General features: G+C 39.4%; 4 protein-coding genes across 13 annotated transcripts; all 4 read right to left on the bottom strand.

Annotated features, from left to right (window-relative positions):
- Positions 1-2,654: 2,654 nt before the first annotated feature.
- LOC131216918 (clathrin interactor EPSIN 1-like) lies at positions 2,655-25,971 on the bottom strand. Of its 7 annotated transcripts, none has more exons than XM_058211554.1 (12): positions 25,743-25,970; positions 25,548-25,590; positions 25,387-25,438; positions 21,468-21,547; positions 21,263-21,341; positions 20,959-21,042; positions 20,704-20,849; positions 20,324-20,614; positions 19,346-19,458; positions 14,099-14,292; positions 11,331-11,715; positions 2,655-3,086 (listed from the first exon to the last, which is right to left on the bottom strand). In XM_058211554.1, the coding sequence occupies exons 2-12, from the start codon at positions 25,586-25,588 to the stop codon at positions 2,881-2,883; spliced, it is 1,671 nt and encodes a 556-aa protein (XP_058067537.1). In that variant the 5' UTR covers positions 25,589-25,590; positions 25,743-25,970; the 3' UTR covers positions 2,655-2,880. The 7 variants fall into 7 exon arrangements, with proteins under 7 accessions (XP_058067537.1, XP_058067517.1, XP_058067526.1 ...); XM_058211534.1 differs by having other exon boundaries at positions 11,331-11,739; positions 25,743-25,969; XM_058211543.1 differs by having other exon boundaries at positions 11,331-11,739; positions 25,548-25,645; positions 25,743-25,969.
- Positions 25,972-32,329: 6,358 nt separating this feature from the next.
- On the bottom strand, positions 32,330-32,848 carry LOC131216963 (arabinogalactan protein 41-like). The gene is made up of 2 exons (XM_058211615.1): positions 32,743-32,848; positions 32,330-32,627 (listed from the first exon to the last, which is right to left on the bottom strand). Exons 1-2 carry the CDS (start codon positions 32,846-32,848, stop codon positions 32,554-32,556), a joined length of 180 nt encoding a protein of 59 aa, XP_058067598.1. The 3' UTR covers positions 32,330-32,553.
- On the bottom strand, positions 32,330-43,429 carry LOC131216948 (meiotic nuclear division protein 1 homolog). 4 transcript variants are annotated; one of them, XR_009157123.1, is made up of 12 exons: positions 42,038-42,124; positions 41,078-41,194; positions 40,409-40,447; positions 40,188-40,295; positions 40,017-40,079; positions 39,858-39,909; positions 39,188-39,232; positions 39,008-39,087; positions 36,782-36,872; positions 36,091-36,157; positions 32,743-35,711; positions 32,330-32,627 (listed from the first exon to the last, which is right to left on the bottom strand). XR_009157123.1 is itself a non-coding variant. In XM_058211605.1 (10 exons), the coding sequence occupies exons 1-10, from the start codon at positions 43,286-43,288 to the stop codon at positions 36,837-36,839; spliced, it is 624 nt and encodes a 207-aa protein (XP_058067588.1). In that variant the 5' UTR covers positions 43,289-43,429; the 3' UTR covers positions 36,600-36,836. The 4 variants fall into 4 exon arrangements, 2 of the variants coding, with proteins under 2 accessions (XP_058067588.1, XP_058067582.1); XR_009157119.1 differs by having other exon boundaries at positions 32,743-36,157; XM_058211605.1 differs by lacking the exons at positions 32,330-32,627; positions 32,743-35,711; positions 36,091-36,157 and adding an exon at positions 43,286-43,429 and having other exon boundaries at positions 36,600-36,872; positions 42,038-42,118.
- An 11,869-nt stretch (positions 43,430-55,298) lies between these two features.
- On the bottom strand, positions 55,299-57,839 carry LOC131216970 (transcription factor MYB36-like). The gene is made up of 3 exons (XM_058211629.1): positions 57,622-57,839; positions 56,362-56,491; positions 55,299-56,266 (listed from the first exon to the last, which is right to left on the bottom strand). The coding sequence occupies exons 1-3, from the start codon at positions 57,755-57,757 to the stop codon at positions 55,696-55,698; spliced, it is 837 nt and encodes a 278-aa protein (XP_058067612.1). The 5' UTR covers positions 57,758-57,839; the 3' UTR covers positions 55,299-55,695.
- Positions 57,840-72,089: the final 14,250 nt, after the last annotated feature.

Below are 72,089 nucleotides of genomic sequence, written 5' to 3' on the forward strand. Positions count from 1 at the left end.
AACTGACCACAGAAACATTTCCAGACACATGGGAACCAACTCCTTTTGCCGAAATTGGCAACAAAATCTAACGAAGCCGGCTTTTCAAGTCGCTGATGGGCCTGCGATTCAAATAGAAATCAACAAGCAGTGCCCCAGATGAATGAATTGCAACCTCCAATAACAATTGACAGAGCATGAATCTGCTTGCCTTGTCGAAGAGCTTCTAGTGCAGCACAAACTTTCAACATTGAGCACAGCATGAATCCACTGAATCCTACGCCGTCCTTTTGCATTTCCTGGAAGGCACCTACAGCATCAATCGCTTGGCCATGCCAGATAAGCCCCGATATCATGGCATTCCAGTGATTCCACGCAACGAAAACCCTCAATCTCGTCTCTCTGAAGGCCCCAGAATGCATCGTGCAAGCAACGAAATTTGGTGTACATGTCAACAAGGGCGGTGTTCACAACCGTTTCCAACGCGGGCCCAGTTTTGATCAGCAAAGCATGAGCTTGCCTCCCCCGTTATGCATCGAACAGGTGCTGAGAAGGTGCTGAGAATGGAAGTGAATGTACATGCATCAAGGATGAAGCCCGCACGGTCCATGTGGAGAAAGAGGAGCCATGCAGCATGTGGGTCGCCATTGTAGATGTGAGCAGAAAGGAGGCCATTCTGAGAGATGGGGTTTCTGTGGCGCATTTCTCCGAATAGGCAGTGTGTGAGTGGAGGGGATGCTTTTGTGGAATGTGTTATGTTGGTGCCAGTGTTTTCAATAGCGCTGTAGCGTAGCGTAGCAAAAACGCTACTTAGCTACACAAGTAGCGTAATTCCCTGGTAGCGTAAGCTACAGGGTATGTAGCGTAAGCTACAATGCATGTAGCATAACGTAGTGCGTAGTGTGGATAGCATAAGCTACCTGAAATCTCATTTTTTTTAAAGTGTTTTTTCTATTTTATTTTAAAACCTATTTTTAAATGGTAATGACTTGCACCTATGGCACATCGCACTACATTAAACTAATCTGGACCATCCAAATTGTGGTCCATATCATAGATAGAGCACTTAAATCAATCCGGACCATCCAAATTGTGGTGTATATCATGAATTTGTGGTGTTTCAATATTATTATTTTTTTAAAAGTCACACTTAGAGATGTCTAAAGGCAAAGAGAGAGAGAGAGAGAGAGAGTTTTTGCATGGAATTAAGTGGTTGCTGATCTAGATTCGTAGTCAAGAACTCATAGAAATTATGTATTTTGTAAATTTTATCATATTTTCTATTATTTTAATTAAAAATATTAAGGAACGCTATATAGGGCCAAACGCCACGCTATACGCTACATGCTATTTAAAACACTTGTTGGTGCTATGGGGGTTGAAGGGCTTTAATAGATTGGGAGGTATTGCTATAGGTTTTAGAGAATTCAAGAAAGGAGAGAGAGGAAGAGAGATTTTGATCTGGTGCGTAGCTTTCGTGAGAGTTGCATCAAAAGAGGGCACTCGCACATCTTACATTACTTTGCATGAATGATGCCTTCTGGCTTTGTTTTCCCATAATCTCCTTGTGTAAAATAGTCATTGCTGCCAAGTAGGTTTGAACATGTGAAAGGAGAGATGCTCAGGGTGAGCAACGACTCAAAAGGCTACTCAGCACACAAGCAAGATCCAGCCCTGATTCAACATGTGCTCTATAGTATCTTGAGGGGGGAAAAAGAACATCCATTTGGACTTGGAACTCAGTGAGAAAATTGGTATTTCTTAGGCTGACAGTATTCTTAAACCACCAATAATAATAGAAAAGAGAGGGAACTCTGGCAGAATGTGATGTATGATATGCAGGCACTTTAGAAATTGCACACGTGGCATACAAGTAGTTCAAACTACCAAAATTATGGGTCCCAGTTTTGATGTATCACAATGTGTCTCTGGAGTTTTATCTGCTCGTCGTGTACCACTCAAATTGAAAGAGAAAATTTACAAGATAGCTATAAGAAATGTTGGGTAGTTAAGGAAGATGTTCACAGGATGTGTAGCTGAAATGAGGATGTTGAAATGGATGAGTGGCAAGTGAGGAAGGATATAATTATAATTGAATGCATTTGAGGGAACTTAGGAGTAGCACCAATAAGTAATAAGATGACAGAAAGTAGACTTAGATGGTTTGGTCATGTGCAACAGAGACCAAGAACTGTGCCAAGTAGAAGTGAGTTGGTACAAGATGAAGGCTCCAAAAGGACATGGATGGGGGGGTAGTAAGAAAAGATTTGATGACCTATATAGCCCCTGATAGTGGAATGGCGGAACAAGATTCATGTAGCTGACCCCAATTAATCGGGATGAGGTTTAGATGATGATGACCAACAAAAAATTACACTTATTTGGTTATCAGATCAAATGGGGGAACATTCATTGGACGTTTAAAAATGAAAAATATCTGAAGGTTTTCTTTCAACAAAAAGTGTATAATAAGAGTTTAAGATTGTTCAATCAATCTTATTTTGATGCTGTGGTTTCACGACAGTGGGTTCCACAATTTAACCAGTTTAATTTGAGTTAATGTATGCCACATGTACAATTTCTAAGTGCTTGGGTATCAATCATCATACGCAGCCATATCAAATAAAGCCCCCTCAAAAAGGGGAAAAAAGAAACCAAATGGGATTTACTAAAAATAGGAAAAAAGGAAGCATTTCTCATAAAAGATTTTGGGGGAGCATTTCCATCCTTTATTGAAATTTGACAATGAGATAAGCATTTCCTTCAACAGTATTCAAAACCCAGCATAATGTATATTAGAACAATAACATGGAGCACACCAAGCACTCAAGGAATTTAACAACTCTGAATTGATCAATTGTGAATATAAATATATATAAGAAATCATTTGAAGCTTCCAAACTAATATTGGCCCAGTTTTGAGAGGCTCCCATCTCCTCCCATTCCCACTCCTGCTGGTGATGGTGTAAACCCTGATCTATCGATGCCTGACCCAACACCCATGGCTCTTCCCATGTAAACTGAAGTTGGTGGGCCCTTCTCCATCTCATCCACTCCACCACTTAGCCTGCCAACATTACCAATATCTGCTAGAGATGTCTTCTTGGCTGCACATTGAATTTAAAGCACAAGAACAAAGTCTTTGTCAGTAAAAATGCAGAAGTCTACTGTTACCATTTTCATGAATGAAAATCATGGGTTTCTAGGTTATAGAAAAAAATGTCACTCCCTCTTCAATTTTAAAAAATACGGCATATTTGGGTCTTCTCCAGAAAGTAGTGGACAAAGCGCAGGTCGTCCATAATGAGAATGGTATGATATCAAGTCCTGCACAATTATCACCAGATTCTCATTTTGGAACACATTTTATGGACAGTAGCGTCTAGCGCATCATGCCATCCATGTTTAGAGTGCTGCGGAAAGAGGCACCAATCTCCCAAAATGCACACAGGAGGATGTCTCTCCCACCTGCATTCTGGGGTATGCCAAAACAGGACCCTAGTTTTTCTTTTGGGAAACCATGTCATGGTGAAAGCTCAAGTAACTTACATTGGGGAATAAATGTAACAATTCCAAGTTGAAGATCCACAACTTGATTAACCAAATTGGCTATTTCTGTTGTGAGTAATATTGACTTTTCTTTTTTTATAGTTTATTTAATGTTTTTTGGTCAATAGTTAGAATGAGAGTTTAGCATATGTTATAGATGAATCAACTGCTAGTATTCAGAAAATGGTTCTCCAATGCATTCATAGATGATATGATGTTGGTTGATGAGACAAGCATTTAGTCGAACTATAATGAAATAAAACTTTAATAGGAAAAGTTAAAGACGCAGCTCATTAGTTAAATCAACAGGGGAGAGATTCCTCAAGGCAACTTGGTTCGTTTCAATGGTTCCATAATTCAAGACGTTTCAAATAAAATTATTTTGAACTGGAGTTGGGTCGATGAAATGGTGATTTTCCTATGGAGTAGCATGTGATGGCTGCATTCCAATGACACTATTAAGGCAAAAAGTTTATCAGACATCTTTTCAAATGGCTAAGCTATATGGGCAGAGTGTTGAGCAATTAGGAGGCAACATGGTGCTGTTAAGATAGTGTTTTCAGGCCCTACTGGTGTGGGTGACTCAAATAGGGCAGAGTTAAGAGGTCATTCTAAGGGGGATCGAGTGGGTTCGGAATTTCTTTTCAGGACATCTCGTGGAAGTAGGTGAGTTAAGGAGTGTCATTTCTTGGGCATCCGCCTTGAGTAAGGCTCCATGAAAGTGATCATTTTTGGTTGATGAAACCTTGGTGAGGGTTGCAGGCTTGCAGCTTATCCTACTGTTTCAGTGTTACTTCTAATTCTAAAGAGGCAAATTCCTTAGCAGATGCTCTTGCTAAAGATTGTGTTCTTAACCCCTCCTTGGTAATTTGAAGATCTCTCTCCATTGCCTTAATGCAGAGTTATCTCTCTTCTTCTTCTTCTTTTTTTCTTTCAATAAAATTTCTATGTTGCTTGTAAGGAAAAGAAATGGGGGATGAGTGTTGCAAAGAAAGGATGTTGAGATGGATGTGGAAAGACTAGGAACCATAGAATCAAAAAAGAAGATGTCAGATACAACCTAGGAATATCTGTTGATAAAGCAAGGAACTGTTGCTGGGTTGAAGTGCCCAGGGGGGATGAGGGAAAGGCCTAAAAGGACTGGGCTCGAGGGAATAAGAAAGGATATGAAGGCGTATGTATAGCTAGAGTTGGGCATCGAGTCGAGTCGGACCGAGTTTGGGCTGACGGACCCGACCCGGTTTTGAAATAGACCTGACCCGAACTCGACCTGACTCGGTACCAAGTCCAGCATGCCTGACCCATCTGAATCCGTGGCCTGGACTAATCTAGACCGACTTCGACCCGGTCACATGGACTGAGTCAAGTCGAGTTGAGCTTTTTTTCCCTGTCATGTTTTTCCTACTTAAGTTATTCAAGATAAACATTGTCGAATACTCAAAAGTAATTTGTAAAATTTTATTTTATTTTTTAAATGAACAAATTAAATAGACATTGTCAAAACTCAAAAGTATGTTCAGAATCTCAGATGGAGTTCCACATAGAAACCAATGAACTATTCATACCATTCATTCATTCAATATCCTTTGTATGATGAATGCCTTTGTGGCGTGTAACATGAGTAACCTTGTCCGTAATAGTAACCTCCTCCTCCACCTTCATCACCAAAATCATCCTTTAGTTCTCTTTTTACGGCTTGAATTGTGGGAGAACTCTGGGCTGAGTCCAACCTGAAGGTGTCTAAAAGATGGTTGTTTACCTTTTCTAAATCGGATAGCATAGATGCCTTTTTATCATCCCCATTCATAGATTTAATGAGTTTTTTCAACCTCTTTTTATGATCCGATTTGTACAGGATTCTCAACTGCTTATAGAATGCAGCGAAACTTTGATGATTTATTGCCTAGCTTATGTCCCATACTCTTGCATACTTCGGCATTATGTTGTCTCGAAGGGGGTTGATGTTGTCTGGTCCTAGATGCCAATTCGAAGCTTTGTTTTACGGCTTTTATATAATCTTGTTTTTGTTCCCTTAGTAGTCTGTCTTCTTCTTCTCTACTAAGTGTAGGGGATCTTCCTCTGCTTGACTCTTCTTCATTTATAATATGCCTACTTCTATATCTTCTATGCCTGGTTGTAGTGAATGTAGGGGAAGGGGTAGTTGCATTTGTATTTGAGTCGAGAATGGCTCGAAATAAATCCCGAACTTTTGGAGGAGCTTTGCTACATGGGACAACGTCTCCTCCCTGACAAGCTAAATGTAATTTTAACAGATTTGTTTTGTTTACAACTTGCTTTCCACACAACTTGCATTGCAACTTTATCTTTCCATCCTGGGAGTAGACTTGGGCTTCATAATCTCAAATATCTACCGATGGATCATCTTCTGATGACATATTTATAAGTGTGAATTTTAAAAGAAAAAATATTTGGTTAGGCTGAGATAACATAAATAATTAAGGAATGAAGATAAACAAACACAACCAGCCAACTATATGAGATTGAAGGAACATTAAGTCATTTAAAAGCATAAACGAAAAAAGAAAAAATATAAAAATTAAACATTCAAGTACATAAGTGGATAAGTGATAAGCATAGAAAATATCCATCTACCCATCAAATGTTACAATTCAAGTCCACAAATAATAACTGTCAAATTGTTGTAAGCAAATGCAAGGGAAATAGAAGGCACTATCTCATCCTGCTTCATGCAATTGTTATAGGTATTGTCTCATCCTGCTTCTCACTCTCCTCTTCCTTGAACTCCTCATCAATAGAGTTGTCCTTTTCCTATATTGGACGCAGCTAAGCATGTGTACAAATGAGCGCTTCAACTAAATCCGATGTAAGTGAGCTTCGATACTTGTTCACGACCCTACTCCCAGTGCTAAAAGCAGATTCTGACATCACCAACGAGAGCCCATGGTACTGTGATTCACGAGCTTTCGACTTTCACCCGTTTAAAACATCAAATTCTTCACCTTTGTACTTTACAAGTGGCTCCTTAAGATAGTGGTCAAGTTCTGTTTGAGTTGTCTGCATTTGGGTCTCAATTTGTGCCATGAAAGACATGAAATCGTCGATCGTGTTCAGTCCTACAGCTACACTAGAATTAGAACCCACTTGAGGAGTCTGACCTGCGATATTGTCTTTTGCGAACCCCAAAGTTTCTACATAGAAATTATAGAAATCTTCGACTGCATAACAAATCTTATCAACCTCAATGGCACTTCTCACCATACAACTTTTTAAAAATGAATATAACCGTGAACATCTTGTATTGAGGATCAAGAACGACTACAACAACTATTACTAAAATGCACTCAGACCAATGCTTATCAAACTTTAATTGCATACCCGTAGTCATTATTTGTAGAAAGTCTGATCCACTATAGCTTCTGCACAAAACATCTTTTACTCTACAAAGTTCTGACAGAAATATATTTGTTGTTGGATACTTGCTTTCTAAAAATATCTTTATTGTGTCGTAAAAAACTGAAAGGAACTTATGAACTGCTTCAACTCTTATGCAATAATTATCAGAAGGCAATCACTGATACGCACTATCACGTTCTGCATAGTGAGAGAATGCATCTCTAAAAACTATTGCTGAATCCAACATTTCGTAAGTTGAATTCTAACGTGTCATGACATCCAACTTCACCTTTTTCTGATATGACAAATTCAACTGTTTCACAATCTCATTCCATGTATTTAATTGTGAAGGTGACTCCCGTATATACTTCGCAATCTCTATTATGTTATCGATCATTGGCTCAATTGTTTTAAACCCATCTTGTACAATCAAGTTTAGAATGCGAGCACAACACCTGGCATGAAATATTTTCCCACCGAAATACAAGTCACCGATGGCCCTAAACTAGTTCCACAAAATCGTTATCACGCTATCGTTTGCAGAGGCATTGTCTAAAGTTATCGAGGAGAATTTCTTCGCAATGCCCCACTTCACAAGGCATCTGTATATACAGTTTGAAATCATCAAACCAATGTGAGGAGGCGTAAGATACCAGAAGTTTATAACTCTTTTGCAGAGCCTCCATTAGGTATCAACATAGTGGGCAATTAGTGACATATACCCCTTTCGTTGATTGGATGTTGTCCACAAATCTTATGTCAAGCTAATTCAGGAAACCGATTCTAATTGTCCTTTCAACTTGACCTTCTCGCTTGCGTATATCTTTATGCACTCTTTTTATTGTTGTACAGGAGACCTCATATATGGGTTAAGGCCTCTGGTTAATTCGACAAAAGATGGACTCTCTACTATCTGAAATGATTTTTCATTTGCAATGATAAAGATGGTCGTCAATTCATTCATATGGTCCCTGTTATACTTATAGGTAGACAAGGTACCTTGCGGCGAATTCACCAAAGATTGGGTAAATGAAAGTGTCTGTTGGCCTGCAGTCTTGCTTCTCACTTTTTTATAACACTTCAATATGTGTTTTTTCAGAGTTGTGGTTGACATGTCTACTTGTTTTGCATATTGAGTCATGCAGTACTTGCATTGTATCTTCATCGTGTCGTTCTTTAGAGTTACTTCTTTAAATTCTTCCCACACTACCGATCTTTTCTTTTCTTTTTTTTCCTTTTACTGAACTCTGGGAGGTACTAATATCAATGGGCACCTCTTCATCTTTTAGGCTTAATCATTCATCCAAGATTATCGACGAAGTGACTAACAATCCGCCGGGGGTATTGGGAATTTCCTCACTAATCATCTACTAATTGAAAGATACTAAATAAGACTAGCACTATAATGCCTTAAAAGTATATACTAAACTCTAAATTAGTCGCTCATCCAAGGTTGGATAAATTATAATACTTTCATATTCTCATTTAAACGTCCACGCCGAAATTCCAGGAACATCTCCCCACGTCTCTCTAGATAAGTTGATCTTCCATTTCATTCCCATGCTAAATATCTAAGCAATGTGAAGATATTTGGCATAAGAAATAAAAAGGAAGAAATATATCCATAGAGAAATGGGAAGATGGAGCGCAAAACATGCATGAGCATTTAAATAGGTTATATGAAAGCATACTATCTATCTAACCTTAAACTGTCCAAAATGAGATAATTTGAGCGATTTCTATGTCACCAAAAACACATTATATCCATGTCTGGCTACAAAAATAAAAAAATTTTTAAAAAAATCCTCAAATGGTCAACTATTTGTCCAATTCACAAAAATAAATCACATTAGGCTAACGGTTTAATGCACAATAATAAGCTAAGCAATAAGCAATGTATTCCATAATTCACAAAAATAAACCACTAGTTGTCTAATTCAAAAAAATAAAATACATTAGCCATTTAGGTTTTCGGTTTTAGGGTTTAGGGATTAGGTTTAGGGTTTGGGTTTAAAGTTTAGGTTTAGGGTTTAGGATTAGGTTTTAAGGTTTAGGGTTTAGGGATTAGGATTTGGGTTTAGGGTTTAGGTTTAGGGGTTAGGGTTTAGGGTTTAGAAATGGCTCAGCGTGAGCCAGCTCGGACGCACCATGGCTAGCCCGACCGCATACGAGCTAACCCAAATGCACCACACGGTCCACACTCCACAGCCAGCCCGACCGCACCCGAGCCAACCCGGATGCACCCGATTTCAACCCTACATGAACCCAATTTCACAACCCCCCTCCCCAAAATTAGAAATTAATAAAGCGAAAACTATAAAAATTAGTAAATTACCTTGCTTAGAGCAGAGCCAGGTGCCCGAGTGGGTGTGGATCATCCAGACGAGCTGTTACGGCGCTACCTAAGTCGAGAGAGAGAGAGAGAGAGAGAGAGAGAGAGAGAGAGAGAGGGTGGCCTGGTTTGGTGGCTGGTGGTGGTGGATGACTGCCGAGCTCAGGAGAGGAGGGAGGGAGGGAGGGAGGGAGAGATCGGGTCGGGAGCGGGCGTGGAGCGGATAAAGTAGGTTAGATAATTAGTTTATACATATACACGCGCGCGCGCCCACACACACACACTACTCGAACCCGAGTCGAGTCGAGTTTCGGATCAAGTCGAGACTGAACGAGTCAGATTTCAGGTCGAGTCGAGTCGAGTTAATGGGTGACTCGGACTCGGTCTGAGTTCGAATTGGGCGAAGTCTACTCGGTTTAGATTAACTCGCCTACTCAGTTCGGGTTGAGTCGGGTCTAAAGGAGTCGGATGAGTCGATTTTGCCGAGTCGAGTCGTCCCGTGCCCAGCTCTATGTATGGCCTTTGGGGCCCATTTGGACACACTCTCCAAAGGGGCATTTGAGGCGTAAACCCCCCTTTGGGCCAAACTGGGTTTTTTGTGTCTCGGCGCACTTTAAAAACCCACATTTCGCTATCCTGCTCGACGAAATTGGCACTAAAATGCTAACTCAATAAAAACCAAGCCGATTGGTTTTGATCAAGTTCACGAAAAAAAAAAAAAAAGAGGTTTGAAACCCCCTTTTGCACAAGTGCATCCAAATGGACCCTTGGGAATGATTGGCATGATAGGATTCATAAAGCGGCTCCTAACAGCTGGGACAAGGCTATGTTGATGACGATGACGACAATGATTATGATGATGTAGGCAATGTAGATGACGACAATGATGGTGAACAAATTTAGGATGATGTAAATGTTGGCAATGATGACATCAGCGACACCAGTGAGGACAATGAGGTAAAACATTAGTTTAATAAAAGAAAAGGAGGGAATAAGAGAATCTTCAAGAAAAAAGAAGCGAGGCATAAAAATAGCAATGTGAAGACCCATGCCAAAATACGGCCTTCTCCTTTTGTCCTAATCATCTAAATGGTCAACATTCTGCCTCAAACACCAAACTGCTGTCTAGTACATTGCACATTGTGCCAGCTCATAGGCACCAATCACTGAGTCCCTGCACATGAATCATGTGTCAACTGTATGCTCTAGCAATAGCCTAGAGGTGCCACTGCACCTTGCCACCTGCATTTCAAATCCAAAGTTGCTTGGCTTAGTGATACAAGCCATAAATCCAACCCCTCAACTACATGACCAGTATGTAGCAACACTGGCTCACACAATGAGTACTTGGATATTTGCAGATTACAATTGGGAACTGGAATCTTCACGAAGAAGCATGGCAACAGCAATGACAGTTTGAAAATAGACATATGGAACATAATTAATTTGCATATTAAAGTATGATAACATACCATTTTGTATGCAGTTATAGCTTGAGTGTGTGGACAAGAGAGGTGGCATGTCAATTCTTCCACTGTTTTGTTCAAATCAAGAGCGAGGGTTCAATATGAATTTTAGTTTCTCGTTTTAGTGGATAAGCAGTCAGCAATTCTTTGTTGTGGATGGTCCAAAGGGGCCAAATAAATGTTTTGATATCTGATCTGCACATCTGATGCAGTGTCCATATTGGACTACTGGTCTTAATGTTTTCTTCTTCCTTTTTCCCCTGCTGAAAGTACAGAGTTCAGATGTTCTCAGGACCATTTTCCATTAGCTGAGTGCTTCCCATTAACTAGGGTACAAGGCTGCTGATATTTCCATGTTCTTATACACAGAATTCCATCAATGCATCCTTCAAGTTCCACTCCCAAAGCATTCTGCCTAATTCAGCAAAACAGTTTGTGCATGTAATCACGAGGTTTGAATGCTTAGAAGGGTAACTTATCTCACAACCCAAATTTTCTAGGGACATTTGTTGGTTAGATACAAAATCGGCAAAATCAACCATTTTAACGAACAACACATACAATTCTATGTGGTGATGGAGGAAAAGTAATGAGATGCAGTAATTCAAAGATGAAGTACATCAACTTACGAGCAGTTATATTCAGATCAATCAATCCACGACTTAGAGAATCTGCCCATATCCCAGATTTGACCTGGAAAGTATCCTTCTTCACTGGGGTCTTAGACTGCGTTGAGGTGTTCTGGTTTGAGATGCCGAGGCCTTCATTGGCAGAATTTTGTGGTGGTTCTGTGGACACTGAGACAGTATGAGAAGTGAAGTCGCCAAAGATGTCGGATCCTTCAAAATTGTTGACAGGCTTCGTGGCAAATAGATCAACAGTGTTGGGGTTTGCAGACTCAGGCTTAGTTGACTTGGTTTCAGTTGGCAAAGTAGAATCTGTTTCAGTTGGCATGGTAGAGTCTGGTGCAGCAAAAAAGTCTATAGATGAAGAAGATGCAGGAAGAAAGGCAGACTGGGCAAAGAGATCAACATTAGCCTGTAGAAAGGGTAAGAAGAAAATTTCACATTGAGGAAAGCGGAAAAATTTATACTTATATAAAAAGATAGACCAAATCCCTGCTATTTCTCCAAAATGAATCGCCAAGCGGGTTCATCTGTTTGCAAACTTCCCTTTGTGGGTGGTGCAAAAGACATGTACTATTGTGTGTGGGGCCATCTTGGCATGTATTGTGTTGACAATCATTTATCAGTGGGTTCGTTGATTTTTTTATTTTTTATTTGCAGCCTACTACCCGAGCATGACCTTCCATGTCTTTGGGTGCTTCATCCATAGAGGTCTGCTTAGCAATTGCCACTCCATACCTTACTTTACTCAGGGCTGGAGTTCAATATAGGGTGAGACCATTTTGGCACACAGACCATGTCAATGTAAGCCTCTGTAATGGCCTGTTCCAAGAGGCCGGATAAAAGACAAAGGTTGATGAATGGTGAGCAGCCAATTGTAAAACTTTTGCCAATCTACCATTTAAAAGCCATCCCCAAATTTCTGGGAGAAAGACTAAGATAATTTGCAAGTGACAGAAGATACATAAGAAATACGAAGGCGCAGCAGGGTTGACATAAAACAGCAAGCCAAGAACACCTTCATTCTTTTCAGATAATGCCAAGAGATAAAATGGATCCTAAATTAGCCGAAATCTATGGTTTATGTCACAGAAACCTAGAAGCAGCACCCTGAAAAAGAAAAAAGAAATCAAGTATCTTGACAAAACATTCTTGAATTTCCAGTAGAAAACGCATGAAGGGATAAAAAAAGAAATTATAACTTGGAAATATGAGGAAAAGCAGAGGGAAAGAAAGTGCGCGTCCTGTCCTGGATCTATGATGATCCGCACTCAGACCACAATAGATGGCTAAAATTATCCAATTTGTGCATATTAATTTAATGATCTCTCATAAAGTAAATGAGCCAAACTAAAACCAATAAACTGGATTAGTCCCCATTCCTCAATGGATGGATCTGTCCAGTGTGCGGAAGCATTGGAACAAACAATAAACAAACTAAAGGGCTTTTTGAATCTGAAATGTCAACGTCTGATTTCTCCAAAACATCCATTTGCTAAGAGAAGTCTTGCTAAAGGGGGTACCATTTTTTCAAGTCTTCTATATCCCGCTTGAAATGAAATGAATTGGGAGAACTGATCCAATTCTATTGGAGATGCCATGAAAAGACACCCTAAGAAAATATCCACACTACAAACTGAGCTAACCCTAAATGCCCAACAGCTTATTTGGTATGGCTGTCAATGGCTTGTATTTGGGTTAGATAGAGTACTGTAGCCGGACCCAACTAAGGGAATTGAATTTGGGTCCTGTACGGTTCAGAAATGAGTAACATATATGAGGTACAGAACTGGATTTGCATGGATTCAGGTATCACGTAAGGCTCCGTCTAGCCTAGTTTTGAGCATATGGATTAGGAATTTGAATGGTGTTTGGATATGCACTTGAATCTAGTACCAGGTCCAGCCTCAGGTTCGGGTCTGGATCTGGATTCTGGACTCATTTTGCATAAGTTTTTAAAATAATGTGTAACTAAATATATAATAAAATGAAGAAAAAAAAATCATATATCCAGTAGCCAATGGGCAACTGATCTGGATTTGACTTGTTGGTCCAGAATCCAGCCTGATTAGTTGGGCCTGAGATGTAGATCCAGATCCAATCAAATCTGATCTAATACTTCGGCATAAAAGGATCTGAATACCCATTGACCAAGGTATGCCAAAACGGTCACATAATAGCCGTAATGGCCGTCATGTAACGGTAACGATGGTAACCATTATGCACGACGTGGCCAAAACAGCCGTTAGAGACAAAAATGCCCGTAATGGCCCCATAACGGAGCCGAAACAGATTTGTTTTTCTTCTTCTTTAAACTGTAACAGCCGTTACAGCCTGTATCATAACAGTAACTGCAGTGGCCATTATGGCGGCCACCATTGCTGTTATGGAATACCTTGCCATTGACAGCCCTTTCTTGGTCCTGCACAGAGCACACAGATTCTAGAATTTGATATTTTGATGTTAATTAAATGCTGGGTACTGCAGTATGTTCCTGAAAGCACAATAGCACTTGCTCACTTTGGCAATGGACCTATCCATGAAACAGGTGAAATTGGCTGGTTATTGGTGCTTTACCTGTGCTTTATTTGTTTACGTTTTTCATATTATGGGCTTTAGAAATATTAATTCCTAAAGCATTAGAGAAGATGAGAACCTAAACACCGTAGAAAGACAAACTACAGGTCTCTTTTACACAAAGAAAGGGAACTAAGATAAACTATATGTACTTTAAGACAAGTGAGATTTAGAAAAATAAATAAATAAATAACCTGAGTATGAGAGCCAGAGTGTGCTTCAACATTAAGTGAGGCTGACACAAATGTTGCATCTGCAAACAGATCGATGTCAATCAAGGCATTGCTGTTTGTGGTAGTAGTTTTGGTTGGAACAGGAGCGTCCATGTGGTCGCCAATCAAACTTTCACCAAATAGATTGACTTGGTTAGATTTTTTGGCAGTTGATCCTGTCAAATCAGTTCAAACAAACAGATGTTAAAGTGGATAATATTTTAGGACATTCTTGATTAAGATGGTGCATACAAACCTTGTTCAATAGATACATAAAATCCTTGTAATTGGCAGGGGTTGTTTATACCTAAAACCAAAATTTTGGCAAGTGGCATAGAACTCGGCCAACTAACTCAGATTAACCAGACACAAATACTGAGTCAAATTTTCAATTTTAGAACTCAGCAGAATCAAATATTTTTTAAAATTTGCAGAGCTTTTCTGATGGGGACATCAAAGGACCTACTCGAATGTACCAGAGACGGAGATGACAACTCACATCAACGCAACTTTCTTCGTGGATGGGTGACGAGTTCCAGATGGGGCCCACTAGGCCATTTTGAAGACCCCACATGCATTGGACATGCATCGGGAAGACCCCACCTTGGGATGATGCATGCAGGCTGCTTAGGAAATCATTTTAGTCATAAGATTTCTATTTCGTACCGATCCAACCGTTGGATCTTGTCGATCAGGCCATCAGGCCTCTAGATCTTTTAGATCATGGCCCCTTGGACTCTGATCTTGCTTTCTTTGTGTTATTTGTTATCTTTAGGAGTTATTTGATGGTTCAGATTAATAATATATGTTTTAGTTTTTTTATTTTGGATGATGGGCCACTTAAGTGAGTGGCATAGTTATAATTATGTTGGATTTTAATTCCGAATTTTTAATTATAAAAGCACAGGGAGGGTGGAGTTCCAACCCTAGTGGAGATTTGAGAAGGAAAAAAAAAAAAAAACTCTCTTGTGTGAAGGAATTTTCCTTATTTTTTCTCTTCCAATTAAATTGTGGAAGGGTAGAAACTTGTTTGGTAGTGGATTCCTCAAGGTACATCATTCATCTTCCTCTTCTTCGAAAAGTAGTCTTCTTCTTACATCCTTCCCCTCTTCTTCGAAAGGGATTCTTCTTCTTTTCCCTTCCATTACAACCTTTTAAATCCTAGATCTTTAATTTCCTATTTTCTCAAATTTCTAAAAACCCTAATTCCAAAATATTCAATTCCCATGAACCCTATTTTTCCAAGTTTCTGATTTTCCCCTTTCTAACCTTAATCATAAAACTTACAAATCTATCCCTTGAGCGTAGAACATACACATGCTAAATTGGAAGTTTTATCCTTCCATCGGTCCTAATTTTAATTGATTTATATGATTTCTTAGAATGCGGGCATGTGATTTAGGTTAAATTATATTTTATTTCCTATTGTTTACTCTTAATTACTTGGTAGGTTAACATCTTTTTATTAATTGAATTACTTTATGGACTCTTTCATAAGGTCCACATCGCATGTTAGCATTAAATCATGTGCCATGCATCATTTTCGTAGGCTTAGGAGAGTTGAACTTGAAATCATTGTAATTGGTAAAAGCGAGGCTGTCCATACTGATAACCATAAAGTTGGTTGATGATGTCGAAGTCGGCTGAATAACTCAGGCTAGCCAGACCCAAGTACTGAATCAAAATCTCAGTTCTAAAACTCAGCAGCATCAAATAATTTTAAAATTTGCAGAGCTTTTCATTGGCTTGGGAGAGTTGAACTAAAACTGAAAGATTGATTTCCAAATCAGAGTGCAGATACATGTTTTTGAGCACTGATTTATAAACTTAATGTCAATTTTGGAAGGTTCCTGCATGTCACTTGTTGTCAATTCTTACTCAAATTATTCCAACAAGCCAAAAACCTTCAAAGTCTTAAGACTTTTCAGCAACAAAATTTTATTGAATGAGGTAAAGGAAACAAATGACTGTTACATCAGCCATCCCTTTAAAACGAGAGAAGAAGAAAATAATAATAAATAAATAAAACTGTCCTTTAACGTAATGGATAAGCATTTTACAAACAAGATTGGGTCTATATACAATTTCATTTGCAAGTGCCAGTCTATTTGCTTCCCAAAACAAATGCATAAAACACGTTTGAAATTTAGACGCCCAAATCTCTCTGTCATTAAAAATGAACTTGTGCTTCCATGGTGCTCTTTCCACGCCAAAGGCCCAGGGGTTCAAAGTTAGATTCATGTGGATACACTTTGTCCACAATAAGATGTCTACCAAAACATCAACATGCGCAAGTATGTAGTTTATGCAGGCATGGAACTTAGACAGGGACGTGTGCACCTAAGAGACGCATCCCCCTTTTTTCCTACTTTATTGTAGTGCTGGCAATATAGGCATGTGCTTGTATGGGTGTGAGAAGGTTGATTGACCTAATAGAGTTAGTGGAAACCATTCAAACTCTCAAACGTCTCCCATTCGTATTCATCATTATTTCTCATATTATTAAAATATTGGAAATCATTTAATAGTGTCAGAGTGCCATATATCTGCTATGACAATGACTCCATTCCATCTCTTTTACACTAGGTATCTCCCTCTCTCTTCTTCTTTATCTATTCATCAGTCTTTTTCTTCATTGGTCCCCATCTTCTCTTTTCTTCCTTTCATTCATCTAACTTAAAGTTCTCCTCATTTTTTCTTCTCTCAAATTTCTCAAACTTCTCTCACCTTCTATTATCAACCTCACCTATCCATGGTCCCCTAAATTTACATCCTCAAAACTACAAACCTGGCCCCATTCTGTCTTTTTTAAAACAAAAACCAAATCTTCTTTTCAGCCCCAACCCATATCTTTTTCCAATCTGTAAGGGGCATTTCCTTTATCATCTAGGTATAAAAATATAGAAAAATGATACCCAATTAAATAGATATATGTATGAGGGAACAATAACAAATGTGAGGATCACTAGTGGAAAGACAAGTGAGTTCCCAATTACTGCAGGCTTACACCAAGGGTCAGCATTGAGCCCATACCTTTTTGAATTTGTTATGGACGAGCTAACCGTGCATTGACAAGAAGAGATCCCATGGTGCATGTTCATTGCATTTGACATTGTTTGCACCCTCCCTTATCTTTTTAGTCAAAACTATGTCAAATGCAATGAACATGCACCATGGGATCTCTTCCCACGGTGCAAACACAAAGCTAGAATTATGTAGAGGTACTTTAGAATCTAAAGGGTTTTAAATTAATCGGGTTAAAATAGAGTATATGGAGCACAATTTTAGTACAAATAGGAGTTAAACTACAAATTAGTTAAGATTGCTTACAAGGAAGTTTCCCCAAATAACCACTTTTGATACCTTAGGTCGATAAGTTATGAGTGGAGAGATTAAGCAAGATGTTGCCCATAGAATTCATACTGGGTGGAAAAGGGGAGTTGTGCCTCTGGAGTTTTTATGTGATTGTCATGTACCACTTAAACTTAAAGGGAATTTATTGGATAGATATAAGACCAGCCATGCTTTATTATTATTAATTTTTTGAACATTGGAGAAAGATTTTATTAGAAGAGGAGGCCACAGTCAAAATATATAAAAGAGCACTATACAAGAAAAGAAAAGAGATTACAACCCAAACTTGAAATTGCATGGAATAGGATACCACGACACACGGAAGCTTGGTGGAGCTTAGGGGGGATATGATTAGGACCAAATAAAATTTTCATCTTTTAAATACACAATTGCCTACTTAAACTAATTAATAATTATAAGTAAGGCAATTAACTTTAAGGCTTCCGAGCCAATAGAGAGTTAATGCATGGGCATTTTCACACTAGGCTCAAGTGGGGTGGCCTGTGGAATGCAGGGGCATTTTCGGGATGGGCAGCCCGCGGAACCCATGTGATTTGGGGCCCGTGTGAAGCGGAACCCATGGATTTGAGGCTCATGAGGAGGGTTTGGCCGAGGACCTAACCCATGGATGTGGGGCCTGGGCTATTATGAGATAAAGCGATTAATTCGTCATGCTCTATTAATTCGAGCTACACCTTTTCCCTAACTTCTCTAAGGGGAGCTCTACCTCGAGAGATCACCCATCTACTCCACGACCTTTTTTTTTTAACACACGCGCTCACACCACAATGGGATTTCACCACAATGGGTACTCAAACACATGACCTCCTATTGAAACTCTTGTCAGTCTACCATTGAGGCATGAGTAAGGACCCATCTACTCCACAACCTCAGGATGCCTTTATGAGAGATAGACCTCTCTTGAAGCCTTTGATTTCTCCCTCCCCTTCACCTTCCATGCATACCTTGAGGAGAGCACCAGGATACTCCTCAATGGATCGGCCTACCACGAAATCGAGATTCTCCTTAACCTCTGCTCCTCGAATAGCTTTGCCTTCTCGAGATTTGCCCTTCCATGCCTCACCTGTCTATTTGAATACCTTGCTAGAGGTAGTAAGAAAAGACTTGATAACCTGTGGTCTAATTGAAGGTATGGCTTTTATAGAGTGGAATCACTGAAAAGGATTCATGTAGTTGACCCCAAGTAATTGGGATGAGGCTTAAATGATGATAATGATACCAATTCAATAGAGAACCCAGCCAATACCAACTCACAAGTAACTAAAAGTGGCAACTCGCCTCTTGACTGGTCACATCAGTAGTCAAGCCGAGTAATAAGGGGAGGATATTCAAATTCTCAAACATGTGAGTCCCACTGCCTCTATGAGCCAATCAAAGGACTAGTCCCATTTACGAGGCAAAGCATAATCCTTGCCCACTTTTTCCTACTAAATCTCAAGATTGTGCTACATTGTTTTTGATCCCTTTCATTTAGGTCTCCATTGAAAATCATATAACCGAGAATCATCAAGTGGAAGGTATTGCACTCTTCCTTTTATATATTTATTTGTTTGTTTGTTTGAATGAAAAAGTTGTATGTATGAGGCATGGTAGCTTGCTTAAGAAAATTCATTCAAACAAGCATTTGTCAAGATTCTTACTTAGACGTACATGACAAACGCTGTTGATGGACACAAGAAAAGATCTTCATTCAAACAAACATTTGTCGAGATTCTTACTTAGGCGTACATGAAATACACTGTTGATAGACAGAAGAGAAGATCAACCAAAAGTGCACATAAAAGCCCTGAATTTTCTGAGCCAGATGGGGAGAACATCCCTGCTCCACTGGAATATAAATGCTGAACACTTTACCAGCAGTAGAAGATGCCCGTGGGTTGAAGTCATCAAAGTCATCCTCAGTATTAGTTGGGGGTGCACTCGAGCTCTGAGAAGAGGGGATAGGATCATGGTTATCATCTTGACCCCTACTGCAAACACAGAATACCGTCATTAGACAAACATTATAGTGACTTCCTCGATCAAGTTAACATAGAAACATTTTAAAAATAAAAATAAAAAATGCTAATCAGCACTCAAGCCAAACAACATGGCCAAGCCACGTGTCAATTGGTTCAATTTGGGTATGACAATTGAATAACTTGTGTTGTGCCTGTCCAATGCATGCCCACTGCCTCTAAACCACAGAATAACATCATTAGACAAACATTATAGTGACTTCCTCGATCAAGTTAACATAGAAACATTTCAAAAAAAAAAAAAAAAAAAATGCTAATCAGCACTCAAGCACAACAACATGGCCAAGCCATGTGTCAATTGGTTCAATTCGGGTATGACAATTGAATAACTAATGTTGTGCCTGTCTAATGCATGCCGACTGCCTCTAGTACAGGCCAGCTGGACTTCATGCTTCAACAAACTAACTGATGATAAACAGATCTGATAGACTATGTATCCTCAAATCATTTTAAATTGATATCATCAAATCACATTCTACCATACCATAGTATATTCATATTGCACAACAATAGGCTAGCCTAGGGCAAAAATTTTCCCATGCCCATCTCCATTTCATACATGCAGGCAACATCATCTTACCCAAATGTAGAACCAAAATAAAAAACAACCTCTCAATATCCAGTGGTTTTGCTTCAAATTCTCACAGTTCTATACTAAATACATCAATAGTTTCCACTGCAGTTTGGTTAGCATCCTTAGGAAAGGGTAAAACACAACAGGATCGCCAGATTTTATCCAAGATCCAAAAACCACAACACATCCAAGAGGATTGACCAAGACACACCATGAACAACAGTGTTCAAGTGTAGATACCTGCCATGGCATGCTGATCCCTTCTTTGAGTTGCTCCCTTCATTTTCATTGCTAAGGTTGCTTCGTGGTTGTGACTTACCATGACCATCTTTGCTGAAGCCATCTCTGTTGCCATGATTCCAGTCAGTTTCATCACCATATCGGTATCTCAATTTGTAACCATCCTTGAATGTTTCACCCTCTCTTGCACTACCAAGGCCTCCATAATGGTTGTCCCGGTAGAAACTGCTGCTACCATGTGAGGCTGAACTTGACTTATAAGTTATTCCAGTTGAGGACAGTCCAAAATACCTGAAAAGAGCAGCAACTGTGTATCTCATTCATTGAATACAGACAACTCAAATAAAAGATCCATCTAAATTTGGGTTCCACAAGCTCACTTATCACGGTTTGCAGCAGCTTTGTTTCTAACTTCTTGTATTTTATCCTTGCTATTCAAAAGGGCCAAAATGGTTTCAACCTTCTTTCTCACGTTGATTCCCATATCCTTTCCATTTGGCTCGACATATTCAAAACCTGAGATTGACTTCATAAATAAGAGTAAATCAGGAAAACATCTTTTGCCAGGAAATCCAATCAACGTCACTAGAAAATTAAAAATTGCACCAATTAGCAAAATATAAAAGAAGTCTTACTGAGATCTGGAAAGTGTGTTCTAGGACGTCATCAAGTGCACGTTCAGATCCATTTGCCACTAAATACTCTATTACAGTGAGTGCCTGTGAGGGGGGAGATGTTTCTCACAGTTGATATAGAAGGAATGAAGTCTTGAAAGGAATATAGTCTGAGAAAGGAATAGAAGCTTTGAACTGGACCATTAAATTGATAAATATGGATATCTTTCTTTGTTTGCATAAAATAAAATTTTGTTTGTTGATAAAAGATAATGATGAAAATGGCAATGCATGGCATGGAAAGTGGCACAAAGAGTAGCCTTACCTTATAAACATAGCGCCAGTTTCGGCCAGTTTCAGTCAATCTTGTCCAGAGTACATCCATAATCATCTGGCGTTCGGTGCTAAACAGAAAATGACAATAATTCGTGTCATAATATAAGCAGAATGTAATGTGCCCCAAGAGGAATGGAAAGCTACATGATTAAGCACACAATAGAACTCAAAGAATACAGTAAGTTGGAAGTTACAATTTTTTGGTGGCCTGTGCAATTTCTGCTAAGGCAGACCCATGAGGACCCCAGGGTTCATTACTTGTCGCATCAAGAACCTGTCAAATGTAAAAATGCCCCCAAAAGGCCCAGTCAGTATAGAACAAAGTAACCTAGTGCAACATCACCAAGCTTCAAAAGTTTTAGATTTGTTGCCCATGAAAGTCCACTACCTTTGCTAGTGCAAGAAGTTCTGAAAATTTTGACTTGAGCAGTGAGGACATCTTAAACTCTCACCAACTTCTAAAAAGGTCTATGAACCCACATCTAATACCTAAGCTGACAAAATTTGACTTGACAGTGAAAGTGGAACATTAGATGATCGTGAGCAAGTGGTAGTCTGGATCTTTGGGGTGGACAAATTTGTGCGATGATCTTCCCTTCTGGTCAGGAGCATGGTTGGAGAAAGGTATGGTGAAGATGGAAGAAGACTAGACTAGTGAGTTTGCCAGAGGACCAGTTTCAGTTGTCTTGCAAGCAATCCATTGACTCAATGAACTAGCGACTGGAAAAAGCTTATTTGTGGTCAGAGCTAGAAAAAAGTTTGTTATCAGATTTCAATAAAATTCTTATCTTTCAAAAAATAAAAATAAAAAGTTTGTTATCAGATGAAATTTGCCTTAGTGCGTCTGTGAGAATTTCAATGTGATTCAGTTCTCACTCAAGAGTCAAGATAGTTTCAGATAGCACAGTTACTATGAGTACAAGGTTGATGTTTGTGGGCTGTAAGGACATTTTTTGTCTGGGTTCCGATACCTTGCCCTTTGCATGCTCAACTAATATAAGCTGGTCATGCATGAACAGGGTCCTTACCTGGTTACCAAGGCTTGGGGTTTTAATATTACACGTAGTTTCTTTGGATGTAACTTCAGAACTTTTGATCAGTTCAATAGAAATTCAATTTTGATGCCTACTGAGTTCAATATGAAACCCCTGCAGTTGAGAATTTTCTCCTGCATCACCCACTTCCTAGTTCATAGAATGTAGAATTCTAATGGATACCAGAGGAACTGACACTGGAAAAGAACCAGTGGTGTAAAAGGAGAACGCTTCCACACAATTCTTCAAGGCAACATCATAGAGCCAAGAAGTAGTAATGAAATCCTCAGATGCAAAGGCAGGGAAAGAGAATTTCATTATGGTTTTCCAATTAGTTTAGCCAAATAGCACCATGACAATTTGCAGGGTCACGTAGAGATGAGGGTATACAATATACTTAGGGCTCTCAGCAAGTCAGGCTAGGCTGTTGTAGGCCTCAACTTTAGGCCCACACCCCAGCCTGGGTCTATTTTCAGGCAAGGGGCCAATCTGACAATATTTCCAGTTTTAAGTAAGGCCTTGGCATGGGTCAAGGCCAGTTATGCCAGTTATAGCATGTGTCTGTGTCCTGATTTTCAGGCCCACAGGCCAGGCCAAGGCAGAACCCAGGCCCTAAAACTGAAGGACCAGGGATCCAACTGACTCAGGTCAGGCTACGACTCGTCCTATTAAAAGCCACATGTATAACACCTCACTGCATTGCTGATGCAAGAAGATACACAATCTCATGTGTGGATTGATTTGATCACATGTGGGCCTCACATCTGCACACATGTAGGACCCCATGATCACAAGCATAATCCATACTACTCCTCAAGGCCCATTGCTCCTATTTTTGCTGCTATTTTAAAATTGCAGAACTGATTTATTGTCCTGTGAAAAGACATAAACACCCTTAAAAATAAGTTTTTGTTGGGTTACTTAAGGGCATTTAAGTAATTTCCTCTATGCCATATGCAAGAGACAAATTCCTTTTCTAAGTAATTCCATTAATTTTTTTAGGATTTAAGTAATTAGAGGCACCTATCCAAACCATCTGAACAACCCTCTTCCATGCACTCATGCACATTAATATACATCCCAGTATAGCTATAGACATTGGATCTAGGGTCATATTAGGTGATCCAAGCCATTTACAAGATGGGCCTCACTATCCATGGAGGATAACTAACTATGAAAATCCACAATTTGAATATTCTAGCATTTTGATTTTTAACTTTTTTTTCCATATTCAACAGATGGTCTCCTCGATGGTTGCTTTGTGGACCATTGATTCAAAAGCCTAGGATTTTCCAATTAGAGATTTTTTAGGAAGCCACCTTCATCATTGTATTTTGTAAGATTAACAGTTGGATCACTAAATATGAACCTAGATACATCAACTATAGTCCAAACATATCCTACAGCAATAGGCAGGGATGTATCTCACAAGCCACAAAACTTTGTGGTTATGTCATTATTCTCATTCTCAACAAAGTGAAAACCACCAATTCTTTTGGTGAACGCCAAAAGAAGTAATCGCTCTTTACTGAATTCTCTATAAGTTGTAGGGAGTGCATGCAAAACCATCTCTCTGTGGGGCACACAATCATGTTTGTATAAAATTGAGTCCATTATTTTGTTGCTTCACCTCATTTTCACCATACATAACAGAACTTAGCTCGAAAGAAACAATACAAAATCATGACTAAAACCTCTAAATTCACTTGGTATTGTCTACCTGAGTTTCAGATCACGTTTATTTTTGGTGCGTCTCTTCCTCCTAGTGGGTCTCACCTTACCATGACATATAAACAATATGATGGCTTCAGGAAGTTTCTATGGTGGTGTCTCCAACCCCACTGTTCCCCATGGCCTGACCCACCTCATATTTGGATTGGCCTAATTTTTTGGCTTAGGTCCTAAAAGGAGACTTTTCAATTGATGTACGGAGTGGATTTCACACACACATCTTGATTGGCCCACCTTCATTTTGATGGCTTTCCTTTTGAGTATTTTAATTAGGTTGGGCAGTTGGCATTCAGAAGTTAATAAGTATTGCTAAAGCCTAAAGGTATTTACATTGATGCAAACAATAAATTCATCTCTTATAAAAGGGAACACTGTCAAATGCATGGCAAATGAGACATGCAAATAAGAATGGATGGAGAGTTGGCGCCAGTGGCATAGTCTCTCAATCATTGAAAAGATGAGTAGGAGGGAATGCTCACATACAGCCCCTCCTTCATGCGTGCGAAAGATGGTTGTAAAAATCTAGCCGATGGACTCTCTCTCTCTCTCTCTCTCTCTCTCTCTCTCTCTCTCTCTCTCTCTCTCTCTGTGTGTGTGTCACAAGTTCGCTAATCAAGTAGCCCCAACACACAAATGAAGTGCCCATTACTTTGATGTGTGATGCACGTCAAATGCAGTAGACAAATTACTAGACCAGCTGTAGCTTTTCCTTTTCATTGGATTTGATTTATCTTCAGTCTAGCCAATCTTCCTGTGAGTTGAAACCGTGCATTTATTGGACATTCGGTCCCTGATTGGTTGTGCTCTACGAAAGTGTGTGAATGTGCTCACCAAGTGCAATGTGCCTGCATTTTACCAGTAGCCTAACTAACTATTAGTGCATTTGTTTTTGTTTGGTAATGGCGAAGATGCCCTACTTAAAGCCATAGTAAAATAAGCAAGCAGGGTATTTTTAGTCTTTCCATTAGTATGAGGGTTTTCTTTCTTTTGTTTTAGGAATTAAATGGAACTTTGGTTGTGTAGTATCATCATGCCATTTGCAAATAAAGTTTTCTTTCTCTTTTGAGAAAAATATCCATTCCCTTGCATGTGTTGCATTGAATGGCATGTGTTTCCATCAATCTTAGCTCCTTAGCTAAATCTTTTTACCATCTAGCCGCATTAAAATGCATTCTGGTTGTGCCAATTGCCCTCAGCACACATCGCATTGCAGATCCAGCCATTGAAAACCCGGATGCATGCATGCACAAGCATCTCTGCATGTATGCATTCATAATTTTCATCATACGTAGCTGGTAATTTAGTTCCACCAGAAGTTGTCTTCAAATTTCAATAGAAGATTGCTTACCTTCTGCTCAATCTCCGGAATCTTGAGGACTTTTATGTTTACTTCCCTCTTTCTGCAAAAGAGAATGCAAAACCGATCAAAATCGGATTCTCTGATGTTCAAACGAATGCAATTCACAAAATTAGAAAATGCGTCATTCTTTTTCTTTCTCATAAACGCACATTTCTCTGACTGCTTGATCGAAGACTTTCATGAAATCCATAGCTGAAATTACCAATGAAAAATGTTGTGAGAATAGTCGAGGAGAGATCTAGCAGATCTGAAAAAAGAGATAGGGTATTGATCTAAAAAATAAAATTAAAAATTAAAAAAAAATTAAAAAAATTCGCAACGAAATGTGGGAATTTTGAGAGTACCTGAGGAGGATCGGATCGGGAGATGCAGATTTCAGATCCTGAGAGAGAGAGTTTGAAGTAGATAAATCGATTTTTTGACGCAGTATTGACGATTTTCGGCATTTTGGGTTGGCGATGGACATTGTGCCACCGAGGAATTACTGTCCCGAGAGATGCGTGAACGGTGTTCCTATGCACCTATTCTGGGTTAATTAGACAGAACCGACGGAAACAAAATAAATAAATAGATAAATAAATAAAATAAAAATGGGGCACTTATTTTTTTTTCGTGCCCTCTTCATTTTAGGGAAGCGGATTGCCTCGCGGTGTGAGGCCACCATGATGTATATATTTTATCCAAGCCGTACATCCATTTTGCCCGCTTATTTTAGAGCATAAGTCTAAAATTGAAGCAGGTCCAAATCTTAACTTGAGCATAGCATAGAAAACAATGGTGTTTGAACGTCCACCGTTGAAAACTTTTTTTAAGGCCGTCAAAGTTTTAGATAAGCTGATATTTGTGATTTCCCTTCATCGAGCTACATGACCTTGATTCTCTCACCCGCCTGTTCGGAGCTCAGGATAGACGAAGGCTTTGAGGGCCACTAAGGGGCCACAGTGATGTATTAATTTCATCCACACCATCCATCCATTTTTACATATCATTTTAGAATATGAACCCAAAAATATCAAATATACAAATCTTAAATGCACCACAAAGTTGGGATAAAATTACTATTGTTGAAAAAATCTTGGGGGCCACATAAGTTTTGGATAAAGATTATATTTGTTTTTTCACTTCATCCCGGTGTATATGATTATATAAACAGGTTTGATGGAAAATAAACAACACGGTGAACCCTAAAAAGGTTTCAATGGTAGGCATCCTTAGCATTGTTGCTTCGCATGGTGTGGTCCACTTGAGATTTTAATATTTCTTACTTTTGGTCAAGTACTCTAAAATGATATATAAAAAAATGGATGAATAGTGTGGATAAAATTAATACATCATGGTGGCCCTTTGGTGGCTCTTGAAGGGTAGTACCTAATTTGGCATGGACAACATCAATAATGATATATACCAATCAAAATACACTAAGCAGAAAATTGACAATGTGACAAGCATAGGGTCCAGATTCTATGACCTTGTGAACATGTTAAATTGCAAATAATCATCCTAAGTGTGCCTAGGAAGGTTTGGATGGTGGCTCTCATTATCTTACTTTCTATGGTGTGGTCCGCTCGACCTTTAGATCTTATTGCTAAAATGATCTGAAAATTTGGATGGATAGCTCGGATATAAAATACAGACATTAAGTGGCTTCACGACGCCTCCCACAAAAGATATACCTGGCGTCAAGATCAACGGGGAATGTCAGCCACCCTGGTCAATATTTTTTTAAACGATGAAGCTGCCATGATATTAAAATGAAGGAAACACCCCACAACCGAAAATAATAGACATGGATCAACCTTTTAAATGGGTACCATTAATAATGAATTTTTTTTGTGTGTCATTTAAAAAGTCTGAGAATGGATATATATATATATATATATATATATATATATATATAAAGTAATAAAATAAAGGAGGCACAAAATATATAGGTGCTGGAATCTCAATCAAAAACTTTCAAGTGGTTTTATCTAATTAATCCATAAAGGGTTGTTCTTTTTAATTAACCCACAAAAAGGATGATCTATCTAAAAATTCCTATCAATAATGATGGGTGAACTATTTTCTTCTTGGTTATTGTTGTATTTTTCATGACCATCTATTTGGTGGTCACGGAACAAAGTGCTGGGAAGATTGTGTATGATATTTCTTAATAATCATGAACCCATGCTTCCAGCTGTCAGTGAACATTGTGGATTACTAAACCATGTGCCCACTTGTAAATTTACGTGTACAAAAAACTGCTTATGCTCTGATACATCTTCGAGCGACAGGATTGATGGGAATGTATGGATTGCTAGCATGGCATGTATCATACACGGTGAGCTATTTGATACTCTGTCGCTGGATGGCTCTTGATGCACAGGCAGCCAAAAATGTACACTGGTCATGCCACAACTCGAATTCAATGGACTAAATTGCAAGGCCCGCCATCCCTAAGTTATGATCCTAGAACCCAATTTCTTGAACCATCATCACCTCTATTCATTGACATTTGTTTGTCAAAATAGAACTATCAACTGTATTTGATTCTTTTATCATCCAATCAATGTCCGCCAATCCAATAGTAGTATAGTTAAAAATATTTTTAATGGTTGAACCTACAATGTGGACAGTTTAATTTGAATTATTTGTATGCCCACAATTTCTAGGTAGTTTTGAAGTGCCTCTTCTTTGCACAGTCCACAGAGTTTCAACACTAACAACAGGATGCATGGCTCAGAAGATCTAGACTGCTGGTGCCATCAGCCCTACATCGGATGGACAATACCCAAAAAAATCTCTTCGATTGAAAGATCCAAGCCAGAAGTTCAAAGCTAACATTTTCCTATTAAGTTATAGTCACACTTGTCCACCTCTGTGGCAAGGAGAGTAATAGTCATGATTTCCAAAACATGGTCCCATGAGGGGCCTTAATTGAATTTGGATCTCTTTCCATTTCAACTATCCTTAAATATTCATGAATTATCCAGTTAGAAAAATCTACTTGATGTAACTTAAATACAACACATCTAGATGGGGCCATGGCCTTGATGGTTTATTTAATAGGAGCAGGGTACATGCCATGCACCTATAGAGAGAGAGAGAGAGAGAGAGAGGGAGAGATGCTCTTTGGAGTAAATATGGTCTCCGTGTAGGGGGCTGGTGGAACAGAAAGTCTTCCCAAGTTTAAAGCAAGTACGGTTCCCTCATTAATGAATGGCAAGAAGATAAAATTTTTAATTTTTTTTTTCTTTTTTTACTTTTGTTAGCTTGGTAGTACACCCACTGTCAGTTCACACTTCATTGTTAGCCACCCCCTCTAAGGATTCGACATGAAGACCTCGCTGTTGAAATGACGTATCTTTCACTCAGTCTACCACTTGAGCTATGTATCTAGGTGTATACAATTTTGGGAAGACGTGCAGAAGCAATCAACCTTTTCATATCATGTTTCCCAACATTGCTCATTCCTCTCTAGAAATTTTATGTGGGTAAAATCCTAAGTAGATTCCTCACCAGCCATATGCCTCCAATTTATTAAAATGAGAGAATTCAATTGCCATTCATGTTCCTTGAATATTCAGACTTTGGAGCTTTCAAAAAAGCACTTTGTTTGCACAAATTCACCATTACTGCTTGCATTATATTTAGTAAAGATTACTCATAAATAAATTTTAGTGGCTACATCTGTCACCCTTGGCCAGAGTATAAAAGCCTTTGACCTTAGAGTTGGTTTGATTACGGGGGATTTGTAGGAAAGAAAAACATTTTTCTTAATTTAAAAATTTTCTATTGTTTGATTTTGAAAAATAAATAAATGATAAATTATACAATGTAATAGTTAACCTTATTCATAATTACAATTCTATGATACAAGATATAAGGTAGCTATTGTTTAATAAATTTAAAATTTTTGCTTGTAAAACGAAACAAACACTGAAAATAAAACTAATTTCATTGTGTCTATAGAAATAATGATTAAATAATCAAATAAGACCTAAGTTGTCTCTTCTAGGTGGCATTTGATTTGCATGCTGAGTTGTGTTGATTTGTCGACCATAAGCATGGTACATGGTTAATTAGCCTGGTGACTGAAATTTAGGGTCTTGTTTTGGAAAGAACATGGCCAATACTGATCAAACAAGTCCATTCATCTAATTATCGAACATCCCATGGATGGTTGAAAATTATAATACTTACCTATCTAAATTCAGCATGAGGTAAGATGGTTTGGATGGTTCATCCAGAATAGGGCATAGCTTAGATGGTATATGGATGTCCATGAACGCACACTAGTTTGTAGATGTCAGCGGTTGAATCTGTGGTATAAAAAAAAAAAAACTCAGCTGACTTGAAACGATTCGTCCCATCTCAAGTCGAGCTAGGTTGATTCATAGGGTATTGATGAGGTTTAACTCACCGACTTGAAACGACTTGTCCAATCTAAGTCAAGTTGGGTTGATTTGTGGGGTAGTAAGGGGGGCAATTCGTGGTGCTGAGCCGGATTGGACTCTACAAACTCCACATCAACTTGGATGAGTCACATGAGACTAAAATGAGTTGGCAATAATGCCAAGATTTTGAATTTGATAGGCCAAGCTTCTTCAAAATATTGATTTTGCTCTGCCCTTGCCCGCAATTGCCAGCCCTACCACCATCTATCACTGTTAATGAAACTCAAGAGTATTATAATTTTTGCTTGTAAAACGAAACAAACACTGAAAATAAAACTAATTTCATTGTGTCTATAGAAATAATGATTAAATAATCAAATAAGACCTAAGTTGTCTCTTCCAGGTGGCATTTGATTTGCATGCTGAGTTGTGTTGATTTGTCGACCATAAGCATGGTACATGGTTAATTAGCCTGGTGACTGAAATTTAGGGTCTTGTTTTGGAAAGAACATGGCCAATACTGATCAAACAAGTCCATTCATCTAATTATCGAACATCCCATGGATGGTTGAAAATTATAATACTTACCTATCTAAATTCAGCATGAGGTAAGATGGTTTGGATGGTTCATCCAGAATAGGGCATAGCTTAGATGGTATATGGATGTCCATGAACGCACACTAGTTTGTAGATGTCAGTGGTTGAATCTGTGGTAAAAAAAAAAAAAAAACTCAGCTGACTTGAAACGATTCGTCCCATCTCAAGTCGAGCTAGGTTGATTCATAGGGTATTGATGAGGTTTAACTCACCGACTTGAAACGACTTGTCCAATCTAAGTCAAGTTGGGTTGATTTGTGGGGTAGTAAGGGGGGCAATTCGTGGTGCTGAGCCGGATTGGACTCTACAAACTCCACATCAACTTGGATGAGTCACATGAGACTAAAATGAGTTGGCAATAATGCCAAGATTTTGAATTTGACAGGCCAAGCTTCTTCAAAATATTGATTTTGCTCTGCCCTTGCCCGCAATTGCCAGCCCTACCACCATCTATCACTGTTAATGACCCCCCCCCCCCCCCCCCCAGCACACGCCCGCGCTCGTTAGCTTACATTGTAGGGGAGTAATAGCAGCCACTCCAAATTTTATATATATATATATATATATATATATATATATATATATATATATATATATCTATATATATCCAAAATGCTAGAACGTAGCCAAAAGCCACTACGGTCCAATAATATTCATATGCACATCTATACCCTCAAACAAGGGTGGCCCGGGACTCCACCCACGACCTAAGACCTCTTGCAAAGCTCCACCATTAACACCATTTAAGTAATCACATGATTGTTGAACCATACTTATTTATACAAGGCATGTAGCCATTTTAGCTCAGGCAAAGAACAGATTAAGCCAGACCCATTTCATTACGATAGGCCATGCCCATGCCTACACCAAACAAACTCGACTGAGCCCATCTTTTAAAAGGGTCAGGCCGATTTGCACAGTACCGTTTGGGTTTTCAGTTTCTGCAAGTGGATCAGCACTCAACGGACCTCACCCTAGATGGACCATCCACCAACGACCACTTAAGTCAGAAAGTCCTAGCTGCATATTGCTTGACCTTTCTTTTATAGATTGAGTGTGAAGTGCCACCATATTTCTTTCTTAATGTCTACTTGTTTCACTTTACACCTATGGAATAGTTAAATTCTCCCACATTAGAGAATTTTTCGGTGCATGGCCCCATAATATCAAAACTTGGATTTTCGATCACTGTATCACAAGCCCTGCTCGTACAAACTGAAAACCTGAGCATTCTGAATATTTGATGTTGTAAAATATTTGACAGGAAGATTACATGGGACTGCGTTCATGTTCCTGTGAATCTCTGCCACTGCCCCAATTTGGGTATTAGATTCATGTAGCTGGAAATCCCAATGATATAGCACTTGTCTGGCTTTGTGAATTCACATGCATCCAAAGAGGACCCAGCCCAAATGCGGCAAAGCCTACAGGATCGTGCCAGCACATTAGGTGGGTCACGAGGGTGGAAAGAAATGAATGCTTGAAGCATAACAGACCTTGTACTGCATTTAAGTACATTTTGTAAGTACCTATAAGTTCATCTGAAGTACAATGTATCAAGCCACATGTTCTGACAGAGTATCAATTAACTCCCACAAGCCTGGTCCGGCGGGCATTTGGCTGGCACGATGAGCAGTGATGTGGATGGACTGACCCAAAGTTAACCCTGAATAATAACCCTTCATTCTTTGGCACGTTTTCAAGTGAACGAGGACCCTTGGAGGGTACAGATCAAAAGGATTGGGGACGCCCCATCTACAATGGGGGGCCATCAGTTCAACGATATGAATCACGGCCCCATTCGTATGGAACTGGGTGTTTCAACAAACAGTGCGTTGGCGTAGGGCGCTATGTTCACTCCATCAAAGGTTACTTGTTCCAGTCATCCATGTTGAGAAATTGCAGATGCCAAACATATACCCAAAACCACATTTAAAAAAAGAAAGGAAATGAAAAAAAAAAAAAAACCAACAATCCAATTTTATAAAAGAATGCAACAACAACAAGTTCCACCTACCAAGATACCGATATCAGTAGCAGTGCATGAACAACAAAAGGAAATGTAAAAGAAAGAAAGAGATGGTATCAAGAGAAGAGGGCAAGAATGAGGGAGGAAGAATAGAGAAAACATGCATATGATACAACGAATATTAGAAACCCAAACATCTCTCAATATTCTATTTCAATGAATGAGATATGTGAGAACGAGGGCAGCCAACATCAGCACATACGCTATCCCTTGATCTATCGCTACCCCTGCATCAAAATAAATAAATAAAACCAACTTCATCAAACAAATTACATCAAATTGGCAATCCAAACAAATAAAATCTTAAAAACCAGAGGCTTTGAAAAAAAAAAAAAAACGAACCGTCGCTTGCAGGGGCAGGAGCAGGGCTGCTGCTACTCTGAGCATTTATGGCTACAACGAGAGCCAAAATCGTCATTACTGTAAATGAAACTCTCATCAACTCCATTGCAAAACCCTAACCCTATTTCCCAATATTTTTCTCTCTTGCTCTCTGTTTCCGCCTCTCTCGAGTCTGCTTAAAACGAGAGCGGGCCTCAAAAAACACGAATCTGAAAACTGCCAGACTGGCTGACAACTGTTATTGTTGTATATGGGCCGGTCGCCAGTGATTCCGCCTATCGGCTTTCGACGCGTGGACGGATGGGTTGCAACGCACGTTCTATGGCATTATTGGGACGGTAGGAGTTACATCTCACACGCTGAGTGAAATGATTGGCTGCCGGGATATTCTCGTTCCCTCTCTTGGTTTTTGAAATTCGAAATGTTTCCGAGAGAATCTTAGGACATTTGAAATGTGTTTTGATACTCTTTACAGCGTATGGTGTATGATACACGGGGGCTTGCATTCTTAAACGTAACATGTATGGAAAGCCAGCTAGACGAGCTGTAATGTTAACTAAAAAACAGTATTTTAATGATTGTAAGATATCTGATTTATGAAGATATTTTTGTTTAATTAAAACCAATGATCATTTCTCGTTCACTGTCGTTAGATATACGGCTAATCTGGCATCGCTTTAACATGTTTATTCTTTTCTGAACCATCTAAGTTGTGTCCCACTGTCTGGATGGTTTAACTTTAGTTATAAATATGCCACGTGTTTCATATTCGAGCGATTGCGTATCATCCATCACGATCTGCCAGAGTATCAACGTTTTTCTCACGCATTGATCGTTGGAGTGGCCACTGGCTTCGGCTCGTATTGATCGTTGGATGGGGCTCTGGCTCAGGCCCACAGATATGGCCGTGACAAATCCACTCCGTCCATCAGTTTCTCAAGATCACAATAGTCCAAAAATCAGGTGGGCCACACCACACGAAACAGTGAGAACAAAAATGTAGACCGTTGAAACCTGCCTAGACCCGATATCCAAACCGTTCATAGGGCTATTACCTCTCGGATAAACTGTAGGTATAAATATAATTCTGATACAAAACTTCTGAGGCCCCCACAGTTTCCAATGGAGGCCGTTTAATCCTGGCGCGGATTACCTGTTACCCGGGTAACACCTCAGTGGGTGTGGTGTTACCTTACCGTGGGGGCCACTTTGATGATATGCTGTATATCCACTCTGTCCATTCGTTTTTCCATCCCTTAAGACGCTGTCCCAAACATTAAGCACATCCAAATCTCAGGTGGACGACACCACTGGAAACGGTGATAATTGAACGCTCACCATTGAAAACTTCCCAAGGCCCACCGTAACCAAATCCGTAATATTTAACTGTCATCCAACCCGTTGATAATGTCAAACAGAACTGGATGAAGGGAAATACAAAGATTGGCTTGATCCAAAACTTTTATGGCCTACAAAAAGCTTTTAATGGTCATTCACCACCTTTTCCTATCGCGTGGTCCACCCGAGATTTGGATCTGTTCAACCTTTGGAATAACGTCCTTAAACGAGCTGAAAAAACAGATGGGCAGTGTAGATATGAAACAAATTCATCAAGGCGGGCCCCACACGGTAAGGTAACACCCACTAAGCCGTTACCCATGTAACCGCTAATCCGCTCCCGTTCAAGCCCCACCGTTTCGTGTGGCGTGGCCCACTCGAGTTCTGGATCTGCCTGATTTTTGGACTTATGTCCTATAAACTGATGGACAGAGTGGATTTGTCACAGGCATCCCTGTTGGCCCCACATAGCTTCCCACGACCACAGGAACTTCCTGTGTCCAGGGGGCACAGGCAAGTCGCGTCCCGAGCGTGGTGCATAGCAAGTGAGTAGAACAGGGTGAAGTCCAGCTCGCCTGACAAAGTGACGTAGCTTCATGATGAGCTAGATTCCTTGCATGTAGGGCTAATATTTTGATGATCTAAACCGTTCAAATGATGGGCCTCACTTTGGATGGATAATTCCCTCGAATCCTCCAAGGTTTAAATATTTTAACGGTAATATTTAGTCCTTGTTCAGATGAATGTGGATCCTTGCCATGCTTTGTATACTCGACCATATATTTTTGGGCCACAAAATGAAAGTGCTGAGATCTGAAGATCCCCGAGGGTTCCCATCCATGGCCAGTCCAAATCATGAGCCCCACATGCACTGAATCGGAGTATTTATTTGCTGGTATGCCACTCATGTAAGAGATGCAATACTTCAAGGGCCCCACGTTAAATAGTTCTCGCTAAAAAATTAAAAAATTAAAAACAGGGCCATGTCACTCCTCATGTAGGCCACAATGTACAAAACGTGAGCAGGCACGGCTAGAAAATGGCCCAAGATTGATGAAGCATGGTTAGAGATACGATGAGTTTGGCCCACGAGCCATTTTCATTTTAACCATCCATTTGATGTCCCCAGGACACGGATAGAATAAGTTTATCAATGGGACTTTGGCCTAAACACCCATCCATGACCGGGACTACATTTGAGAGTATACATGACACACATTCTAGGACTTTGGGACAAATGGAAATTAGAGAAATGCCATGTGTGCTCACTTCAAATGTGGAAACACGTCCAGGCACTATGGGCCCGAGACCAAAAGCAACCTTCGCCAACGGAATAACCACACCTACTTTTCTTTTGGAAGACTGGCATTTGCCGAATTTTTCTCCACTAACTTCTAAGTAAACACTCACACGTGGCAAAATGTGCAACATCTGAACCAATCATCAGGTACTCTCAACTATGGATAGGAAAAAAAAAATCATATGTATCAGTCAACAACAACGATTGCATTGGGGACTTTTGGGGAAAGCAAATGGACAGTTGAAATTGGTGCGAACATTGCCCATCCAGGGTTAGGGCCTAGCTGATGATTGGTCTGGATCTCGCACATGTTGGCCACATGTACAGACAACTAAAACAATAAAACTGATGCACTGATCCATGCCGACAAAGCTGGATTAAATTCAACTGAATCCAAAGGACCCCCATGAAGTTGCAAATATATTTCAGGCACTGAATTTGTAGAACCTCCTATTAACCACCCACAAAAGATGAGTCATATTGATCACAATGTCAATTAATTGTTTTGAGTTGACAGCAAGTTGGATCATTGTTTTGTGTTTAAAGCAATTTATCCTTACCCTGCCCAATCCCACTTGCTCCATGGGGACTTTTCTTAGCATCCACTCAAGATCTTTGACATTTAGGGCCCGTTTGGATTGTAAGTTGCTTAAGATAAGTTACTTATGCCACAAGTAACTTATCTTAGTTTCTACTTATAATGAACCTACTCATCAACTTCTCCTCTCTTTGGTCTCTCCTGATGCCTTTATTCCGCAACTTATGAAAAGTAGAAAGCTAAAAAAATTAACTGAAGTGATTAAGTACTTGAAGTAAAAGAGTTGCTTATAACTAATCATAAACCAAACTTACTTATCTGAAATAAGTCACTTATCTACCGCTGTAAGTAGAAAAAGTAACTTATTTTTGGCAACCAAATGAGCCCTTGATATGCTATGTTTCTCTAAACAGTGATCAACGAAGAATCTCAAGTGAAACAGAGAAGTGCACTGTCATTTCTCACATGGTTAATGTGTGCAAGAACCAAGCTGCTCAGGAAGCGGGCTCCATGGTGTAGATAATCAAGCTGGCCATCTTTGTACAACATGAATGGCTGTTCATGTAACCAATGGTCCGAATTCAATGTGCAAATATCTGATGATCTGGTCAGCTTGATTTTTTTGGGGAATAAGCATCTAACTGGTGGGATCCTCTTGATGAGAGGTTTGGATCTCACACATGGGAGAGAAAAGTGTACCGCTTGAGTTCACTTCAGCATTCCTCTTTACAGACGCATCACTAACCAAGCATGGGAAGATGAATATTACAAAAGAATTTTACCGACAATCAGTTGCATGGGTGATCACAAGCAACATTCCCTCACATTTCTAAAACATCTAGAGTATCAAATTATCAGAGTACCCTTTGTTGAGACTGCCAGCAACTGATGAGCAATCAACTTCAAGAAAACAGGTGATCACTCCAAATAATCCAAACTATCTGTTATTCCTACCTGCATTATAATAAATATATAGCAGTTACAATCCACAAAGTGATTCTCCTAAAAAAACAAGAATGCATGTTGTAGGAGAGTCTAGATGCACAGGCAACATCACATTTCCCATCGTTTTCTCAAGTAGCAGTGACTCAATCCAGTGTACACATGGGGAATAGATGCATAGAAATCCAGAGCTTCCGAACCATGGAATCCCTTGGTGGATGGAGCATGGCCCAAAAGTCAAACCAATCAGGTAATCTTAACCATCTGATTTTGCCCATTGAATTTTTTAGCAGTCAATTTTTCATGGATGTTGGACGGTTTCAGCCTATTCTCCTTCCACGATTTCAATGGTCCAGATTGAGGTGGTTCTATGCCACATGTACACTGAATGAGCCACCAGCATTAAAAAAGGTGGTTAACACCCGTCTGGTTCTAGTTTGGAAAGCCGGCCATACTATGGTGTAGCATGCTGGAGGGATGCTACGGTTACAGATGGCATTGTCATTGTCAATGTCATTGATATCACCCTTTGTCATCAGGTAATTTTCTGACTAAATGATGTGCCATGAGCCTAGATCCAATACAAAGTTTTGTACGTTAAGCTTGGCATACAAAGTGATTCTAAGTACATTGGAGTAAATGTATTGAAGCACTTAAGATGCAGGTAGACACACTTAGAAGAACTTACTTACACAACATACAAAGCCTTGTATTGAATCCAATCAGTGCTCGAAATATCAGTATCACCATAAGTTTCGTTGGCCAGGGATACAAAAACAATATCGATGTCGCCAAAAATATCGCCAGTAACCAGAAATGCAGGGAAACACGGGGAAAACAATGGAATTTTTCAGTAAAACTTCAAAAGATGCTAAAATACACATATTTGCATATTTAGGAATAAAAAAAATTACAAAACGGAATGCATACATAATAAGTTCCATTTAATGGGAGCCTAAAAGCATGCACTATCATAAGAAATCAGTCCAACCATCCTGTCAATCCCAACCATCCATCGATATTTCAGAATATCAACAACACAAGATATTTTGCCTAGAAATTGTCGATACTTGGAAAGGAAACAAAAGGTTGTAGTCTCGATATCACCCATGTTGTGCTAATGATAATATTGTGACATTTTTTTTATTATTGTTGACAATTTGAACATTGCATACAACCATGCACTCATAAAAAAATGAAAAAAAAAATGATTTTTTTTCTTTAATAAACAAATTTTTAGTGATATTGATACATTGGTGATATTATTGAAATATAGCCGATAAACTGGCGATAAAAGCGACACCTGGAATTTACACAATTCAAAATGTTGGCAATATAAGCGACACCTAGAATTTACACAGTCCAAATATTAGTGAAACATTAGCAACACATCGCCAACCTGGAATTTTTTATACTACCATTGTTATCAATATCGCTACAAGTGTTATTGATATCGCCAAGCTAGAGATATGGATAATATTGGGGATATTTCGATATCATATCGGCGATAGTCGAACAATGGATCCAGACTCATGTGCCATTGCATTATTTTAAATGACAGTAAGAGATCACAGAATTTCATTACATGCATCGAAGTCTAGCATGTGCTTGCAGTTACATAAAATGGAAATGTTATTTCAGACGAAACCAAATGAGGGATGAGGCCCCCACATGCATAGTACATGGTTATTAAATTACTACACACAAGTATCCAATAAGGGGTGACTGATGCAAGTGCGTAGATATTTGAAACAAATACCTAGAAGAAAATGAAAGCCAACGACATTTAGTTGGGATATGGCTTATATGATGATGACCTGATGATGACCTAGCCACCTAGGTCCAAATGAAGTGCCCTACCTATATAGGAAACTGTCGTAACTTCAAAGCCATAGGTTAGTGGTGGAAGCTTCAAAATAACAAGTATGAAGCCCACAGGAACATGGAGCCATGCCTATCCACAGGCAAGCACACAGGTTTGTGGGTCAGACTATTTAGATCTTCTGGCCTATCAGGGCATTTCACTCTGGTAGACCACAACGTAAATTGGCATGCTTGCTTGCATGGGTACAGGCAGTTGTCAGCTTAGCAAACTTCAGCAAGTACAGTATTTATAGATATCTATCAAGAAAAACAAAGCATATCACCTCCTTGTACATGTGTTCAAGCTGCTCTTTGGCCTCGGGGAAATTACTTGAGCACCAATGTTGCACTGTGAAGATGTTGTCTGTGGGATAATTTCTTGGTAATCAGTTGAGGAAACATGAAAGACTCGAGATTCATTAAAAGAAGAAAGAAAAGGAGAAAATGTGATGTCAAAAGGAGACCTGTCCATCTATTTGCTGCAGAGTGAGCAATCTCAGTCGCATTTTCTGCCATGCAGATAAAAGATCAGAATTCCAGGATAAAAAAAGCTTTGGATGAGCAGCATAAATTCTCAACATGAAGATGTACAAAATGCATAAATGAGGTGTGATTCTAGATGCGAAGATGAACAGTCTAACTTGATTTCGATCTAATGAAACAATTGATCTGGCCCCAAACAAGAGCCAAACAAGGTTCCAATAACTGCTGCTAAGGTTAGTTGTGGAAGTTGCATTTTGAATCCTACTGTCTGAGAATCATCTGGGCTGTTCATCTGGTGCGCACAAACATATATGTGCTTTGGCCTAAAGTCAGGCCATTCCGGCCATCAAGTGGGCCACATCTACTCTTCAGATGGGGACTGTTAGTCAACTGGGTTCAAGTGTCCATTTTTTTGCAGAGGTGTGCCCCACCCAAAGACTGGACTGGACTGGCTTGTTTTGTGGCCATGTCACATACATGGTGGGGTCCACCTCATGAATGGCCAGAATCATGCACGCATGTGTGACAGTGGCAAATGTTGGGAGAGTGGGATCCAAAACACCACTCTGTTGAATCTTGAGTAGTCATCACACTTCTCAGTTCCAAATAGATGCAGTGTCATGAAGAAGTAAAGGAGTAGCCATTCCTTACTCATTGCTTCAAGGGCAGCTGGATCATTGTCTGCATAAAGGCCCAGTTCATCCTATAAAACATGTCACCATCTGATCATATGCTTGCATAATTGTTAATACTTGAATTGCTGATTTCCATTTTGCTGATAAACATAGGATTTACAAGAATAACCATTACCTTTAGTGTTTTATGTGTCTGCTCTATAGCCTTCAGTTCATCTAAAGCAACCTCTCGCTCATCCTAGAATAAAGAGAAAAAGCTAAATTTACAAGCTCAAAAGGTCCCTCCAAGGGTATTTCATTTCTAAGAAAGGTCCAAGGAATCCTTTGGCTAATGCTATCCACTTACAGACTCCTCTCTACCCTTCTTCAAACTATCCCTCTGTTCAAGAAGTTCTGCCAAACGCTTCTTGCTGCTCGCAAGATCAGATTCTAGCTTGCAGTGAGCATTCCTCAACTGTTGGAAATAACAACCAAAGCAGAATAAGATACAGACAGGCCAAGATTTCAGGTGTTTAAGATTGCAAATAATAGAAGCATCAATGTTGTTTATTCAACTTTAAAGCTTACCTGATTTCCAGCACAGCTAGGAAGACTCCAAAAGTATATCTGCACGAGAACAGGGGAAAGCCACATCAAATTACTAAGTAGACAAATCTGAATAAAAACATTGAGAAGAGCTGGTGCCTAAGACACTCTTAAGCCTCTTGAGGGCTTTTATGCAGATAGCAGCATGCTTTTGCTTAGGTCAGTCAATACATGCAGCGGCAAAAGAAGTTCCAACTTACAACAGAACAAGCAACAAAAGCCAGAGACATGCCACAAGTAGGTGGGTGGTGCAAGAAGGGTGTTCTTGAATGAATTGGTGCATTTTGAAGGATAGAGAGATTCTGAAGTAACTTGCATACATCCCATTTTGTTAGATAGAAACTGGGATTTCATGATTGAACCATGCAGCATTACTCGCAAGAACTGGAGTTTCCACAAAACATAGGAGCCGCAATTTCTTGGACCAGAAAATGTAGCGGTACCTTACTACTTAACCACAATTACTGTAGAATTGCATAACATGTGAAATCCAGATATACACAAATTTGATCAAGTCATGAAGAAAGCATGTGTTTTCACATATTGAACATTTTGCTAGAAAGGAAGGCAATGTTCATGCTTTGTGCTCACAAAAAGTCAATAAGATTTTGAATTTCAAGCTTTCAACCATTTCAAGAAACAGATACTCACGGAACTGCCAATCTTGTCTTTCATAACAAGGTCATCATCGACCAGACTTTGGACGACATCTTTCACAGACTGAGTGATGACGCCTTTCTTGGGACCCAACTTCTCAAGCTCTCTCAGCTGAAATTAGGAAACATGTGATGCACAAAAGTAAACAATTAACTCTTAGTCATATGTAATAAAGCTATATATTTTGGGTAGGGCTTCAAGAACACTCTCAGGCACCGACTCTTGAAGAAAGGGAAGTGAATTTTAAACATGTAAATCTGAGCCCTTGTCATAATCCACACATAGCATATTGTGTATCAGCCACAATTAAAAGCATTTCACATACTTTGGTAGTAAATCCTAGATCACGGAATCTAATCCATGCCAGATTGTGCCTTATGTGGATCTATAAAGCTGTGTGGTTTCATAACCAATAAGGAAAAAAGACCACTTCGTGCTCATCTGCTCTTGTTGTGACTCATGATTCTTGATTCTTGGTGATGACCTATGATTCATTATGGTTTGTGAATTATGATTGTTCATTTTATTTACTTGTGACATCTATGACCATACACGAGATGTTGAACGAAAAGTAAGGAACCAGTGAAGCATGGGAAATGAACTTGTGAAATTCAAAGTGTGGTAGATTCAGGTATAATTTTACATGTTCAGTTATGCGAAGTAGCTCGAACCTTTCACTTTTGCTGTGATGGTTTTAACAACCTTCATTCTTTATGGAGTATTTAACCATTTTAAGTTTTTCTTTTTCCCCTCATAAAAAGAAGATAGTTTTTAAACAAAAACTCAAATTAGATCAAACTAGAATGGGTACTTGACTGACTTGATTCACCAGAACTGAAACGCAATTTCCATTCCAATGAATTTGAAATTCTGATTGGTATATGAGTTCACATGGGGGCATGCGCGACGCCACGAGTATCCCCAAAAATTACAAGATATGAAGCGTTTACTCACAAGGAAAAAGTCTTGGGACACGTAAAATATTTGAAGAATCTGTTCACGCTTCTCTTCCAATGAAAGACCTCTCTTCTTTGACTGCATACATAACAAAAGAAATTGATTAAACTAATTTTCGCGCCATACATTCCATCCTTTTACCAGCAAAAGAAATAAATGATAAAAAATCTAGACTTGCAAACTCTGGAAGAGTTATCATAACCATTTAAATAAGTGATCCAGATAAAACACAGATGAATGCATTCCAAGGATTCTTAACCAACATACAGATACATGAACAAGGGTTACAAGTATCATCGGAAACTGATGCGTATTGCCCCATACATACTGGTTTGGAGCATGAACAATAACTGCTCTATTGGCCTGGAATTGTCCGATACAGAGCGATACAACCTCATATGAACGAAATGATGCAGTGAAACTGATATTCAATCCTTCCACGTGAGAGGTATGAGAGATTGAAGAAGTGATTCACAGCAAATGTATGCATGATCTGGGCCACTCAAAAGTGGGTCCCACTGCGAACCAACAGTCTATATTCAGCTACATGTCCGGCCCACCTGAGAGTGGACCGGCATGATTTTTGGGCCAGGGCACTTTCAAGGCGGGACAAACCTGATGAGTGGCCTGGATCTCCCCGCATGTGTGCTGCATATAGCTACTTCAACCTCTCCACTAGAGGATTAGCCTCAACATTCGTCTGGTAGGTATCAAATGACGCTCAATGAAAAGAGAAGGCGTTTTTCTTTACACCCAGGAAAATAATCAATGGGGCCCACCTATAGGTAACCTAAGCCGTCTACGTGGTGGGTTGCATCACGGAGACGCCACACGCTCACCCCTGTCGAATGCTCCTGGACATCCGATTCGAAGCCCAGAATGGAAAGTTACATCCAAGGGTCCATATTCAACCAGGAATCCATCTGGCAGTGAGGATCATCCAATGCAGGAGGTTTCTGTCTGGGATGAGGTCCACCATACCAACGGTTTGGATCGCCTACATGTGGGCCCTGCGTGTACAGATTGTTGCTTGATTGGCCGATCAAATCGCTCATTCCAACATTGTAAAAAATTTCCTCAAGGACAAACAGACGTGCATTTTCAGAGAATCCGGATCAAGCATAGTATCCGGATTCTTTGATCAAACAACATCTGAATCATTAAACCCTAGAAATGACATAATTGGATGCTTGAAACCCTGAGAGAGAGAGAGAGAGAGAGAGAGAGAGAGAGAGAGAGAGTTACCATGTTGAATTTCGGAAGAAGACTCCAGAGAGGGAAAAGGCAAAGAAGACGAAGGAAAATGGTGCTGTTGGCGGGAGACACGCGTTCTTTTCGGAGGAGAAAGTTACCAAAATCTCCTGTGTTTTTTAAGAATTTACGGCGGAAGCAATAGGACATTCACGCGGATTGCGTACTGAGTAAATTCTGTGCCGGCCTCTGTGATTATGTGTCTTATCCACGCCGGCCATCCATTTTACTAGTGCATTTTATGATCTCAAAGTTAAAGCATATTCAAATCTCAAATGGGCCACACCAAAGGAAACGGTGAGGATAATAACACCTACCGTTGGTCCATAGTAATGTATGTTTGTCATCCAACCAGGTCATACAGATACAGATGAAGGTAAAAAAAACAAATACCAGCTGGATCCAAAAGTTCCGTGGCCCCAGAAGTTTCAACGGAAGACGTTTATTTCTCACTGTTTTCTCATAGCGTGACCCAGTTAAGTTGTGAGTATGCTTCAATTTTGAGATCATGTCTTAAGATGAGCTGATCATGTCTTAAAATGAGCTAGTAAAACGCATGGACAGAGTGGATAAGACAATACATCACGGTGGGCCCTACAGAGTTTGCTCAGTACTCATAGGCAAGCAGCGTTCATTCTCCCGTGGCATGCTGGTAGCAAGGTGACAAATACCGCGGATATTTTGACATAAACACTAAAAATCTATTTTTATTAATGAATTTGTTATATTAATAATGTATATTAAATTTTAAAAATATTTATTAATTGAAAATAAATAAATATATTTTTATTTTTTGTGAGATTTTTTTAGATTTTTCCCATTATATTCAAAGAAATACCTCAAAATTTTAACATCTCCTGATGGTGAATCAGGCCGAAAAATTGCCCAGAACGAGATTTTTCATTATAGCTGACATGCGTGAAAATGTGCCAGACCGTGGCCGATTTAATTTTTTATTTTGCATAGTTTAGACTCGCCCTGTTCAAAATTTCATTTCTGCTTAGCCCATTCCTGACCCATTGCCAGCCTCACTTGCAGACAGTTTAGGAAAGAAAAGCGCCTGACACCCTCAGAGCACTATAACTCACAGCTTTTCTAATTGAATTTAGCCAGTTGGACCCTTCATTTCATTGATAAAGACTGTTTGATAGGTCCAACACACATTTTAGGCTACCATGCAAACATCACACTGATCTGAGAAATATTAACCACTTGATCAATAATCTTCAATATGGACGGTTAGGATCTTTTACACCAAAATATATCCAATCAATAATTAGATCTATCTATTTATTAGGGGACCACCATGAATTGCTCATGATTCACTTTTGTTAGGTAATCATGGCTATCCCATGGACGGCTTGGATATAGAAGGGTAATAGAAAATAAGGCCAAATCAAGGAGGGATTGGTTTATTTAATTGGTGCTATTTTTTTTTTGTAAGGTAGCTCATGAGATGCGTTCAACTGTACTGTGGATGATTTAGATTGATTGTTTGGACTATTTAAGTGAATCAATATAAGTAAGAGCAGCATAACTTATATAGAGCTTTCTAATGTTAGAGTTTGAATGGCATATTTCTTGAAGATGGGACACTTTTGAGCACAGTCTATCCTAGGTGGTACGTAGATTATGCTCTCAAATTACCGCTTGTAAAGAAAATAGATGTAAGTTAGTGTTGCTGCTAACTTTATTTTGTATAATCTTTTAAGGTGAGCTAGAATCTGCATAGATTTCAGATATTAACTTTGCGAATGTTTCTAGATTAGATATTTAAAGAACCATAATGACAAGAAAATAAGTCACCTTTTCTCGTCTGTAATCTTGAACTTTATTAAATAGCTATGAAGATTACAATTCAAAACAATAGCCCATTGCATACGTATATAAAATGAAAGATACAAATCGAAATTTTAACAAAAATGACACAAGTATAACAAAAGAAAATCCATCAATAGCTACCACTTCATAGTGATTTTATTGCAAAGCTTTGTATCTTCCTTATAAGCTTGATTTTGCACCTTAAATTGTATTGGAAGTGTTATCAAGACCAAATCTCAGTCCACAAGGATTGAACTCAACTCCTTTACCTCTTCCATGTAATCTCTGCTTGAGTTTTCATTAGATTCTTCTTGTTCATGCTTCTCCTGTTGGTCCTATTGAACAAGTTAAGGCACAAAGAAATTTCAAGTTCTAAGAAAATTTCCAAGATTAAAGGGTCATTTAAAAAAAATAAAGAGGGTATATATATAGATAAAACGCATGGCATGGGTGGGATTTGAAAGAATTTTATGAAATTTCAAAATGATAAGTGAGAGTACACTTGGATTAAGAGGAGTCATTAGATAAGAGGGTGGGATTGTAACTTGCATTAGAAAGAGGAAAAGAAAAAATCAGTAAAACAAGATTTCCTCTCCAAATTTCAAAATTGGGAGATAAAATGTTTATTTCATTACACATTTCTCAAGAATATGCAAAGTTGGAGGAGCATTTTGAAAAATTTCAGAAAAATTATGTAATAAATAGATAACAAACATCCATATTATGTGGAACGCCATTAATAACTACTCATCAAATCAAATGATTTTAGTATTATTGGAAAACTCATCAAACATACTACGTTATGAATCCACACTCTAGGTTTTCATCATAATTCACACAATTTTTTACAAAACTAACTCCATTCGTGGGCCTCACATCTCATAAAATAATCAATAGTTCACATTGATTTCTATGCCCCGAAAGGGTTCACCCAAAATACTATTCATTGAAATCTTTCTAAACCAAAATCCATCATCCTTCATTTTATTATAGAAATTTCACACAGAATTATACAAAAATGGCTAAAGGCGGAAAAACATTGTGTACGAACTAGGGCTGAAAGTTGGGTGGGTTCAACCCGACCGACTCGTGACCGACCCGACATTGGGTTGGGCTCGGGCAAGATATATCGTGTCCGATCTCAAGCTTGGGCTATACAAACACCAACCCGATAAAAGTTGTGTTGGGCTCGGGTTAAGGTCTTGGGTTACCCGACCCAACCCGAACCTGAACCCGAACCCTATCAATATATAAGTTACTTATAAATTATAATTGAATGTGGATCATTTGTGTCGAAAGCACACTAGTGATGTCGGGTCTCATTTGTTCACATCATTTCCCAGGACTCAAGTTGACAAGATATGCCGGATTTCTCTCTCCCAAATAGATTGCGTGCTATGCTACATGACCTTTAATGGAGTAATTGTCTTATATTTTAGTTTGTTTTTTTAAAGAAAAAAATGAAATTCTTTATGATGAATAATCACATATATGATTAATAAAATCATAGATACAAAAAATAAGTCATATATTGAAATATAATAAACTAATGTAATAACGAAAATATTAACACATATATACCCGACCAACCCGATCAACCCGACCGAACCCGCTTGGGTTGAGCATGGGTTGAGAATTCCCAATCCGAGATTGGGATGGGTTGGGTTAGGGTTGAGGTATAGGAAACTTGGGTTGGGTTAGGGTTGAGCACCAACCCAACCCAACCCGCCCGACTTTCAGCCCTAGTACGAACCAAAGACATCAAAACTCATTCGCCATGGGCTGGCAAATAAGGCTAACACCTTCTATCCGGAAGCAGATTGCGTACTGAGTAAACTTTGTTGGGCCCACCTTGATTTATGTATTTTATCCACTCTGTCCATCCAGTTTACTAGATAATTTTAGGGATTTATCCTAAAAAATTGAAGCATATACAAAGCTCAAGTGGACCACACCATAGGAAACAGTGTGATTCAAACGTCTACTGTTGAAAAATTCTTGGGGGCCACAAAAGTTTTGGATTAAGCTGATATTTTTTCCCTTCATCCATGTTGTGATCTTATGAACAGGTTGAATGTCAAATAAACATCACTGTGGGCTCTAGGAAGGTTTCAACGGTGGTAAACAACATACATTCAAGATGGGCCCAACAGAGTTTACTCGGTACGATGAGAGCGTACTGATCCGATTTCCTTCTATTCAACTTTTGGAAAAAAAAAAAAGGTAAGGCCCACACCTTGTAACCACCGTTCATCGTATCATTTAAAGATCCAAGCATGACCTAAATTTTGATCTGCTCTTTGAAATCATTTTGAACTCGTTCAACACACATTAAGTCTAAACCATGGATAATACTCAAGGTCCACAATCTGGGCCCACTTGATAATGTGATGTCTACGGGTGGGATCATCATATCAATGATCTGAATTATTAAACCATGAGCGCACTTGATAGTGTAGTGTCCACAGGTGGAACCATCATATCAATGATCTGAATCATTAAACCATGGGCCCACTAGTGTGAGCAGAACTGTTTGGCCCAGCCCACAAAACTTGGACGGCTGGGTGCCCGAAGTGCCCACGTCCATAAAATCCAACTGAGAAACAGAATTTAATGACCGAGCTATCCTTATCATAACATGATAAAGCCACTTTCCATTGTCCACATGGAAGTCTAGACAGTCGATCAGGACCGTCCCACCTAGCGATCTCTGCCATAGATGGCTCACGGCCCAAAAACCATACTAATGGAACAATCTTAGTGATTCCTCTCTCTCTCTTTCTATGTTTTACCATCCTTTGAAGAAAACCAACTGGATGCTCAGAGCCTCTGTTTTCGATGAAGTTTTGCCATGGGCCGTCCATGTTAGGACCCACAAAGTGTATGGTTCGAATCCAATGTTTACTCCCGTGTGGACAGTAAAATCATGGCTCTATTATGTTAAGATACAACCACGATCATGGCCTGAACTGTTGTATTCCCATCTTCATTGGGATTGCAATTAACTGGGCCTAAACTCCACGGTCAAGATTAACGGCCTAGATTAACCAAATGAATTAAAATCCGCCCTAAACTCCACAATCAAGACCAAAACGACAAATCTCATCCTTGCCGTTCCTTGGATGCCACATCTGTGAGCTATACGTGCTACTCATGAGGTTGCATGTGCCATAACAGAAGTTAGGGGTGTACACTTTCTTTGAATTTGGACTGCCGGGCTTCTCTTGTAACCGCTCATTTTTCTCATACGTGATGAGATGAATGGTTCGGATCCCTATCATGAGGGACGCGGATTGCGTACTGAGTAGCTCAGTACCCTGTAGCGTACTGAGGAAACTCTGTGGCCCCGGTGATGTTTATGTTTTATCCACACCGTCCATCCCGTTTATCAACTCATTTCAGGTCATGTTCCCAAAATTGAAGCATATCCGAAGCTCAAGTGGCCACAGGAAACAGTGGGAATAATAACACTTACCGTTGAAACCTTTCTAGGGCCCACAGTCATGGCAATTTGTCATCCAACCTATTCATAAGATCACACAGACATGGATAATGGGAAAACACAAATATTAGCTTGATCCAAAACTTTTGTGCCCCGGTAAGTGTTCAACTGTACTGGTTCAATTCCCCTACAACCTTTAATCAGGAAAACTTAATAAGAGAGTTAGAGGCTCTTTGGTACAAAATCTTTGATGACATTATCTTCTGTGCTCTCATTCACGTAGATAGAGCTTTCCTCGTACTCGGTCCTGCATTTCACTCTAAAATCTCTCTCAATCAATTACAATTATCGGATGATCAATTTTTTCCTTATTGTCTAGGTAAACAATTTCTCATTGAGTTTATTTGTCTTTCAAGACCTGTAAATACTTTCAAAACTTCAAAATCCTAGTCGAGAGTGTTGGAAGTATGGCCGGATCAATCACTTATTTAATCATTCACGTACAAGATTGTTTCAAGATGATCAGGCAACTTGTCGGAGGGTGAGGGTTCTTCTTCCAACAATGAGTTATACTTTGCCTTCCATATGAAAGGATACTCACAATCATGCATAAGACTGCAACGAACCTTTATAAATAAATAACTTTTTGTATTGAAACGAAATTAGATCATAGACTTGCATTACAGCTAGAGATTATTGCCACTACTAAGATATAGATAAAGTTATGATAAAGAAATATAGATTGATTGTTTGGTTGATGTGAGACGATTTGTTCTATTGGTTTCTCCTTTTATTTATAAGCTTGCTTGCTACCTAGATACTTTGCATACACTTTTGTTCTTTGCTACTTAGATATTCTTCAAATTGTTCATCTCCTCTCGACTGCCTTTTGTCCCTTGAGCTTTTCGATCGCGCCCTATCATCATATGACATGTACTGTTTAACTCAGCATCAAATATGCTTTCATAGAAAAGTGCTCGAAATATCTTCTAAAATCCTTCCGCATGTTATATCTTAATTGTGCAACAACACACGTCATTTCGTGATTGACTATTCTAGAAATGGCTAGAAATAAGGTACAACAAATTAATTTTGAAATTCAAACTTTACATACTTTAATTTTCGATTTCATATGATAAGGGCTTAGAACCCCCTGATTCGGAAACCCCCAAGATTGAAAACCCCTTGGATTGGCAATCCTCCTAATGTGTTTGGCACCCTGGAGTGTGAATCAACTTTAATTCAAAAATACCTATGCATGGTATATTTATAAGGGTTTAAATTTAATTACTAAATCAACTTTAATATTCTTAATTGGTGAGATATATAATTTTTGACACTATAGTTGTGATAAGCCCGTTGAAGCATCTGCTTTGCCTGAAAATAATGAAATTCCAAGTCTCATATGGACCACAATCACAAGATCATGTTTGAGTGACTAACCCACGATTTTTAATCGTTGATTAATATGGAAAATGTTTGGACGACGCTGATTTACATGGACAATGTTTAGATAGTGCTGATCATCATTAGTGGGCTATGTGCCCAATAGAATGATAGTGTACAGTGGCATATGTTACACCTGCAACTATTGAAATGATTTTAGGTGTAATCCAACCCCCTCAAAAGGGGGATTGGAAATCCCTTGGATTGGCAATCCCCAATTACTTTATGCTGCCAAACAACTAAGGGGATTTGAAACCCACTCCAATCCCCTCCAATCCACAGTGCTAAATGCCCCCTAAGTGCATCGCCAATCCTATTTTATATTTGTGTGTAGGTTGTTAATTGGCTAGGCTTAAGCTTGGCAAAATCAAAATTTTGAATAAGCCCATATCGAACAATTCAAAATCCAAGCCAAGCCAACCCAAGCCCAACTCATTGACATACCTATTAGTGTGAATCAATTTTTTCATATCCACTTTCATATTCTCATCTCATGTTACTAGATGCAAGAACTAACCATTATTTCTAAGATGCTTAGAGGCATAACGTTTCATTCATCCAATAACTTAAAATACAGTCAATAGCTTTCTCACTCTTCTATTTTCACAAAACTTCTTCAATTATTTAATATTCTTAATTTTTCCATATTTAGAAAGCAGAGAATTATTTTATATTGACATAACACTTCACTTCTATAGATTCTAAAACAATGGTCCTATTTCTTACCATCCTAATTTCCTCTTTTCTCACAATATTGGAAGTGTTGTATGAACTTTCACTTGTACTCTCTTTTCATTCATTGATATGATATTTGAATTACTTCTTGATAAATTTTCTCCCCAAAACTCATCTAATTCAAAATTAATTATTGAATAGTTTGTTGGTACTTGTGAAACATTATCTTTCAAAGAAAGTTCTTCAAATTTAACCTAAAAATTTAATATTGATAAACTGAAATTTGTGTGCTCACCATATTTCTCCAAACCAATAATGATTTCAGTTTTCCATTTTTGAAATTATCATTAATCAATCACTCCTTAACATCTCGACCTCATTTTCATAAATAAATTTTCAAAGGCTGCGGCCTCAAAACACACGCACACACACCCACCGATTCTCCGAATTATGTAATTAACTAGTATTAGCTTCTCCATTGTTGTGTAGATAACATCATTGATACTTAAAGAAAGATGCTTTCGAATGTCTCTTTTACAGCCACTATCAAATATAGATTTTTAAATTCTCAATCTACTGATTACCAAATTTCATATCCACAAACAAAAAGAAGAAGAAGAAGAAGAAGAAGAAGAAAGAGGAAGGTTGGATTCATTTATTTAGCTCCAACACCAATTGTAGGATTTAGTACTATCAACTCTAATATCACTTGTAGGATAGGAAAAATCTCAAAACCTCATGAGGGAAACTCTTTGGATGCAAAATTAAAGCACCCAACATGACTCACTTGATTAAAAGAGCATAAGAGAAAAACTTTAGGCCATGTTTGGAAAACATCTAAAACTAAGTTAATCTCATTTTAATTAATAGTAATTATATAATGGAGATCTTACTCTCTTAGATGACAATACATAAATATTTAAAACTAGCATGAGATGAACTCGTCTTTAATTGCATGGTAGACGGAGCATTAGCATAAAAGAAGAAAAAGAGGAAGAAGTTTAGCTCACATACTCAACTTCTAGAGTGGATCCATACCTATAAAACTAATTCTCAAATCACTTAACTATGAAAATGGAATCACATCAACTAATAACTTACTAGTAAAGTTTGTAATCGATCAGCTTAAAAACTAACTCATGCTAATCCAAATTCAATTATGACTATAAAAAATACTTGAAACTCAAGTTTAGACTCAAATTCTAATATGGCACACGTGTGATGCAGTGGTACGTGCTGTGAGTAGTGGAAAATGATCTACTAATCCATGCATATTAATTATCTCTCCCCACATATGGGGGGAATATCACCTACATGTCATGCCATTAGTATATTTTACTAGCTATACATCTAGACATTAAAAAGAACAAATTGATGGGGCGGCTTTGGGTGGGCCACCTTTATTAAAAGGCCGTCTCCATTTAGAAATCCTAACCCTAGCTTTAAGTTCTTCCAGCAAACCCAAATGAAGGGAGGGAATAAAATTCATTACAAGAAGTCAAGAAGTACTCTTTGGCCATGTTTGGCTGCCCACGGGAATAAGAAATAAGCTCCAATTGACAAAACGAGCACAAACTAATACAATTGGGTTTTCCCCAAATAAAATACTACTGGTGGACCCCACAGCGACTGGAATCTTTGAAGACAAAGGAAACTACAAACAAGTAAAGACGAAGAGAAGGATTCCATAGGTCTCGATTCAAATGGCCCGGAAGCCAGGTGACAATGACAACAGCAATGCTGTGGCTACTCTCCACACGTGCTAACGTGGCATTCGTGCTCCAGATACGTGCTGTACAATATTGGGTGGACCCCACCTTGTATTTTCCTTGGCCCAAAAAATGGGCTGTCCAGTCATCAAGTGGGTCACGCATGTACGGTGGACGTGAACAGCTTGCCCCTTTTTCATGCACACATGTGATCATGTAAACATGGCCCACCTGATGACCGGACTCTGCTGATTTTGGGCCCCATCAGAGTAATGATTTCGAGCTTCGACACATATGCTATACTGGCACGTGTGGGAAAGTAAGTTTCCATACGGGCTCACATTTCTCACGTGACGGGACTGTCTCTTACGTTACATAAAATTCATTAATGCCGCCCAAGCACTCACGGAAGCGGATTGCGTCCTGCCCACCTGGACCATAAATACGTCCAAGCAGGGGCTATGTGGGACCCACAGTATGTACGGTTTTCATCCATGTTGTCCATCCATCTTTCCAAATAATTTTAGGATATAATCCCAAAAATGAGCCAGATCCAAAGCTCAAATGGACCACACCATAGGAAGCATTAGTGATAGTGACACCGACCGTTGAAATCTTCTTATGGGTCACCGTGATTTCTTTTTTCATCCAACCTGTTCATAAAGGGAAAACACAAATACCAGCTCGATGCAAAACCTCCACGGCTCCGAAAACGTTTTAATGGGAGACGTTTAACTCCCAATATGTGGTCTACTCAAGCCTTGGATCTGCGTCATTTCTAGATTCGTAACCTAAAATTATCCCAAAAAAATGGATGAACGGCATGGATAAAATCCATACATCACGTTGGACCCCATAGAGCCCCGCCTGGATGAATTATAGTCCATGCAGGGGAAGTACGCAATCCACTTCCAGCACTCAAATAGCGACAAATTTCTTTCCACGTAATTTCTAAGTTTGATATTATTTATTTGTTTATGTTTTTTACGTGAAAATGATCTACGTGGTAATTTGGCATGTTAGGTGGATTTAAAATTGAAATCTAAGATTGTTTTTAACATTTACCCCTTTGGATTTTCACCGGATTTCTAATCCGTCAGGATTATAAAACTTCAAAAACGCCACCTTTTTTCGTTCTTCAGATGGATTTAAAATTTTAAAATAAATTTCAATCTTCTTCAAGTATCATAACCGCTGATTTTTCTTCTTTATGAAATGGCCCTTTTGAATATCCAAATTTCGAAACACTCATTGAATTCCAAAATATTGAAAAAATCCATGATGCCAAACACAATTAATAGAATAAAAATCTCTTTAAAAACCTGAATTTAATTTCTTAACATAAAATTCAAAAATCCCCAAGCATTGCATCTCTCTCAAGGCAAATATTGAAACCTTCCTTTCTAACTCGAGATGCCAATTACTAGGGTTTCTAGATCCCATTCTCTCCCTCTCTTGTTTCATTTTTTCCCCTCGTTTTGATGATTTGATCAACGGATCTCTTCCTTCTTATTCTAGTTCTAGTGGAGAAAATCGGAGGAACTACAGGAGCTCTTCCCACGAAGCAAACTTGCATTGGGCTTGGGCTTGGGCCCCCTATGCTATACTCGTGTTGGGCTTGCGCTGTCCCTGGCTTTGAACCTTAGTGATCCCATACTCTCTGTCCGCTAAGTAAGCCACGAGTATGGATGATCAGAACCGTTAAAATTCCAGGTCCCTCCGTGATTAGGCCATGGACAAAGTATGAGACGCCAAAATGATCCTAGCCATCCCATCTATGGGTATAAAATCATAGAATTGTCAACGGTTCACAGTGGATCTCATTTTTTGAATCGTTAATAAGGTTATCTTTACAGAAAAAGAGGACTGCCCAAGGCCTATCGATGTTGGGCCCCACCTCCTAAAGTGGGTCTTACATTAACTCATTGTCCAGCTGGCAGAATGTAGGAACCAGGCCTTACCCGGATCAGGTCCAATTTGGGTCGGGTCTGGGGCTATGAGATGTATGAGAAATCTACCCGAAGATCTGAACCCTTCAATATTTGGCTCTTTACTGCAGAATGTGGATCACCGCTCTTTCTCATTATAACTGTCTAATTATAGCCACCAATCCAACGGTTGGGATCATCCAATCTGGAAGATTTCCCGTGCGTTCCATGCTAATTGTCCGTCTCATCAGATTTGGATAACATAACCATCGATGTACAGTGCGTTGCGTACAGCAGCAATTTCAAATTTCAACAGCGTTTCTACCACGAAGGCATGGAGACATAAATTCAACGGTTATAAAATAAAAATGAAGGGAAGAGAATCCTTAGAATAGTAATTTGATACGGTGACAGAGTACATTAAGCAATGCACATGCACTCAGCTATTCACACGTGTCCAATGCGTACCTAAATCCAAACTGTCCAAATAGCTACCCACTGCTCCAAATTTAAAAAATGAGCGGTGGGTCTTAACCCGTCCAATTAACAGACTTTCATTAGTATTTTTCTGAATGATACCTCCCATTTTAACTGTCCAATAATGCCTAATAATCGGCCAGTCAGGATCATCATTCACCAGATTATTTTATTGTGACAAATCTACAGTAAGGCCATGATTTGAACGGTTAACATTGACTAAGATGTATGACACTTTTACATTTTCCAATCGCATGTGCATGGATTATTGTAGTCCACCCAAGTATCTATGCTTTTTCTTCACGGTTGATGTCTGATGATGGGTACGTTTTTTCAGGTTTGAATTGGCCATAACACGCAAATATCGTGACCACAGAGTGTTGAGAAAGGAACAGCTTTGCTGATCAAAGCCACCACATTCATGACAATGTCAATGCAAAATCCAAACCAATCAAAACCATACACATGTCCTATTCTCACATAAAAGAAAATTAAAATAAAACCACCAATTCAAACTAATCTAAGGTCTACTGCTACTTATCTCACCTTTTACATGAAGATTGCAAACTATCAACACACCCCCAAGACTACTTAAAAACATCTAAACAAGATACCCTTTTCCCATCTGTTGTTTGCGGGTGCGTTTGGATGCTCAAACGAATTGAATAGCAATTGTTAGTCTAATGAAGTGGGAAAAAGAAACAGAATTTTTATTTCATTCCTTAGCATGGGTGTGTTTGGGCTCCAAATTGCAATCATGTTACTTTTCAAGCATGACTTGAACAAAACTAGACTGTGATTCGAGGCTACTTAGTCACTAAATTGCACTAGAAAACGCCATCAATTAGACTGCACTTTTGCAATGCAGTTCGCTTGTGCATCCAAACGCAGTCCGACATTATAGCATCAGTATGTTACACTTTGGCACAGCCCTTGTGGTTTGGTTTCACAGGAAGCAAGCAGGTTAGCATAGAAAGCCAGATTTGGAGCTATTTCCCCTATCTTCTCCTGAAAATCAGAGCCAGACCCATGTCCAAAATCCATTAAAAGACTATCAAATTCAGCACCTCCATTACCAGACCATGGCATGCAGCTGTTGTCCATAGGAAGAGAAGAAGACATGCTTGTGTTCAGGCCTAATTCCGACGCTTCAGTGGGCCCCAGTGGGGGAAACTGATTTGGGTCTGAAAACAATCTCTGGGATTCCATATTGCATACAAAACCAACATCCATTGATGGTAGTTTGGTGGAACTTCCGTTAGCGGGAGTCGAATAACCATAAACGTAATTTTCGGTTTTAATAACGGAAACAAGAGAAGGCGAAGAACTTAGCTGAATTCGGTTATTAGCAGTAATAGAAGCATTGCTTGAGAGATTGGTATTTACTGCCAGTAGCTTCTTTTTCAGCTTAGTATTCCAGTAATTCTTCACATCATTGTCTGTTCTTCCTGGCAGATGAGAAGCTATGATAGACCATCTAAAGAAAAACACGCAAGAAGAAAAAACAAAAGCGGAAAATCAGTAAGAAGAAGAAAGGGGAAAGGAAGAAAAGAGTCTTGAATTTTAGCTTACTTGCTCCCAATGTTTTTGTAGAGAGAACATATGATGTTATCTTCTTCGTCGGTAAATCCTCCATGTTTGATGTCTGGTCTGAGATAATTCAGCCATCGCAGGCGGCAACTCTTGCCGCAGCGTTTTAGGCCTGAAACAGAGAGATTACAGAGGATGAGAGAGGGTGAAAGGGGAGATTTGGCAAACGGCTATTTGAGAATTAGGAGAAAACTGATAACCCCCCGCCTCCCCAAAAAAGGAAAAAAATAAAATAAAATTTGAAGAGAGAATTTAGAAATTTTGCAATTGGGAATTTGATATATATGTATAAAAGACAAAATAAAAATAAAAAAATCCTGCTTTATTGGATAAATTGATCAAAGACAGAGAACTGGTATAGTATTTGAGAATTGTTCAAAAAAAGAAGAAGAAGAAGAAGAAAGGGATCTGAAGCCAAAAATGTTGAAATTCGGAACACGATATTGCAAATTTTTTTGCTAACAAAATTACCAGAAAAATGTATAAATAGGGATTTTGATATTAGAAGCTCAGCTCAAGACTTACAAGGAAATGATTGATACGTGTCAAAAACATCATAAGAGACTTTTTCTTGGATAATTGATTGGAAAATGAAGAAATTAAGAAATGGTTATTTGGTGGAATGAATAGACGTGATTTTTTTTTTAAAAAAAAAAGGAAAAGAAAAAAAAAAATCTAGATTCTTGTTGATGTGTGTATGAGTGTGCGAGAAAGCAGAACATCTTCTCTTCTGGTTGTAGCGGAGAAAAAAAAGAGAGAGAAGAAAATAGAAACTAAACGCAAGCATTAAAAAAAAAATGCTCTTGAGAGAGAGAGAGAGAGACGGCTATAGGAATCCGTGATTCAAGACATGCATGGAATCCTAATTCCATGGCATTCGGAGTGAAAATTCTCTAAAATTGAGAATTGGGTTTGCAAGAGTTCCACTAAAAACATGGAAAAATAAAATAAACCTTGTTTGGTAGTTCTTGGGGGGAAATCGATCAAAGTAGAAATGGGTATTTCAGATATGTATTAAAAATGAAAATGAACAAAAGGCCTAAAGGTTCTGTTCACTCAAAAAAAAAAAAAAAACACATATAGGCAGAAATTGGAAGATGGGTATGATAGAATTCAAACAAAAAGATGAAGAGCACTAGCGAAACTCTCCTTTCATGTTTCTATGGGACTGAAAGATGTCAAAAAAACGAGAGTATGTCCTCAAGAAAAGACCATGCTTAGAAGGGATATGAGAAAACAGACCTGCTTTGTGGGGTAAAGCAATCCAATTTCCACCACTTCCATGTTTCTCGACGTAGTTTTTGAGGGCTGTGTCTTCTTCAGGAGACCAAGGCCCTCTTTTCACGTTGGCCTTGTCGCAGCAAGGAGCTCTCCCCATGAGAGAGAGAGGGAGAGAGAGAGTGGGAAAGAAATGGCTATTGTTGTTACATCTAGAAGTAAATGGATGGGATTTGAAGGTCACGCTCTTTTATTAAAGAGCTGTGATAGCTTGACTTTTGCAATGGCCTTTGTCTAAATGTATTTGATTTTTATTTTTATTTTTACTTTTCTTTTTACTCTTTTCCTTTTCTTGTGAGTGAAGGGACGGAAGCACCCAGTCAACGTTGTTGCAGTTGCATGGAGCGTGAACCTGCGTTATAGATGGGGTGGCCCAGCCTGGCAGGCTTATGTCCAGGCATCTGCTTTTAGTCCGTCAGCCAGGCTAGGGTCGAGTCTTACTTTAGGGTAGGCAATGGGTCGGATGAGCTTATGGGTCAACTGGTCCAACTCACTTTTGAGGGTCTATTTGGGTCATATTGGGTTAGAAATGTAACAAATGGGCTGGACTTCTTTTGAACGCTGCTGAACCCAACCCACTAACATAAGCTATTTGTTAGTTTGTTGGGGTTGGGTATTTTTCATATCCAACTACACGGTACTATGGATATGAATACATGTCTGATCTTCGTATGTAGGTTAATGGGTGTTGACTTAACTGTGAGGCCTATGTGTTAAATATCCAAGCCGTACATCAATAACATTTATTGGGTTGGGCTGGATGATCCCACCTGTCATAATTCAAAACTCAAAAAAAAAAAGAAAAGGAAGAAAAGCACAGACGATTCATTTACTTGTGTTACCAACCAGACCCGTATCAGTTGAACCCCACTCACAGAAGCTATTGAGAGAGAGAGAAGGAGACAGAGGTCTCATCATGAGGAGCACCCACGGTTGGACCATAACCTATGGTCCACCCAGCAGATAACTTCTACCTTGTTAAGGGCATGGGACATCCAATCTGTTAAATAGACTGGCCTCATCATGAGAAACATCTTATGTAAAAATCAGCCCCATCCATTGACGAAGGACTACACTTTTATTTAACTATTTATCAATGGCTATAACTGTTTCTACATTGTGGCTCACCTGATAATTAGATAGGGATGATTTTTGCACCAGGTGATCCACATGGAGGATACAAACTATTAGGAGGATTGGATTTCACAGGTGCTTAACAGGTTAGAGGTAATCTATTGGATGAACTGCAATCTGTGCTCCAAACAATTGGACTTGAAACCTTCTCACATTCGCATAAATGCTCTCTCGTTAGTGGTTCTTACGGAAACTTGCGGACAGCTTTTGACGGTCCATTAGATGAATTATCTAGTGAAAATTTTTGGGCTAACCTTTTAGCTTGATCCAAAATTGAAAGTCTCGTAAGGTAACTCACCTAGCGGACCATTTGGATTTTATGCCTACGTCATGTGTCAAAAGTTCCGAGAGAGCCCCTCTCTCCCTACAAAAAGACACTAGATAACTATATGAATAAATTCATATATTTCTGTCTAATTTGCATATATATCCTATACTTTTAACACTGTTTGTGGGTTGGACCACATGACCTGCCCCAAGTAATTCAAAACCCATAATAAGAAAAAAGAGAAAAGCATAGATGATTTATTTACTTATAGATCTAATGATTGGAATAGGCTATTCATTACCATTGGGATCATATTTCATTCTTAAACTTAAGTTGGGTCATGTGGGATCGGGTTAGTCAAGCCCAAGGAAATTGATTGGGTTGGATTAGTTCGGGCTTGGGCTTAATAAATTTTAAGATGGACATTTTGGGCCAGTGAGTCTATTGCCAACCATAGCCTTGAGGCCACCCATGCCTGAATTTTAGACCCTATAATAAATCAGGCTAGAGCAGGGTGTGCACTTGATTAGAAGCATTATAAGGAGGTCAGGCAGGCGAAAACCAGAACAGCAGCTATTTCATGGGTGCATGGTTTTAAGACTTAGGAGCAGTGTAATGCTACTTGTCTGAGTCAACTCGGATCGGGTGAAATCCACTCTCTCTCTCTCTCTCTCTCTCTCTCTCTCTCTCTCTTTAATTTTTTAGCACACTCACACCGCAGTCAGATTTCACCACCTATGGATACTCAAACCTTTGACCGGGTGTTGAAACTCTTGGGAGTCTACCACCGGAGCAAGAGTTAGGATCTGCAAAATCCAATCTGGTTCGATACCAAGAGTCACCTGGGATTTGGGTGAATAGAGCTGATTCAGGCCTGACTTGACTCAAGAACAAACAAGTCGGCCTGAGTCTTTTAGCCACATATCAGTAGGCTGCGTATATGAATGATTGGGTTAGCCAGCCCAAGCCCAGTACGTATCTCATGGGCTGAGTTGAGCGGGTTCTGGAATCAGGAAATTAGTTCATGGGCTTCACAGGAAATGCATAGTTGGGCCTGAGTCGGCACATTTGCTACCTTACCACGGAAGAGAGATTCTAAACGTATACGCGGGAGAGATCGAAGATGGATTCCCGTACTCGTGTGTAGGATCCGGGCGACTCGTTAGCTGGGGTTGGGGGGTGGGGATGAACATGCCCTAGCTAAAACTCAAGAGGATCCACCCATATGGAGGTTGACATGTGTACCATGAATGCAGACAGTCATTGTTGTTTTTTCTTACCGTTGATATTTCTGGTACACGTGGGACGGTTATGGCTGTACTGCCTTTTTGTTTTGGGCTCGGCACTTTCACGGTGGTCCAACTTGATGAACGGCCCGATCCGGCGCACCTGCCTTCCCCGTTGTTGGAAAAAAGAGTTGAAGATGTACAGGTTATGATGACGAGGAATAGTTGTACTCTATCACCTTATTTGCAGTGCAAAGGGTACATGTGTGTTTACAACAGTTCTCATCTACTAATGAAATGCCGGTTATGATATGATGGGCTAAATAATAAATAAAATTTTATTTGCGTAACAATAATATTGTCTACGCATGGTCTAACATCGCTAAATCAAATAATTTAAAAGATGTTGGGAGTCATATCTACAATGTATATCAAGTTTAAGAGGAGTTAAACATGTGTACATGAGACAATATTAAATGCTAAACTTTTATTAAAATATTTTATTATAAAAATAAAAATTTTATTAAATAAAATCTATCTCAGTCAAAATCCTATCAAAGTGTATATATATATATATATATATATATATAGAGTCATGCTCCCCTACGCACCTACGCACGTGCGCATTTGCGCACGTGTCATGGGTGTCTAATCTGAACGGTCCATGTGATGCGGAATCCCATGAAACCCCATGTGACAAATTTTCACCTTGATCTAAAATTTTGGTGGGCCATAGCAAAGAGAAATGCAAATCAAGGGAGGAAACTGTTTTTATTTTTTATGGGCCATCAAAGTTTAGATCAAAGTAAAACTTGGGCCCAGGGCGTTTCACGAGGTGTTGCTTCACATGAATGGTTCAGATTTTGGATCCACATCACGTAGGATGGGTTCTCAAAAAAGTTCGTACATAGTAGGTACGAACTGGTTCGCAGGTGAGCGTTTTCGTGTGTGTGTCTATATATATATATATATAACATTAAGGCCTGTTTGATTTTCCATGCACGGGTAAATACCAGGTAAAAGAGTAATAACTATTTCCCCATGTATTTAAAACATACCTGATTTGACTACTTAATTTTTTAAACGGAAACCGAAAACATTACAAAATATATATGAGTCTCACTGTGATGCATTTCTCTTATCCACACCGTTTATCCATTATGCCATTTGAATTTATAGTATTAAAAAAAAAATGAGGTATATCCAAAACTCAAGTGGACCACACCATACGAAAAAGAGAATCAAATACTTACTATTAAAAACTTTGTGGGGGCACTGTTTCTTTTGGTGTGGGCCACCTAAGTGTTGTATCTGCTTTATTTTTTGTCCCATGCTTTAAAATATTGTAGTATAATAGATGGACAGAACTGATATATCATATACATTATCATACCATTCAAAAATTAAAATTATCTCTTTTGAACTAGTTTCAATGGCACAAATACTTATGAATTTTCAAACACGGCAAATCGTAATAATTACCTATTTCCAGTGTATTTACACTGGCTTTGAAAAAACAAACAGGCCCTAAATGCAAGAGTCATGCCAAAATCATTATTTACGGATATCAAAGTCAAGTAACATAATAATTCCAACAACTTTTTTAATTATGAGTCGAGTGGAGGACTCCAACCAATGCACACTTTAACGGAGCCAAACTCTCTCTTATACATGCGTTTGTATGTAACAATTACGTTGACATAAAAGAATCAAAGAGATTTTCACTGTTAATCACTTAAATCCTTCACAATTTTGAAAACTACATAATACCATTATCTTTCAGAAACTTATAAAAAGAGTACACCATGAAGAGCTTTAGGCCTCATGCCAAACACAACATATTTTTTACATTTATTGTAGCATAGTATAGTCTTAGCATACATCGTTATTATCTAGTGCTACTGCTATATTACCGTGGGATTAGATTAAACATTCACAACCCTAAGTTCTTAAATCCTAATCAATGAGTTCTTAATTGGACAATCATCTTTCTAGTCACATCTTGCTGACCAATTCACCTCGATTGTTGTTCATACGGGTAATCACAAATATTTATCTCTATTTCTCTACTTATTTTATTCGCCTATTGTATTAAATCCCAAATATAAATTAATAAAATTGACATTATTAATCTTTAAATTTTATTTCATTTTATTCATCATTGTTTTATCAAGAAATACAATGCCTACAATTATCACCGAAAAAAAAAAAAAAAAAAGTCCGTTAGGAAGGACTCACCCTTGTCGTTTCACAAACCACCGGTTCACCCATCACTACAGGTGATTGATTTTGATAGCTGAAATTTCAAATCAAGTCGTACTCATTTATAATAGCGTATGGTCACCAATGTTCAATCAAATATCAAGTGAGTACGACTCTAACACAACCCCACTCTCTAATTACACATGTAAGTTGAATATATGCCTTGGATCAAACTCTAGCTTTCTGTACTTTTGAACTGCGCAAATAAGGTGCACTAACAAAAATCGGCTACATTGCAAGATCATAGTGATCTAACTTGTGGATCATCCACTTATGAAATGGGCCATAAATATGCAAGTTTATTACCCCTAGGCCATGCATGAGGAGACAATAATCCTCTACAGACCCCCTCTATGGGGCCCATCAGGTTATGTCCACGACATCCGCTCTATCCATCCAATGAACTCCCTCATTTTCACTTGTGGCCTGATAATTGGCTTGATAAAATATTCACGTGGGCCACAGCAGGGTGGACAAAGAAAAATCACACCTAAAACCTCTACTTAATTTCATGCGGCGTGGCCTATCCGGGTTTTGAATTAGTCTGATTTTCGGACTGTCCTTCCATTAGTATGAGAAGAACCGGATGAATGGATTGGATATAAGATACATCATATGATAGGCCTTACACACAAACTTCTAGTTTGCATATCCTCTTCCCTTTTTCCTGTGTTATGGCTAACTGTAACACCCCGTACCTTCAGTACACGGGTGTTATCCTTTTTAAACCCACATTAATCTAAAGCAGATTGGGTTAATCAAAAATTTGACTCGACATACACAGGATGGGGATTTCGGTCGACATTAAAGCCATCTATTAGGGTCTCTAAGAGTCAGAACATACCTTGTGATAGTCAAGAAGGTACGACAAACCAAGCACTCTAAATTAAAGCCCTTATGTCAGTAGATATTGCTGCAACACACTTGTCACCACCACGTGAGAACTAGTTAATGACAGATCACGTTTTCATCGTAACTAATATCTTATATTAACCGTTGAAAAAGTTTATCAGGCCCACCTGATCAACAGATCACGACATATGGGCCAATGACGGCTCAAGGATGTAGGTAACGGGCCACCTAGGGCTCACCATCGACCCAAATTTGGCCAGGGACCCTGGGTAATATTTTCAAATACAAATGAACGGTGTAGATTATGGTAAATCACATTGCAGTGGGCCCCTATACTATACATGTGCACTAAAAGTACTTGTGCACGAAGTGTACTAAACTATTGGCTCCGTCAAACGGGCTTTGACCTAGCACCTCTCAAATAAGATTGAAATATCTTCTTCCCGCCCTCCTCTCTGTTTAAACCGACCTACTTCAAACCTATAAGTGGGCCACCACGGCCACTTTCCGAGCATTTTAAACCGTTCAAATTCTTCGTGGGGCCCGGCTTAACAAAACAGTATAGTCGTTTGATCACGTGTAATCGGACGAAGGAAATTGAATGCCACCGTCCAATCCGTGCCAAAAACCACCCGACCTGAGCCTGTGAAAGACGAGAGAGAGGACCGCCCTTCCTCTTGGGGAAGGACGAATTCCAGTCGTCTGTTGTAGGAGCAATCCCAGCCGTTCTCTCTCTCTCTCTCACTCCCTCTATAAGATGGGTCTTATAGCCCTAGGAAATTTGCCGAGAGAGAAGAAGAAAGCAAGTGTGAGAAAGAAGAGAAAAATAGGGGCTACTATCCACCCATTTCAGGCAACGCCTCCCACCATCTCCATTGTAAGGTCGTGTGACTTTCCAAACCCAGCCGTTTCAACCCATGAACCAGGCCAAGAAATGCCTCTGTTCTGGACAGAGTTACAGCAAAAAACAGGCCATGCATGGTGGCCAAAGACAACTTGTATTAGGGCCCTGTTTCGAGCAGGAGCTAGGCCAAACAATGGCCTCGGATCTGAGCTTGACACGGACCAAGTAATGGCCAAAGTGCCAGGTCCTATCAAGATGGAACAGCTGTGGAAACTCGGTCTGAGACTGAGCCAGGTAATGGCTCTGTTTTGAGTCCGAACTAGTCCCCACAATAGTAGCTTAACAAGGCTGAAACCAGGTCCTGTTGGAGCAACCGTCAAGCTGCAACAATGCACCAGGACGGAGCTCAGTAATGCGTAGGCTATGTTTGGAGCTGAAAACAGGTGCTGCAAATAGGCCATGCAACAGTCCTGTTCTAGAGCTGAAACCAACCGGTGGTTGGGTTTTAGACAGGTAACAGACCTTGAGGAAGGCCATATGTCAGGCCAAGGTCGAGTGGTGTTGGAACTCTGCTTAGTGTTGGAAACAAGCCAAGTAATGGCTGCCTTCCAAACAGAGATGACGAGCTAGACAATGGCGTTGATGATGGATTGAAAACAGCCCTCTCAGCTGCCGCTATGTTGTAGTCCAAGACCGGTTTTTATCAGGCCTTGCTTGGGGCCAGACCACGGTCTAAATAATCCCAGCTTGGAGCTGAGAAACGGCCAAGATCGGACCGTTGTTGAGCTGAAAATCGAAGCCAGGAAACAGCTCCAGCAATGTGCAGCAGAAGATCCATTTTCACGACATGCCGATGGGCTGCGATGCTTATGGGCCTTGCAGAAATGCAGGTGGGCCCTGCAGAAATATAGATGGCCTACACCAGTGCTGTGGGCCACTTGGCTGCATATCCAAACCGTCCACTGGTTTTCCTGTTGGGAGAGACCCACCTGCACCGTCCAGAAGACCTGGACGGTGGATGCTGAACTCTTCAACAGTCTATATGTTTATTTGAATATTATATAGTAAATCCCATATACATAACATAGGGTATACGTATGTGTACGATATGTGGGTAGATGTATATGAGGTGGGCTCTTTATGGGACCCACGTTGACATGTGTACGTACACATGCAGGCATACCTAAACCCACCTGCCTTTAGCAACGCCAGGGCTAGCTGACACAGACCATCCATTTGTTTTGGTGATGGGCCGACGTGCCATTACAGCTGCAGCAGTTGCTGCATCCACGTCAGCAACTCTGTGGGACCCATCCATTGTATGTGTTTAATCTATGTCGTCCAAAGAGTGGGCCACACCCTACTGATTTCAGGCAGTCTGGGCTTGTGGGCCCCACCACACACAAACTGTGGGCTACAGCCTGTTCGGAGCCATGTGGGCTATACTGCATACAATGTCAGCGGGTCCCATGGGCGGCACCCTCCATCAGATTAAGTAAGTCATGGTTGGGCCATTTGGTGTGATGCATATGTACTGTATACAGTGTGTACATGTATACCACATGAGGCAGATGTTATGTATGTGGTGTATACGTGCATACCATGGGATACAAATATAATGCATGCGATGTAAACATTATATGCCATGGAATACATACTTAATATATATACTGTATGCATATACATACTATGTGGTGCATATATGCGTATATGCTATGTGACGAACTTGTCCTAAGGACCTAAGGAGAAAAATAAGGCTGATCTAGTGATCAAATGGGCCCTGTCTAGACCCAGTCTGAGTAAAATAGGGACTCACGCTTGAGCTTGGTCATCTTTGATTTCAGCCCAAGACAATCTTGGTTTAGGGTTTCCAAACCTTCACCTAACCCCAAGTATTTAACCTTGTGCCTCACATCTATTATGAATAATATTGTACAGGAAGATACGGAAGCAGTATAAACTCACTACGTTCTCACGAAAACTTGCCTCTATGAGCATTCTATGCCTTGTCTGGTGATGATTCTTTTCCCTTAAGCTTTCCTCCCTTAACTAGACAAGAAATTGCAGCTTTATTAGTGTAAATGGCTGGCTAGACTAATGATGCACTGTGTGTGGAGCTAAACTGTATTCACTTGATTTATCTGTTTAACATGATAATTCTCATACTTACTATTGTTAGATTCTTGATTTCTCCAAACTGCCTGAGTAAATAATCTAGTCATTTATATCATGTAACTTCAGTTGTTGTATATCGATACATGTGTCATTCCTTATTCCCCCTTCATATGGTGATATATGTTGCTATGACATACATACTACTAAAATCTCTCCATGGAAAGTCTTAGTAAAGGAGAATCCGTGCTTGGGGTGTAACTAATTTGGTTGTAACATAAGTAGGCCCCTGACGTGGAGGTTTTGGTTGTGGTGCTTGACCATGGGGTTTTCCATCCATGTGTGGTTCCACCTAACTGACTTGGGATGGATTTCATAACCCTTCCACATACCGTTGTTTACTCGTTTTGAACCATTCATGCCGATATGTTTAAATCACCACTTTTGGAAATTTCAACGTTTCACCCCTAGTCAGTATTGGTGGTAGCCCTTTTATGTTAACTTGATTGACCCCATGTTAGTGGGTGCTACACACACTCTAAGACGGTAGTCTCATGGGCCGAGGATGGTGGTAATGGGACACTATGCTCGAGCCGTCGGCCTACGCTGGGCCATGTGCTCCCCGTAGTGACCGTGAGCTTATTTAAAATGCCTGAGTGTAATTCGGATTAATAATGGACTGACTAATCATGCATACATCATACAGACCAATATCTATTGCTTTCGTACGTGATGTACATATCGTTCCGACTGGATGATGTGTCCCGGGTTCAATATTCCAACTGAATGATATTTCCCAGGTTCGATGATTGCATGGGCGGCTGCCCATTGTCCGCACGGATGAGCATCCCCTGGGCGTGAACGCATTCCATACATCCATGCACTTAATAAGACTGCATTTACTGTGTTTTGGACTATCTGTATACTTTTATGTTATTCTTTGTTTAGGGTGGTGGTGTGTAATCTTAGCGGGAGATCACATTAAGTTGGTCACTCATTCATCAATATTCAACCGTACAGAGGACACAGGGACAGAGGGAGTTGCGGAGAAGCCGGAAGCGACGGAAGTCGAGGAGGAGGCTTACAATGAGGAGCCGTACCAGGAGGTGGCTACTTATTTTGGATTGAATCAGTAGTCTATTTGCTTATTAATATTTCAGTTCATTTCCAGAATTAAGGTTTTGTATATGAGTCCCAGCTGAATGGCTCAGGATATTATTAGTGTTTGAGTTTTATTTATACTACGCTTGGTTCCGTTAATCGCACTTTGATTTGAGTTTGATTATCCTTATGCTTATCAGTTAACACCTGAGTTTTCAAGAGACGAGTGATATACTCAGGTCTCAAAAACCGGAGCGTTATAAGTTGGTATTAAAGCGGAGTATGAGACAACTTGGCTGTAGGACTAGCTTACAAACCTTAAAGAGTTAACTTAAATAAAACTTGGAGTCCTCCTTTAGAAAAATAGTTAGAATGAATGAACATAGAAACAGAACAATTAGGCCCCTCATGAACAACTTAGAACTTTTGAGAAACGATAAGTTAGTCATCTGAACTTAGAAACAAAAACCTTAGGTCCCTTGAAAAATTCAAACCACAAGTATTGACTGAATGATGAACTCCCTCATCTATTCAGTAACACACCTCAGGTAATTTCGGGGGCGAAAATTTTTTTAGGGGGGTAGACTGTAACACCCCATACCTTCAGTACACGGGTGTTACCCTTTTTAAACCCACATTAACCTGAAGCAGATTGAGTTAATCAAAAATTTGACTCGACATATACAGGATGGGGATTCCGGTCGACATTAAAGTCATCCATCAGGGTCTCCAAGAACCAGAATACGCCCTGGATAGTTAAGAAGGTACGGCAAACCAAACACTCTAAATTAAAGCCCTTATATCAATAGATATTGCTGCAACACACTTGTCACCACCACGTGAGAACTAGTTAATGACAAATCACGTTTTCATCGTTACTAATACCCTATCTTCCCTTTTTCTTGTGTTATGGCTAACACAGCCTGGTTTTTGCCCCGATGGCTTACTTGATAGATGCCAAAAACAATAAATTGGGCCACGTGATAGGGATTGTCCAGCCCAGAGCACGTTCAATGTCACACCCACCTAATGACTGATCACGATCTCTCACACGTGCGCCACACCAGAATGCATGCGCCGCGATTCACCTCTCTAATCTCACTTTCGCGCCATTCGCCAATCGTCCCTCGCAGCGCACTGTTCTTCCCAGCGCATTTTAGTGGGGATTCGAACAAAATCTCAAAATGTCGTTTGAAATGCTACGATTTGGTGGGGGAGCTTGGTCGGTGGCTTCTGTGCAGAAATGGCGGATTCCAAGTCTCTGAAAATCAGCCCATCAAAGATCTCCCGGAAAAATTCATGCGGAAAGTAAGTGCTTTACACCTCTGTTATTAGGCTCGTATTTTTTATATTTTACTAAAAAAATCTATTAGGGAAATGATATCTACACCCCCTTTTTATACTTACACTCTCCATACAGACGCATTGTTATGGATAGATTGCACTTTATCCAAAGAGGGGAAGGGCTGTATTATCAGAAATTTGGGGGTGCAGATGCAGTCTCCAGATCTTATTATTTATATTTATTATTATTTACTTTAGAATGCCGAAGACGAATCTAAAGCAGGTTGGATTTCAGATGGATGCATGTATTATTCTGCATTTTTTAAATTTTCAAGGAAAACCTATTTATGATTGTTAGAATCTGTCGCATATATATAAAGAAAAAAATAAAAAAGAAAAACTAATGCCGTTGAATTGGTGATCCCACAGCTGACGCGTTTGCTCATATGGTGGGCCACAATGTACAAATTTTGTACAATTTAGCCCACTAGATTAGTCGTTCGACTCTTATTTTTTTCGCAGGGAGTCGCACGGTGGGGCCTACCCAATGATATCGATTTTGGAAGTGTTAAATTAATAAAATGCCTCATTTATTTATTTTTTTCTTTAGAGAGTGTTGAAGTTGATAATTGTGGGACCCAACTGGCATATGTATAACATCCTACGCGTCCGACAGATGCACCCCACTGTGATGATCAGTTGAACAACAAAATAGGAAACTGATTGGCTGGTGTACCACACACCACCAATCCGGCATGTGTGGGTACTTGTCCGCGCCAAGAGCTCCTAGTTGTACAATGATTCCAAAGAGATCAAAGTTATATGGGCCTCAAAATGATGAATTTATAATATCCATACCGTCCATTCATTATTTTTTGGAGATCATTCTAGAGCATGATCACGAAAATGATTAATATCTAGAGCTTAAGTGGACCATACCACAAATAAAAATGGGACAATGATTCTCACCATTAAAACATTCTTAGGGCCACCATAACTTTTATTTTCCATTCAATCTGTTCACGAGGTCACATTGACTGGATGAAGAGGAAAAACAAATATCATATTATCCAAAACTTATGTGACCCTAAAAGGGTTTCAATGGTAGCTGTCCAATCCCCCGTTGCTTTTTGTAGTGTAGTCCACTTTATCTTTGCATCTGTCTTATTATTATTATTATTTTTTTGGCTCAACGAGCTCACCGAATGAAAGGACGGATGGGATATAACACATACCTAATGATGGGACCAGTGATGTCAACACACCAGCCAGATCAATGGTGTGTGGTACATCCGCTTCCCAAAAGATATGTAGATGCAATGAATCATTGAATGGACTACACGATGAAAATAATTTTCACCACCCAGAAAAAAGTCCAAATTCACTTGTAACTCAATCAATGATCTGATAGTAACAGGTTTTTTGTATGCATAATCACCATGTTTGGTTGCATGCGATAGAACCGTTGGATTTCATACAGACGACGTGGGCCTACCATTCTCAACTTTATTAGCTTTTTTCTAAAGAAACTAATAAAGTGCGGATTGGGTACTATCCCACCACTAATTAGCTAGAGACAGAAAGTCTGTTAGGGTGGGCCACCGTGATGTGTATGTTTCATCTGCCTCATCCACCCATTTTGACTGATTATTTTAGGGCATGAGCCCTAAAAGGAGACAGATTGAAGGCTTAAGTGGACCACACTACAGAAAGCAGTGGGGATTGAACTTTTTAGAGAGCGTCAAAGTTTTGGATGAAGCTGATATTTATGTTTTCTGTTCGTACTGGTTTACATGACCTTGTGAGCGGGTTGGATGATAAATAAACATCATGGTGGGCCTTATGGAGTTTTCAACGGTAGGAGTTGAATTCAATCACTATTGCTGGTTGTGGTGTGGTCCACTTAAGCTTTCCATTTGTCTCATCCTGAGCAGTGCCCTAAAATGACATGTCAAAATGATGGACAGCGTGGATAAATTATATACATCATGGTGGGCCGTCTGGGTAGAAGGGCTGTCAATGGGCCGGGCCACGGTTGGTCTTGACCCGGATTTTCAACTGTTTTGGGCAGTGGCTTTGGGTCAAAGCAGGTTGAACCCCTCATATTTCTGATTCCAGGCCCGAGCCCAGCCCATTGATATCCCAAGTACCCAATCCGGCTCCCAAAATTACATAACCGGCAATCAGGGAGCGCCGAAGGCATCCCCCCAAATCGGAATTTGTTAGGAATTTTGCCGTTAAAATTCTTTTTTTTTTCTACCCCTCATTTAGGGCCACCCAATAATTCACTGAGTTGTTGTTATTATTATTATTATTATTATTATTATTTTTATAACTTTTTGACTTTTAACTTTCTACTTTGCTCGCACCCACATAATGTATACGTACAGTTGGAAATCAAAAGTGGCGCTACATGATGGATGGTCCACATCGAAGGTGGGGTGCACATGATGGACCGCTTTTATTAACGTGAGCCCATATAATGATGACCCATATCAAAGATCGACCCAAATGGTGAATAGCCCACGTCCATAATGGATGAGTATAATGGACAATCTCATCAAAAGTGAGCTTCAAATGATGGGCAATGAACATTGAAGTTGGCCCCACATGATGGATGGCTCACATTGAAGTGGCCCCACATGATGGATGATCCACATCAAGGGTTCGAGTGCCCATCGGTGGTGAAATTCCACTAGCTTGAGTGTGTGGGGTGTGTCCATGTGTTAAAAAAAAAAAATTAAAATAAAATAAAATGGATGAGTATAATGGACAATCTCATCAAAAGTGAGCTTCACATGATGGGCAATGAACATTGAAGTTGGCCCCACATGATGGATGGTCCACATCAAAGGTCGCCCCCTAATGATGATCCAAAGTGAGCCCCACGTGATGGGCAACCCACATTGAAGGTGGGGCCCATATGATGGACAATCCACATAAAATGTGTGATCCACATGATGAGCAATTAATGATGCTGGGCTCCCCATGATAGATGATCAAAATCAAGGTGGGCCCCACATGATGGATAGTCCACGTCAAAAGTTGACCCTAGTGATGAGTGACCCATATCCAACGCGGGCCCCACATGATAGGTGGTTGATATTGAAGGTGGGCCCCACATGATGAATGACCAACATCAAATGTGGGCCCTACATAATGGACAGTATATATTAAAAGGTTAGCTCCAAATGACGAATGACCACATCCAAGGTGGGCTCCGCATAAGGAACGTCTCAAATGTTGGGCCCATACAAATATACGGTCCACATCAAAGATTGGCGTCACATAAATCGTGAATGTGAGGACCAAACAAACTTTGAGAAATAAATGCTCATGTGTGATACCA

Source organism: Magnolia sinica, chromosome 1 (genome assembly GCF_029962835.1).
Source record: "Magnolia sinica isolate HGM2019 chromosome 1, MsV1, whole genome shotgun sequence".
Taxonomy (NCBI): domain Eukaryota; kingdom Viridiplantae; phylum Streptophyta; class Magnoliopsida; order Magnoliales; family Magnoliaceae; genus Magnolia; species Magnolia sinica.

Coding starts and splice junctions, on each gene's coding strand:
- LOC131216918 (XM_058211534.1), bottom strand. CDS start 25,588: ATGGATTTCATGAAAGTCTTCGATCAAGCAGTCAGAGAAAT. Junction 20,615..20,703: donor GCTGCTGCAAACCGTGATAA/GTGAGCTTGTGG, acceptor TGCTCTTTTCAG/GTATTTTGGACTGTCCTCAA. Junction 19,459..20,323: donor GGATCAGCATGCCATGGCAG/GTATCTACACTT, acceptor TGTTTGCAGTAG/GGGTCAAGATGATAACCATG.
- LOC131216948 (XM_058211599.1), bottom strand. CDS start 42,124: ATGCAGTCAAAGAAGAGAGGTCTTTCATTGGAAGAGAAGCGTGAACAG. Junction 40,296..40,408: donor CTAGCTGTGCTGGAAATCAG/GTAAGCTTTAAA, acceptor TATTTCCAACAG/TTGAGGAATGCTCACTGCAA. Junction 39,088..39,187: donor TGCAGCAAATAGATGGACAG/GTCTCCTTTTGA, acceptor ATTATCCCACAG/ACAACATCTTCACAGTGCAA.
- LOC131216970 (XM_058211629.1), bottom strand. CDS start 57,757: ATGGGGAGAGCTCCTTGCTGCGACAAGGCCAACGTGAAAAGAGGGCCT. Junction 56,492..57,621: donor TGCTTTACCCCACAAAGCAG/GTCTGTTTTCTC, acceptor TCTCTGTTTCAG/GCCTAAAACGCTGCGGCAAG. Junction 56,267..56,361: donor TACAAAAACATTGGGAGCAA/GTAAGCTAAAAT, acceptor GTTTTTCTTTAG/ATGGTCTATCATAGCTTCTC.
- LOC131216963 (XM_058211615.1), bottom strand. CDS start 32,848: ATGGAGTTGATGAGAGTTTCATTTACAGTAATGACGATTTTGGCTCTC. Junction 32,628..32,742: donor TCCTGCCCCTGCAAGCGACG/GTTCGTTTTTTT, acceptor ATTTTGATGCAG/GGGTAGCGATAGATCAAGGG.